Source organism: Chenopodium album, chromosome 3 (assembly GCF_948465745.1).
Source record: "Chenopodium album chromosome 3, dcCheAlbu1.1, whole genome shotgun sequence".
NCBI classification, from domain to species: domain Eukaryota; kingdom Viridiplantae; phylum Streptophyta; class Magnoliopsida; order Caryophyllales; family Amaranthaceae; genus Chenopodium; species Chenopodium album.
In genome coordinates this window covers 75,489,147-75,547,189 of record NC_137836.1, presented here as the reverse complement: position 1 = coordinate 75,547,189, position 58,043 = coordinate 75,489,147, and the positions used below count along the sequence as shown (strand labels likewise).

The 58,043-nt window shown below is 30.8% G+C and overlaps 3 protein-coding genes and 1 pseudogene across 5 annotated transcripts; 2 read left to right on the top strand and 2 right to left on the bottom strand.

Annotated features, from left to right (window-relative positions):
• Positions 1-2,373: 2,373 nt before the first annotated feature.
• On the bottom strand, positions 2,374-6,274 carry LOC145617159 (uncharacterized). The gene is made up of 7 exons (XM_081671845.1): positions 5,924-6,274; positions 4,460-5,288; positions 3,652-3,808; positions 3,402-3,563; positions 3,203-3,310; positions 3,042-3,110; positions 2,374-2,908 (listed from the first exon to the last, which is right to left on the bottom strand). The coding sequence occupies exons 1-7, from the start codon at positions 6,063-6,065 to the stop codon at positions 2,672-2,674; spliced, it is 1,704 nt and encodes a 567-aa protein (XP_081527971.1). The 5' UTR covers positions 6,066-6,274; the 3' UTR covers positions 2,374-2,671.
• Positions 6,275-28,436: 22,162 nt separating this feature from the next.
• On the top strand, positions 28,437-31,673 carry LOC145617150 (transcription factor bHLH62-like). The gene is made up of 8 exons (XM_081671836.1): positions 28,437-29,553; positions 29,648-29,827; positions 29,964-30,029; positions 30,152-30,220; positions 30,330-30,401; positions 30,523-30,726; positions 31,004-31,094; positions 31,235-31,673. Exons 1-8 carry the CDS (start codon positions 28,642-28,644, stop codon positions 31,270-31,272), a joined length of 1,632 nt encoding a protein of 543 aa, XP_081527962.1. The 5' UTR covers positions 28,437-28,641; the 3' UTR covers positions 31,273-31,673.
• Positions 31,674-41,575: 9,902 nt separating this feature from the next.
• On the bottom strand, positions 41,576-47,238 carry LOC145617136 (uncharacterized). Of its 2 annotated transcripts, none has more exons than XM_081671827.1 (6): positions 47,191-47,238; positions 46,826-46,923; positions 45,064-45,257; positions 44,694-44,778; positions 42,328-42,393; positions 41,576-42,041 (listed from the first exon to the last, which is right to left on the bottom strand). In XM_081671827.1, exons 2-6 carry the CDS (start codon positions 46,907-46,909, stop codon positions 41,949-41,951), a joined length of 522 nt encoding a protein of 173 aa, XP_081527953.1. In that variant the 5' UTR covers positions 46,910-46,923; positions 47,191-47,238; the 3' UTR covers positions 41,576-41,948. The 2 variants fall into 2 exon arrangements, with proteins under 2 accessions (XP_081527953.1, XP_081527947.1); XM_081671821.1 differs by having other exon boundaries at positions 47,121-47,232.
• Positions 47,239-53,791: 6,553 nt separating this feature from the next.
• LOC145624233 (jasmonate-induced protein homolog pseudogene) lies at positions 53,792-54,889 on the top strand (annotated as a pseudogene). The gene is made up of 2 exons (XR_014110396.1): positions 53,792-53,930; positions 54,059-54,889. The product of XR_014110396.1 is annotated as a jasmonate-induced protein homolog pseudogene (transcript).
• The last annotated feature ends 3,154 nt before the right edge of the window (positions 54,890-58,043 follow it).

The following is a 58,043-nucleotide window of genomic DNA, read 5'->3' as shown; positions in this document are numbered from 1 at the left end:
GGCAAGTTTTAATGGCCAAATGGCTGTTTTAAATACTACCAATCACATTTTTATTTTTTTATTTGGGGTCAAGTGACCTTTTCTACTCGACCTTATTTTATTTTATTTATTTATTTATTTTTCATCTAATTTATAATAATTAAATTTAAGTAAGAGCATATTGTTTTTGTATTGTTGCCGTTGACGAAAATGACGATTAACTATTGAATAGAAACCCACGTCTTATATGGTACAATAGTGTCTAGAAACTGGCAAACTATTCTATTCTGCCCTCTTTTTTAAGGGCGTTCTTTCGAATTTTGGTGTGGTGTGTTTCTTCGTATTAGGGAACGAAAGCTACTTGTCCTATTTTGCCGGGGATTGGATCAAGTGTTGGATGTATGCATTTATCTATGAGGTTGGTTAACTCTTATGACTCATCGATTAAGAACAATAATAAATGGTGATAATGGTAATGATGATGACAATGTTAAATTTAATTATTGATCATTACTCCGTATTTTGTATCATTAAGAGTGATTCGGGTCGTTATGAGTGGTAAGACTGGTAACGGATATATGATGAGAAATGCAAGTTTGAGATGAGATTATTGTTGATTTGCTATGCTTAAGATATTGGATGTTACTTTGCTTGCCAAGTTACGTCATCACTTTGACATTTATAGTCAATTTTTTGTACCACGATAAAAATAAATAAACAATAAAGGTTAAAAAAAAAACATTATTCTCCAAATCGAAAATAGATTTATCTTTTACACTTGTCTAAATCTAATATACGAGTATTCCAGTAACATATAAAGAAAAACACTAAATAAACATGCTCTAAGAAAATATTGCTTTCAAGAATATAGGTTATTGATTATGTCTATAAAGTTAGAATCTCATGTGGATAACAAACTAGCCAATCAATCCACTTCTTGTTTCATCACCTTCACCTTATTAACCTAATATATTCAGAAGATAATGTATTGATACTTAATATACATTCGCTTCGTTCTTAAATGTACTTGATTGATGTTTGTTTTGGAATGTTCCATACTTCCATATACCATGTTATACTCACTTTAACTTCATTTTGATTTATTGGCTTCCACATTTCCATTTTTAACTCTTACTTGCTCCATATCCATTACCAAGTAATGTAACTCCGTTTCTTTTCTATATTATTTATCATTTCTCTATTGCATGGATTTGATTCATGTTATTTAATCATTTTTATTTGACTATCTCACAATAGCAATGGTATCTATTTTTGTTTTGAAAGATCAATGGCTATCAATTACCCCGTCATAAGTGAGAAATGTAAGATATTAGGATATATTCAACATGATTGTAAAATAATTTCTTAATATCCTCTCAAGTAGACGTCTATTCCTTCTAAATTTTATCATTTAATATATTTTCTTTGATAATCAAGGAGATAATTATCAAGATAAGTTAATACTTGGCCCTTCACTTATCACATTAGCCTTGTGATAACTATCTTCAACTTCTCTCCCCCACCATTTTTATAATTAATTGATCAAATTTTCCATTTTAATTCAAATCTCAATTCAAGGTCTCCATAAGAAAACGATTAATAATGAACAATGTCTAAATCTCATGTGAGACTAGTGCACAATATTTATATAGTGAAATCAACCTACTTTGTATGAAATTATTCCATTTAACATGAGATTATTTTTGATGTGAAACAAATCATTATAAATTAGAGTTTTTAAAAGGGCCACTGAAATACATTTAAGGGTAACTTAGACACAGTCACTTGCTATTTGTAAAATGGTTTTAATTTGTGATGAATTGTATTCTTATGTCTTTGCATAATAAGCATATTTTTGTTGATAAATTTATTAGCCTAGCATAGCCTAGATTAAATTAATACTTGTAGTTGTCTTTCAAATATTTTTGAGGCAGTCTATCTTGACTTGATTTGATATCAACATCAACATCCTAGTTAGTATTTTCTGCACTAATTTAAGCACAAATTGAGGATTTGTATAAATACTTATTTCTTTCCAAATAAGTTAATTTTCCACATAACAGGCTTTAATTATTTATAAGCTATAAACACCAAAAAAAAAAAAAAAAAAATTATCTATAAGCTATGACACACTACAAGAATAAGTATTACAGTACTTAAATAACAATCGCTAATATGTATAGCATGTTACACTTGTTTGTACAAAATATATCTCGTACTAGTTCTTCATGGTTAATACTCGTATGTAACAAGATTAAACTTACCTGTAAAAAATACTTCATACAAAATAAATTCACAAATATTTATTTATTTTAATACATTATTCTTGCTTAGAAATTTTATTTATAAATTCAAATGCAAATTGTGTAATAAAAAAATTGCTGCTCAACTCTATTTTCCAAATGTCTACTTCAATTTAATTTTATTAAAGGTAATATCATTTGTGATCCTGTAAAACTGTTAAGACTAGCACAAGAAAAGCAAGTGCAGCAGATTCTGTACTGCAAAAGAACTTAAGAGCAGCATCGACTGAACCACAGATAACCAGCAGACTAACAGAGGATAACTGTTAAAAACATTTGACTTTTTCTAAAGTATAATGTTTAAGCCAAAAGCCTAAGGATTCTAAAAACCAGCTAAAGAGGACTAATATTGCTGTCTCAATTGGTCTACCAACTAGGAAGAATGATAACTAAGTAGAGTGTTTCACAGGAGTAGGAAGAGTAGCACCCAGGACAGGAAAATCTTTGTCAGTTGGAATGCGCGGGCGCCTAGAAGCAGGAGCACGTGCAGGTGTGCGTCCAGCAGCATCACTGTTAGTCCGGTCGTTGAAGCTACCTTGCTCACCACGACCTCCACGCCCTTGCCCCCTTCCACCAGAACTCCGACGATGGAAAGTTTGCTTGAAGATTTCATGTACCTCGACAGCCTGCTCAATAAATAAAAGACAACTATGAATCTAAAGATAGAACACTCAGCAGGAAGGCAAGTTACAAGAATCATTGACCAACAGCTACGAAGAATGCAAAAACAGACAATCAATCTCACTAACTTGTACATACCACAAATTTACGGCTCTTTTCCTTCTTCTCAAGGCTTCCATCGTTCTGCAGCTTTTCCTGCTCAGATATCTGACATACAAATTTAAGAAACATTCATTATTAAAGATCTAGATTAAGCCATACAAGTAATTAAGTTCTGAACTATCAAAACACCAACTCACCAGATTTACATCACTCTCAGTAACCTCTCCATTGTCTTCTGTCTTTGAAGTCTCTGTTGCTTGATTCTTGGGACTATTTTTCTTCTTTTGCTTGTCCTTAGCAGATTTCTACATAACATTTTATATAACAACTACTCAAAACTGAACTCCAAATCCCCACAAATGGATACCGAAACCAAAATGAGAATTAAACACTCACCCATATCTCATCGATAGCAACAGGCTTTTTCTCAATCACTCGCATTCCCTCCAATTCCTTGTCAATAGCCACTTTCCTCAATTCTGTCTTCTGCGAATTCAGCGCCTGTTTCTTCTCAAAGAGCAGTTTTTCATATTGATCCAGAGTCATGAGTGCAGCTTCCTAAAGAACAGTAATTGTGAAAGAGGAAGATTGATTAGTCTTTAAGCCAAAGAAACATGCCATCTTACTGAGGTACCAGAACATATACCTTCATTTCCTCTTTCTTTTTAAGCTCAAGCTCGGTTTTCTTTTTCTGCTCTTCTGTATCCTCCTTTGGGACTCGAGTATCTTCAGAGACCTCTTCAGTAATGTTATGTTCTTCAATTTCTGCAGCTTTTGAGGCTTCCCAATCCATTTCAGCATCACTGTTGAACCATTTAAACAAATAAACAAAAATGAATGCATAACTTCTTGACTACTGATTAATAAAGAATTTAATGAACTGAAAAGTTAGGAATAAAATCTCAGTTTCACCATATCCTAAATGAATATATGAAATGATTAGTACTTATATACTAAATGCAAATACTCTAGACACGAGAGGATGATAAAATGTTTGTGCTTGCATGCACTGAGATGCGTGATAACAAGATCAATCTGATCCTCAAGAAATATAAAGATGTAAGACTGCTTCACTCTCTCCCTACTCTATCTTTCAGTTGTGACCACTAACTCTTCCTCTCTTAAATACAATAGTCTTCTAATCTAAGAATATATTTTCTTCTGCGTATTGAGATATCTCCCTCAAACAATAAGATTGCAGAGAAGCACACTAAACCAGTCATACATATCCCTGGTATATAATTTAAATACTACTTGTATAATATACCAGCATACATATGCAAAAATACCTTGACTTACGACCATCAAGGTAATTATGATCATGAACCTCTATACTTGAAACATATGAATAGAAGCAAATAACTCGGAGCATAATGACATAAGAACCTCAATGACAAGCAGCATGCAGAAAACACAGTGACAAAAGATCTTCGTAAAAATCCTTAGTTACTTACCCTCCAGAACCATTGATATGTACGGCTCTGAAATCATGCCCATCATCAGTCCTACCTCTTTCCCTGTTTCCACCATAACCTCGCCTCTCACCACCATAATTCCGGTTTCCATTTCTGTATTTCCTATCTTCACCTCCAGCTCTATTGTCTTCAGTTACATCCACTTCCATACTATGCTGTTCAGAATTGGCATTGTTATCTTGAACCTTATCCTCGTTACCTCTCCTCTCACCATCATAGCCCCGCCTTCCATTCCTGTATCTTCGTCCATCTGCAGCATTATTACCCTGACCTTGATTCACATACCCTCTTCTCTCACCACCATATCTTTGGTTTCCATTTCTGTATTGCCTCTGTCCATCTGCAGCACCATAGTCTTGAACTTGTTCCCCATAACCTCTCTTCTCCTCAACATCGTTCCCATTCTTGTAACCATGCTTATATCCAAAAGCGCGGTCATTATAAGCATAACCCTTCCCTTGACTCTTCGAAACCTCCTGCCACCCAGCATCATCATTTACGGTTTGAATATTACCCCACCCATTTTCGCCACCAGAAGCCTCATTCACATTACCCCACCCATTTTCGCCACCAGAAGCCTCATTTACATTATCCCCCCACCCATTTTCGACACCAGAGTCCTTACTATGGCCTTGACCCCAATCAAGGCTTTTTCCATCTCCAACTGCATACCCACTTCCATAAGAATCTCTACTATGATTCCATTCAAGTCCACCACCTCCCTGAACATCAAAATCCCAACCATTTCCGTTATCATGGCTTCCATCCCAATGACCTTTTCCTTTCCTACTACCACTACCATTGCGGGCTAATACAAGTCAACAAACGCAAGAAGCAAACACATAAATCAGTGATCACCAAAGATTTATCAAATCCCATAGAATTAAGCAATAACTTAACAATCATATAATGCAAAATCTTTGAACTCCATGTAACAAGATTCGTAATCTACTATTGGCCTCAAGCAATTCAAGTCGGAATAATAAATTCAAGACAGCCCTATTTATATAATTTGGGTACAATAATTCGAGTCGGGTCAGTTTTGACATGCCTAATTGAGTAATTGATGTCAATTATACATTTCTAAATAGAATCACTAACAAGAACATCAAATTCTACCATAAAAGGTGAATATCAAATATAATAATAAACAATTATCCTTACAAAGCAAGTACGATTATTAAACAGGAAAACAGCACATTCATATAACTTTTTCCAATTAAACAAATACATTAGTCCTAAACATCATTAAATAAAGCAAACATTTTCCAAAAAAGATCCAAAAAAACAGAATGTAATTTGCCAAATATTAAAGAAACATAACATTATATTAAACCCACAACATTGAATAAATTAAACAATCAATAACATAGTGAGTTATCAAACGTTAAATTTAGCCCTAAAACCCTAAAAAGATCATCAAAAAAATAAAAAGAAAATTACCAAAACCAGAAGTTTCATCCTCTTTATGCGCATGAATCATCGAGTCAACAGCTTTGTTGACAATGCGATTGAAAAGAGCTTCAACGTCATCATCCTCTACGTCGTCGTCGAGTAAAGCGAACGAGTTCACAGACTTCGCCATTGATGACAGAAAAAAGCTTTAAAAACAGAGGTTTTTAAAAAAAAACAAGAAATTTTATTTTTTGAGGGTGTATTATTGAGACATTTGTAAAGAAAACGAAAACCCTAATTTCAATCAGAGTTTTGAAGAAAACCCAGAATCCATAATTGGATTATTTTTCGGAAGAGAAAAAACAGAGGAGAGAGAAAATGGAGGTTTGTGAATGGGGATTGCTTAAGAAGCAAGAGAGTGTGAGAAATTGGAAGAAACGAAGGTTGTGATATTTATAGTGGGGTTGATGATTTACTGTTGATGGAAATGAAAATGACCTAGGGTTGTGCTAAATCTTTTTTTTTTTTTTTTAACGAGGAAAAAAAAAAGTACTTATTCCTTAAGTTTTCAAAGTAATTTCCTTAAATTGGAAAATAATGGACTTTATAAGAAATACATACATCTAGCCCATTTCTCAATTAGTCCACAATGAAAATTAAAATGCATACTAAACGAAGGGCCTGTTCATATTTACTGAACTGATTGGAGCTGAACTGAACTGAATTGATTGGAACTGAACTGAACTAAGCTGAAATGAATATTTTATGAGAGAGGGAAATTAAGAGCTGAACTGAACTGAACTGAACTGATTGGAGCTGAACTGAACTGAACTAAACTGATTGGAGCTGAACTGAACTGAACTGAAAATAAGTAAATATGAACAGGCCCGAAGTCTTCATTTGGATTTCTTAAGCTAATTGTCTTTCCTCATATTATTGCACAAATGTATTTTTTTTTTTCTTAAGCTAATTGTCTTTGATTTTCAAGTTTATTTGAGGGTATCATAATAGACTAACAGGGTATTGAACGAAAGATTTGGTAAATTATATGAGTAGTGATTAATAATTTTACTTTTTTTAAGCAATGCTTAAATATGTTAAGTTAGGTTTTAAAAAAAAAATGTTAGGTTAATTATTAGCAATGTTCAATCAACAACTTGCTTTTAGAGGTATTAAATGATAATGTAATAACATAAGTAAATTTGGTCATATATAGTAATTTAGGGTGCAATAGTGAATGCCTAATTTTCTAAAAGGCAATCTATATTTTAACATTTGAATTGTACTAATTCTTGTGTGTAAGCATTCTAACTCATTCTTTATCAACCACCAATGCAAAAAGTAAAATTAACTACTCAAATCTAGTATTCAAGGTTGAATCTACTCGATTTACTTAAACACAATCTTAATCAAATTTATCAGTGTTAAATAACCATGACATCATATGATTCATATTTTTAGTGTGACCACGTGAGGAATAAAAATCCAAGCTTCCTATAGATAAAATCAAGTTACACTAATACAAAATTTGGAAAACGTACCGCTAATAAAAGTCCCATTATGTCTACAACGGGTTTATTGAAGTATGAGATCTAACAACAGAGGTTACAGCCTAACAAGTCTCTAATGTGTACAAAGGCCCAATATCTTGTTGAAGAAAACTACAAAGAAAGATAGAAACCCGTTGTCCAACTTAACGCATCTCTAACGTACACTAGCTAATGCATGGTTCGTGCAGGCGGATGCACGATCCACATGGTGCATCTTTTAAAAAAAAAAAGCGGAAAGAACATTGCATAGAAATATAAAGAACATTTAGTTTAAGTGAAAAGAACATATTATAGAATTGTAAAAAACATTGTATAGAAATGTAAAGAACATTCAGTTAAAGTGCAAAAAACATGTTATAAAATTGTAATTAACATAATGTGCAGTTAAACAATGTTCTTTATCTTCATGTTCTTTGATTATCAGAATAATGTACTTTTATTTGTGACATATGTTAATTGTTTATTTTGAAATATTATTTGAATTTTGTCTTTAGATTATGGTGGTTGAATAAAAATAATGTTCATTACAATATATTATCATTAGAGGCGATAAAAAAATTCGGGTCGGGCTGGGCCTTAACATAATATCTCGTGTCAAGCCGGGAAAATGTAGTGGGCTTTTTGGGTTTTTTTCGGGCCGAGTTTGGATTTTTTTAACTAAAAATACATTTTTTCTAAACCCGCCCTATTTTCGGGCTGGATCAGGCCGGGCCGGGTCGGGTCGGGCCAAAGTCGATCACCTCTAATTATCATGTTTTTAATTAATATTACGGATGTTCTTTAGATATACATATAAAGAACATGAAGTTGGATGTTTTTTTTAACAAAATAGGTATATGTTCTTTATAAACAACTATATGTTCATTACAGTACAACTATATGTGATGTTCATTATGAAATAGCTATATGTTCTTTACAAAACAAATGTATGTTCTTTACTGAACAACGGAATGTTCATTCCGCGTTTTTAAAGAGAAAACGGATGTACGGAGCATCGCGCATCCGCCTCAATAGAAAAAATTTCAAAGTCCCACTACTATTGTTAGACTCTCTTACCTAATCAAATTATATTTTTGGTAATTTTTGCACGCATAAAATGGTAAATACTCTGTATATAAGAACACATACACTTTGTTTGGATAGGAAGAAATGGAAGGAAAAGAAGAGAAGAGAAGAGAAATGGAGGGGGACAAAATCTCTTGTTTGAGTAAAAGATTGGGGGAAGGAAAGGGAAGGAGAGGGAGGGATCCATTTTCCCTCTCTCTATAATAACCATAATCTCTCCAAAATTGGAGAGATTTGGAGGGAAAATGGAGCTCACCTCTCCCTCCCTTTCTTTTCCCTTCCCTTCCTCCATTTTCCCTCTCTTTCTTTTCCTTCCTTCTTTGCTATCCAAACAAAGCGATAATGTGAATTTTACGCTTTAAACTAGATAAGCTGGTAAAAGTGTTTATTTAAGGTTTCTGTTTCATTGTATTCAATCGTCCAAGGCCAAACAATTGGACAATTGCTCACAGGAAGACCTTATACCCAAAACCCCCACTTGCTGATTGAGTTTGTTTTTTTTTTTTTTTTTTTTTTTTTCAAAAAAAAAAACAGTCGAACTCGGTTGTCAGTGGGCTGTAAGTCCGTAACACTCCACGTTAACCCAGTATCCAATACTACATCAATGCAATTTTTAGCCCAAATAAATTTAGCCCATCGATTATAGTGCATAGAAACTTGAAAGAGGGGGGGGGGGGGGGGGGGGTTTACAGGGGGGTTCTAAGTTAAATGGGTTGGGATTGGGAAATATCAAAATTAACGCATTGCTTCGTGTCATTTGACTCGTTTAATCAAACGTGTCGTAAACCCTTAATACTAAATCAATTTTTTTAAAAAAAGATCTAGAAATATAGAGGTGTATTTCTTATGAAAAATTAATTCGGTAAAAAATGGTACGTTATGCTATAAAATGGTAAGAATACATCATTTTGAGATACGCACACAAAAAGAATACAAGCACCGAAGCACATAATATTATTCCCCGTTCCATTCGCTTTATTTGTGCTGAATTGGATTATTTTAATTGATCTGAAATTAATTTTATTGAACTGAAATTATTTTTGCTGAACTGAAATTATTTTTACTGATTTTCTATTATATTTCTTCTTTATGTTTACTGATTTTTACTGAACCGAAATTATTTTTGCTGAACTGAAATTATTTTTATTGAACTGAAATTAATGTTACTGAACTGAAACTATTTTTACAAAATATTACTACGTATTTTTTAAGGTAAAGTGAACAGTGCAAAATAATGAGAGTGAGGGATAGCTCAAGTGGTTAGAGATTCCCTCCAGTTTCAGGTGATTCTTCCCCAATTTTAAATCCGACTTAAAGAATTGCAGCTGGTCATCTTTAGCCCACAAGGCCACAAGACAAGACTTAAAATTCTGGGCTAAAGCCCAATCAGATCAATCCCCTAACACTTGAGCTCAAAATGGGTCATTATAGCCCGACCAATAATCTACTCTTAAATATATTGAGTATTTTTTTTTTTAAAGACTAGAGACCAATAGTAGTTGATTAGTTTCATTTCGTCAATCATTAATATAAGATAGTGCTTTCATTAGTGGTTAATAGATTGTGGTAATATTTGTGAAAAGCTATTGGATCCAACAATTTTGTGTCTAAAGGGTGCACTTTGTATATATTTTTCCAAAATATTCACTACCTTAATGTATGATAAACAGTTAAATACACCATACATGTCAATATGTCATACATTTGCTTTTGCTATAGTCAAGATTGCCAATCATAAATCACAATTTAATTAATTGTAACTCTTCAACAAGCTAACAATTAAAAATCCAACCAATGTCCACTAATTATCAAGATTGTTGACCATGATTCAAATAATTTGAAAAATATATAAATAAAGCACTCATAATGTTTTTTTTTTTCCATTCATTTTCAAATTTCAAATGTTGTATGTTATGACTTATATACTACATAGTGAACTTAAATGTAATCGTATACGAACAAGGTAGGTTGATTTTAGTGTTAAATAAAACTTGAAACTTTGTAACAAATAATAAAACTAACTTCGTCAAACCAAACAATGCAAGACCAGTCATATTGGCTTATACTTATCTTTTTTTTTTTTTTTTGAGGGAATAAAAAAAAAACTTAACTTTTTTTTTTTTATTTATTATATTTTTTTTATAAGTTTAAATAAGATAAGTATATTTGCTTATACTTATCTTATTTATACTTAACCCTTTTTTTTTTTTGGATTTATCTTATGATACTTCTTATAATACGAACTCGTCATATCTTATAGTTGTACAAAGTATTATTTTACTTTATTTTCAATGTACTAAATGTTATATATATGAGTGTTTATATACTTATTACTTTTTTTATAATAAGTTCAAATAAGTTAAACGAAATAGTTACTATTTCTATCCCATTTTATCATTTGCGCCGCTACTTAAGTGTATAAAATAATAAATCAAAAAGAACCGACCAATATTATTTAATCTCCCTAGATCTTAAAAGAAAACATAAGATAAGAACAAAGTAGTACAAGTGTTAATCAAGAGAGAAGACAAAGAACACTAATTAATTTAACTACAAAAAGGAAGATGTAAAAAGCCAAAGACAAAGAAAAGCAGTTCACCAGCATCACCACTGACGATTGTACTAATAATTCCTTAAACCATTCTCTTAATGAATTATTAATTTAATTAATTTCAGAGATAAGACAATAACAACTTGTCAGTTAATTATGTAATTATGCTGTATTATACTAATAATTAATTAACAAGGTTGAAGAGTAGTTTATGTTGTACGTGTAGTGTTAAGTTGTAGACAAAAGTTACAGAACTATTTGGAACAAACATTAGTGTATTCTTCACAATATAAGCATCATATATAATAACTAATATATAAAGCTAAACTTTTAGCCAGGCGACGAGATATCGACACTTGGCGTTCCAACTTTTCGCCAAGTGTCGCGCCACATAGGATAGAGTTATATAGAATTCAATTTGTAGGATAAAAAAAGTTAATTTAGAATTCTATTTTCAATCAAATTTGGATAGAATTTTAGGATAAAATTGTTAATTTAGAGTTTTATTTTTGATAAAGTACTAATATTTCATATACAAATTAAATTATAATTTTATTAAAAAAAATTATAACACTCATAAATTATCATATAAATTTATTTTTTGTATCATATTTTTTTTGGAGCGAAGGAATTAGCACCACATCCATTATTTATAATATATTCTAATCAATTTAAATATACTTTACAATCTAATATAATTTTATTACTCTATGTAGACCTTTCAATCGGGTCGGGTCACGAGTCATTTCGGACAGGGTCATTATTTCAGGTTACGGGTCAAGAAATGTTTAAATCATCATAAAAACACATCAATTTCTAACTAATTTTGTATCAATGATATGTTTTAAAATTTGACATATAGATTAAAAATTTATCTTAAAATTCAATAAACAACCCGGGCATCGCACGGGCACGAAATAGCGACACTTGGCGTTCCAATTTTTCGCCAAGTGTCGCGCCACGTAGGATAAAGTTATATAAAATTCAATTTGTAGGATAAAAAAATTAATTTAGAATTCTATTTTCAATCAAATTTGGATAGAATTTTAGGATAAAATTGTTAATTTAGAGTTTTATTTTCAATAAAGTACTAATATTTCGTATGTATAAATTAGATTATAATTTTATTTAAAAAAAATTATGACTCATAAATTATCATATAAATTTATTTTTTTTATCATAGTATTTTTTTGGAGCTAAGGAATTAGCTCAAAATGCACCACATCCATTATTTATAATATATTCTAATCAATTAAAACAATATACTTTACAATCTAATATAATTTTATTACTGTGTATAGACCTATCAATCGGGTCGGGTCACGAGTCATTTCGAACAGGGTCATTATTTCAGGTTACAAGTCAAGAAATGTTTTTCACCAATGTTATTATTATTAGTCATTACATGCCTACTATATAGTTTAAATCATCACAAAAACTCATCAATTCCTAACTAATTTTGTATCAATGATATATTTTAAATTTTGACATATAGATTAAAAATTTATCTTAAAATTAATAAACAACCCGGGCATTGCACGGGCACAAAACTAGTATAGTATAAAAGACATCTAAGAAACAATTATTAATTTTAATTTGACAAAAGAAATATTATATTCGGCGTACAATAATTAGAACGAAAGTACGTACCACCCCCTACGATAATAAAGTAATTAAGACATAATTATAAAATTAATTAGCTTAATTATATAGCCTGAGTAACACCTCTTATGTTGGAAGTATGTCCTAAAAATCCCACCAAGTTCTTTTAAATAAATTTAGTTTAATGTTTTAACATGATGAAACATACATTAGCCTTTGTCACACGGGCACCCAATCAAAAGGCTATTGGTTAAGGTTGAATTATTTGTTTATTTTTTGATAAGTAGTATTCCTATTTTTCAAATGGAAAAGAGAATAATCCATATCATAATGACTAATGAGACTAATGAGAGCCATCAAAATCACATATTGTTGGATAATACACTTCCAAATGTTTTTGAATTGTATTTGAATATTTCATCATCGGTTTGTCTCCTACAAACAACCCATCACATTTTATGAACTTTGACAACGATGATAACTTTTATTTAAGCCTAAACCTAAAGCATGTTTGATTTCTAATTTTGAAGCATTACATAAAGTTATAAACCCCCTTGATTTTAAAAGGCCATGTTTGGTGAATAACTTAAAGCTGAAAGGTGAAGCTGATTATGTTAGCTGATTGTATTAACTGATTTGACTAACTTATTTTATTAGATGATTGCATAAAAGTGTTTGGTAAAAAGCTGATAGCTTAAAGTTGATTGAGTATGTGAAATGACCAATAAGCTAAGTGTGCATAGGTATTTAGGTATAATTTAAAATTAAATGGGGGTATAAGTGTCATTTTACCATAAACTAATGAATAACCTAATTGAAAAAGCTCCTAAAAGAAGCTTTTTTAAAAAGAGCTTATTTAGTGGAATAAGCTCTTCAAATAAGCTTCCAACCAAACACCTTAATTTGGCTTATTTAATAGACAATAAACTAATTTTGCTCAAATAAGCTATTTACCAAACATAGCCAAAATTAAATTAATTAGAAGTCATGTTATCCTTAATTGTATGTATGCGAATATTTTTACTATAAATAACAACAAAACACGAATCTTTTTTTAAAAAACACTTCAAATTCCATTAAGAAGTCATATACTTTGTATTCTCACTATACATGAAGTTGTTTAACTAGTAAGTAAAAGTCGTGGATAATCAATACGTGTACTCACTCAAAACAGGTAAGAATAAGAAGAATATCAATTTGAAAAAATGTTATTTGTGCCTCTACAAGAGTACATACACTCGCTCTCTTCCATATACATAAACCGAAAATTTCAAACTTGCTAATGATAAAATTTCAATCCTAAATCAATTGACGACTTGAACATAGGTAGTAGAAGTAGTATGTATTCAACGTTTCAAATCCTAGAATATCTTTCATGTCATATAAACATTATTATGATGGACTTCCCCATCAACTTCAAATAGTTACAAGACCATCAGCCAAAAGTGCCAAAGATACTATGTATCAATTTAAGTGTGGTGCCCCATTATTCATGCAATTGAGGAATCATCCCAATATTTATTAGTAGTAGGACTACGTACGTACCACTAAAGACACAATCACACAAATTTAGATAAGGTGTATGTTTCAACCTTTTCAATATATTTTCATTAAATCTAAAAATTAAAGGACCATCCACTTATAAAAAATCATTTCACTAGTGTTTATTATTTATAATTTTATATATTTTATGTATCTATATTTTTTTTTTTTTAAATACCATATATACGGCCAAATTTTGTTTTATTTCATTCTACTTTGAAAGATACACAATCAATATTCAATTCTTATTATATATAATAATTTGTATCATATATTATATAATATGTGATCTATCTCCATAACATCTTGCTAAGTTTTGGTCTGGGAGAAAGCATTTCTATCACTTTCAGCTTTTATTTATTTCCTTAAAAAGTGAGTAATGGCTAGGTGTGGTGAACTTGTAACTAACTCGATTAAATAATAAATCAAACAATAAAATGCTAAATTTCATTTAATAAACAATTAAACAGTGAGATATGTTGGACACTTATATATAAAAGTATAAAACGATGAAATTGAAGAAGTCTAGTACAATTGACTAACCAAATCTTTTAGTGTACTAAAACTTTCTTAATATATCGACTTGCAAACACTAGCAAACAAAAGTGTCAAATTTGCATGGTTACTAATTATATTACTTAAATTAGGTAGTTGTAGGTTTCGATTTTTTATTGCAATTTTATGATATCTTGGAATATTTCTACCCTCTTTTTATTATGATGAGCTTATTCTATTTGCATGAGAGGAATCATCTTGAGATGGTAGGTTGATTTGGAGTATAATTAAGTTATTATTTACACTTTACATGAAAGATGATAACTTTGATTTTCAATTCCTTGGCCCCTAATTATTAGTTACCATTTTAGTTTAGCTTAATAGAGATATTATATACAATTAAAAATGATGAATATTAGAATTTCGGAGATAGGAAGGAGATAAAAAGAGGGATCGGAGGGAACTAGGGAAGAGAAAGAAAAAAAGGTAATAAGTATTTCGTATAAATTAAAAGAGACATATTACAACTAGAACTAAACGGTAGTTCATGTTCAATATGTTTAATTTTGATATGTAAGAAATGTAAACTAGAATAATGTTTAGAGGAAATAATTTTAATTTATCAATTGGCGCAAATGATAAGATCAAAGAAAACATTTTATGTTCTATTATGACTAAAAGCTAGAGAAAATTAAAATTTAGAAAATTTGTAGAGTACATGCAAGATGCTCCTTTCAGCCATTCTTGAAATACGACTTTAAAACTATCAATAAAACCTTATATTTTTTATATGTAATTAGAAGTAGTCGATGCTAATTTCTTGGTCAAGATAATTACATTTTTCACGTAGATAAACTTCCTTAATTTTCATGCAATGCATATTGTGATATTGATCTATTGATCTATGGTTTTCACGAGTCATTGAACCGTGTGACCAAACAACAAACTTAAAGCTTTCATAAGTAGTTATCAAACAATAAAAAGCTTTCATGATTGTTATCAAACAATTAGATAAAGACTAAAGTAGCCTATCTAATAACTTTTTCAATCTAATCTATATGTATTAACCCAGTTAGGGTATCAATCCGAGCTACACACTGATCTCCTATACTATAATAGTGTGTGGATGTTTATACCCTTAATTTTTATTTTTACATATTTTCCTTCATTAATGTTACCAACAACTAAAGTTATGACATAAAATCAAACTGAAAAAGATTTCCGAACATGACGCGCTATGTCCGTGCATTAGCTACCCTAATGACTTTAAAACTATAAATAAAGATTTTGATGCAATGCATATTAATCTTATAACTTTAATTAGAAGTAGTGGATGCCAATTAATTTCTTTCTCTCTTATGGTCAAAATAATTACATTTTCAATCAAACAATACAAAGCTTTGGTGATATATAAATGTCAAACAATTACATAAACATCCAAGTAACCTATCTAAGTTTTTCAATCACTATTGTACGTAACAACTAAGGGCATCATCTGAGTCACACGCTACACTAATTTCCTACTCTAGCTATCTATGTTAACCAATATAATCACCACATATGTAGCATGTACTAGGCCACCTCTCAAGCCAACCCAACCCCCCTAGCCCATCCTACAGGCCAGCCATCTATCTATCTATCTATATATTATACTGAAAGACAAGCGCCTCAATGTGAGGATGACAAATGTCACTCTCTCATTGGCTTATCTTATGTATAAAATATATCTATATAATTACTGTTTACATATTCAAGCATAGTTATTTTTGTTAAACTTCAAACAATAAAAGCAAGTTTCTATACATGCATAGATTTTCATAATTTCCTAACATAAATATTGATTTAATTTTTATAATAAAATATATACTTTCCAATACTACAAATAATCCATAACGTCTTTCCAATCTTTATTTGTAGTCAATTTAGAGAATAATAACTAATTTGTTAAACTTCAAACAATAAAAGCAAGTTTTTATACATGCATAAGATTTTCATGATTTCCTGACATAAATATTGATTTAATTTTTTTATAATAAATATATACTTTCCAATACTACAAATAATCCATAAAGTCTTTCCAATCTTTATTTATAGTCAAGATAAAGAATAATAACTAATTTGAAGCAATATGATTAAAGTGGCATAATTAAGGAAACAAATATTTCGTATTTTGAAAGGCTAATATTTTTTTTTATGAAAATTAAAAATAATCGATAAAATTTAGTTTGACGTCAATCCAATTATGAAATCAATACAAATATTTAAAAATAAAATATTGGGCACCTATTATAAAAGCTACCCTATAATGAATAAAAGTTATTTATGCTTTATTGATAAAAGTTACCCAAAATAGTCTACAAGTTACCCTAAATTCAATTCAAGTAATCGGATGAATACAAAATAGTGTAAAAATTACTTTTATCGTTTGTTGTACGTACAACTTGTACTCTTTGACAAATACTGAATGCTGAGCCGAAATGTTGTCTTGGAAAAAAAATACATAATCTTGAACATAAATTTAATTTTAATCGGCCTTTCATTTTCTATACAATGTCTTTTACAATGACCTTTTGTTTTTCTTGCATAAAAAAAGTGAACCAATAACCAATCTAAACAAGAAGAATAAAAGTTAAATTGAATTAGACATTTGACGGAAAAGGGACAAAATATATTATAACTATTACTCGTGTTTTAAATCGTAATTAATATTCGTAATAACAATGCTATTACTTATGATTTTTTTTTTTTAGAAAAACTAACATTTTGATTTAAAAATCGTGCATTGCTCATGTACTATACTAGATATACAACAATCATGTGCAATAATTTATGTTGTTTTATACATAATAATACTTTTAACTATAATAGTATGTGTATATAATATAATATTTTTTATAATATAAAAAAGTATATGTATATAATATAATATTTTATAACACGTGTCCTCCATACCAAGTGTAGTCCCAATCACCACTACACCAATTGGTTGTTGGTGTAGTGGTGACTGAGACTACATTAGGTAGGGAGGACATGTGTTCGCTCCCCTGCAACAACAATCGGAAAGGAAATGAAACCTAATAATAACCTAGAACTGATCCTCAAATCTGGATTAGCCCAAAGGGTGAACTGGATAGAACACCCAAAACTCAATGCATATATGACGGGAATGAACTTATCCTTTATCTATCTTATACAAAACTCCAAAGTCTAATTTTTTTTTTCAAAATATAATAATAACATTTGTAAATTTTTGTTAATATGAAAGATATAAACCTATAAAAAAATGTATATATAGTTAAATTGTTTAATAACTTATATCGAATGCGTAGTTTTATTAAAATTATTTGCATGTAATCATTAAATGTGTTGGATGTTGTGTAGCTATGCAATGTCCAAAAATTTAGTTGAGCGACTTTGATTTAGTGATTGTACGGTAAAAAGATATTGACTTCGATCTTGAAACCTAATAGTCTAATAAATTCTAAATAGAAAAATCAAAACAAAAGGAAATGAAAATAGTAAATGGCTTTAAATATTGAAATAAACATAACTTTTTAAATCAATTTAGCGAATTCAAGAGACAATTTTAAGGTTTTAAAATTAAATGGGGGAAAATATATATATGTAAAAAGAACATTTTTAGATATATAAATGTCCATGCACTATTATAAGAGTTTTGTTAACCTTTTTAATTAAGGTAGGAATAAATCTTAGTAATATATACTCCGTATATTTTATTTATATAAAATTATCAGTATCCATACCTATATACGAAGTATTTGTGTTGTATACTATATTTAATCAGCTGTTGGTTATATATGTGACTAATATATAATATATATGTTTTGGCACAATGGTTAACTTAGGAAAATATATGTTCTGGTAGGTCAAATATAAGGTTATTATTGTGTCTATAGATTTAATGAGTGCGACGGGTAAATAAAACATGTATATATATTAGATTGATTGTAGCTACTGATGCGGATGGTATGATAAGAAAATTTTAGTTTTTTCTCAATAGGAGATATAAATAATTAAATTAGTCCACTTCTTATATAGCTATGTGGGGTATTATTCAATTATTTTTCAATTAATAAAATAACATTATAAAAAATTAAAAGAAATTCAAATAACATAAAATACTATTCAAATAACGTTCCTTTAATTTTATTTTTCTCAATGGTAATCTTAAGGTTTTTATTTTTCTCAATGGTAATCTGTTTTATTAATTAAAGATTACCATTGATGATTTGTTTTTTTAGTGTTTACCATTGAGAAAAATAGAAACCTTAAGATTACCATTGAGAATTTCCCTTTTTTTTTTTTTGACCATTAGTAACCAAGTCCTTTAATAGTAAATGAATTACCTTTTTTTTTTTTTTTTACCCCCTACGGGTTTAATAATTTGATTTATAAACGAACCGTGCATCGCACGGCACTATGCTAGTTTCTAATATTCAAATACACAAGCATGCACAGCTGACCTAAGCCAAGGAATATTATATAAGTAATCACTGATCATTTATTTATTAAGGAAGAAAACTTGGGTTTTCATAATCACAATTGTAGTAATAATAACTTCCATAATATAATATATATCAAGCAATAAGTAACTTGGACACTTGGTTATGGTATGTGAACCCGACCGGAGCCCGGTTGAACCGGCAAAGAGAAGGAATAAATTGGTACAATTTCTTAATAAAAAAATCAATGAAACATAATATAAACTACGTATTAGCTTGCATCATACTATTTACAGATCTATTTGACTGAATATATCGTGCAGAGCATAACAATACCATGAGATTAACTTATATAGGCAAGAGTAAAATTCATTTAAAAAAATGTATATGATGGTTATATTACATACTACGTACATCATTATTACTTTAATTAGGCCCCTAAATTGACTAATAGTAATTCAAAATAATTGATTTTTATATGATTTGAGCCTTTGACATCGCAATATAATACGAGTGCATGCAAAACTTAGCTTTACCTTATCGAACTTATTTTGATCTAAGCTATTTTAATTTGAACTCGTTAAATTTGAATCATTTGATTGCAATTACTTGGACTTGATTGCAAAATTAATCCTTATTGAAACTTATTATTAGACCTAATTGAAAATTATATGAATTTATCGAACGTAAAATTTATTTTATTAGGTGAAGAGAACACACCTTTTTGCATGCAAAATACCTATTTAATTTGCAATCAAATCTTAATAAAAAAAAAAAACTTACTATTCTTGGATAGCCTTTTTTTTGGGGGGGGGGGGGGGGGGGGGGGGGGATTTAACAAATGTAACAAGTAATTGATATAATAAATAATATGCTTTGACTTTGCATAAGAGGTATATTTCTGTGTAAATGGCCACTTCCTAATTCTTATCGTGCTACATTATATACGAATAATTCTGAATGCCCAACTTATATATTGTCGTTGGTTGAATGATAAAAAAATAATCCTTAATTATTTAGATACTTATAAACTCTTAATAACTTAATGATTAATTTCAAACTACCGAAACAAAAAATCATAAAAATGATTGCATGGTATTTTTCTTGCATTAAAATTGATTATATAATACTTGATCACTAAATATCGCTACATATACTTATATATCTAAGTTGAGATTTATTTCACTTATATATTGTACTTTATACTTGTACTAAAAATAAAAAAATTAGATGATTGTAATTTGTAAACTGTTGGCACCAATAGTTTATGGTTTTGATAATATAGCACGTAATTTATTATGCCATGATATATAGCTTAAAATTAGTAGATAGTAACAATTTGATGATTAGGTACGTGAGTGTTAAAATTAGCTAGTGCTTATGATTTTAGATGGTACACGATAGAACAGCTAGCTAAGGAGTAGTTTCTAAAGTATTCAATTTTATAAGGTTTTATAGTTAACCAACTTTTTCCTCTTTTATGAACAAAAGCAAAATAAGCCAAAATTAGCTTTAACTCTTTTCATATTTTGGAAACTTTGATTGTATTATTACTAAATGTGTATAATATTAATACTATAATGGTATAATGACATATAGTACAGTGTCTACCAAACAAAGCTTGGTGAATTTGGTGGAAACTCGTCATTTTGACTTTAAGGTCACAAGTTCGAGCCTCACTAACTACAAATTGCTTGGGAGTAGGGGGATTCTACCTTACCTCCCCTCTCTACTCTCAAGTGCTGACCTGTTGAGCTGGACTGGCTAAACATGTAAGAGGTGTTGATCAGTAGGGTTTTTCATCTTACCTTAAACAAAAAAAAAAAAAAAAAAAAAAAAAAAAAAAAAGAAAAAAAAAGTACAATGCCTTCTTTGTACTACTCCCTGCGTCTCTTTATTAGAGTCCCCTTTCTAACATTTATAATTTATGCCTTTTCTTAAAGAAAAATAAATAAATTAAAGGTTTGTTCACATTTACTGAACTGAACTGATTAGAGCTAAACTGAACTGATTAGAGCTTAACTGAACTAAACTGAAATTATGTAAATGTAAACAGGCCCTAAGTACTTATATTCTATATCAAATTTCAAATCGTATTGTCATCAACAGAAGATAATGTAAACCCAATGATTTAAATGAATAGTTCTATACATGCAAAAATTGTAAGATACATACGAAGTATAATCTTTTAGTTTGTGACAATGGAGATTCCTAGATTATCTTTTACGAAGTATTTTGTAATAACAGAAATATCATCAACTATTACACTTTCAACACATATAGCCATATAGGAAACACAAAATTGTTTATTACCGAAACAATAACCTTCATGAAGGCCCTCTTGAAAGAAAAAAAAAAAAAAAACCTTCATGAAGGCATTAAATTAGCAATTGATTCACTTCAAAAAAAAAAAAAAAAAAAAAAAAAAAAAAGAAGCAAGTGATTGCAATATTGTATCAAAAAAAATTATTATAAAATTAAAGCCGATAACCTTCTATTCATCAATTACGTTCAAGGTTCCCGTAGAAGATTGATCACTAATTCACTACAAGTATCACTTACTATGTACTTATTCCCTATGTTCCATAATAATTGACACATTCAATATTTTAGGCCGCTCTACAATAGTTAACACATTATTAATTTTGAAAATGGACCACTGTTATAAAATTATTTTTTTATACTCTATAGGCCCACTGCTTTTTAAGAAATAATAATAAATTAAGATCATCCTCTCCCCATCATGACAACTATTCCCACTTACTTTTTAGTAATAGAGTAATACAAAAGATCATATCTATATCTATACTTAGTATTTAAAAAAGCAAACCAAAAAAGACATATGTCATCTTTCTATTACACTTTCATATCATCTTCTTCAACTCAATGTGCCACATGTCGTTTTATATTTTTTATTTTTAATTATACAATTCTTCTTAACTCTTTCATTAAACATTTTATCTTCATCTCCCCTCTTTAATTCAACCTTTTTATTTTCTCTCTTTGATTTTAGTCCCTCCATCTTCTTTTTCTATTAAGTCTCAATTTAAATTAAAGTCCCAAATTTTTATTTCTTTAATTATGTTTTCAGTTACATATTACACTCATAATTATTTATTGGTATTTCCTCACTCATCTCTCAATGCAATTTTCTATGAACAAGTCGTGCATTGCACAGGCCAGAAGGCTAATTTTCTATAATAAACAAATATATTAAAAGGACCCACTTACATTTTTATTAAACTACGTGTTACCTCCAACGTCCCAAGTATTATAGGACGGAACGAAGGATTATATAGTTATATGTATTGTCTATAATCTAAATACTTTGAGAAATTAAGATTATGAGACTATAGTAAAAAAAAAAAAAAAAAAAAGGGTACGTTTGAACCCTCAACAAAGATTATTTCCTTACTACTAGACTAGGGCCTTGTTCTTCTAGTATATTTTGCTCTGCTCTGCTGAAATTTGTTCTGTCTTGTTATGTTTGAATCTGTATGCTCTGCTCTGTATTGTGTTGGAAGTCCTGCTTTGCTGTACTGAAATTTGCCCTGCCCTGCTCTGCTCTGCTCTGTCCATAATCTCAAAAGAACAGGGCTTAGGTCAATGCATGTTCTTTAATTTTAAGCTAAATTGAATTGAAATAAAATACGGACTAATAAACTAAGTTAAACCGCCTGAACTTAACTAATAAACTAATTACTCCGTAAAAATAAGTCCAAAAGAACAGAGTCCTAACAAGACTAACTCTAGCTTAGTTGGTACGGAGTACTATATACTAAGGAGTAATATACGAAGCCGTTTCTCCTCAAATATCTAGCCTGACTCCAATCAATTGGAAAGGAGTGTCCTCAAAGGTACTATTAGACTTGGCTCGAACCTCAAAATAACATCCAAGTAAAACTCTTTAATAGAGCTAGTGGCATTTTGGAGGTGCACAAGAGCTCTAAATTCCAAGCAATATTGCCAATTATGTCACACCGACCAAAAATTATGGTCAGCGGATAAATTTAATGCAACAACGTAATCTGTCTTAATAGTTATAAGTAGTTCATAGCCTACAAGATTATCATTATCATAATTTCTATATTCAATCATTGACCAAAACCCTACGTTCTAATTTAATGCCCACTCTATTAAACAACCTTTTTTTCATGGCTTTTATGTCTTATCTTGTGAGTTTTGTTTCTGATTTTATATCCTCTCTTGATCGAGTTGGTTTCTATGCTAGCTAATTATTGTTCTCTATATAATTTTATATGAATAATTGCATGATTAACATGTAATCAATCATCTAACAATCAATAGAACAAGGAAATAGTACTATATAAATAAGCATTTTCTTTTTTCTTTGTAAGCCTTCATTTTATTATGTTTCAAGGTCATATTTCTCAACTTTAATTTATACATGTGTAATGTATGCATGTGTAGGCAGTGTAGCTAATACGAAGTCTATAAAATTGTATGTCTTAGCTTAGTTAATTTATTAATGATTATACTACTTTACAAACTTTAACTAAATTAAACTTTTCATTGGCTTTAATTGTCATTATGGTTAGAAAATGATACTCATACCCTATAACCAATATGGATAGAGTATACAAACAAATCTTGGGCTTCAACCAAAAGTTTAAACTCGTGTTTTTTTAATAAAACTTTTAGCATTAGACTTTTAACCAAAAACACAAAAAGATATCATAATTATTCTTACAAATGTAAGTACTATGGTCTTGGAAAAAAAAAAAAAAGAAGAAGAAGAAAAGATTGATATACAACTGAACAAATGTGAGATAGCTCATTGATGATTAAGTGAGTAGCCTTTTTTTTTTTTTTTTTTTTTTTTTTTTTTTTTTTGAAGGGGGAAGTGAGTAGCTTGTATACAAGTATATTATTAGCTCGTTATCCTTTATTCCTTTATATACTAAAACACCATCTTTAATCAAAATCTAAAATAATACAAAGTATTTCGTATATGTGACTAATGCATGTGTATTAGCTACTACTTGTACTAATTTAAAACTAAGTGAGTATTAGCACTAGACGAATGGAATCTAATCTAAGATTAGTGAAATAACAATTTAAGTTTGTTTCATTAAGCCACCATCTTTTTATTTTATTAAGTAGTTAGTAGTTCATCAAATATAAAAATTATATATTGCGTAATAATACCGCAGGAATCAAATATGGAGTAATTCAAAGTGCAACTTACGACTTTAATTTAATTTTAATTTTTATACTATTAATTTAGTGTAGAGAACAACAATAAAACCAAAAAATAAAAGGGGTTGTATACTTGTATTATAGATGAAGAATATTCCTACAGTTTTTCCACAGGGCACGAGAAATTCTACACGCCCAAATTCAAAGTCGAATAAAAAAGTACAAGTGTAATTACGTACCTAAGACTGTGAATAACCGTGTTATAGATGGTTCGTTGAATAACAAGTTTACAACTCATTATTAACTTGGAATGATTTTTCCAATGTCCAGCCTTTCATGCCCACTACAATATCTATGTACCTACATATAGGGTTGGCCAAGTTGTTAATTAAAATGACATCTTTAAGGAAATTAAAGGATGGTGTCTTCCAGAGGAATATGTTACCGATTTTATAATGCTATGTAACAGAATTGAAATTCAATACTCGTATTTTATAATTTATAAGGTGAGGGCACATGACCTTTCGTCCTAGTTTCTAAGGTTGAATACTTGAATCATTACTATAAGGTTGTGATCGATATTAAGATTTGAAATTTTAGGTCTGTGAGAGGTCTAAGAGAAGTAGCCAGGAGAATTACGTATATAATAAAAATATAACAAAACCAAAAAATTAAAGAGTATTTTTAGATTTACCTCTGAGTTTTGAGGCGAAAAAAAAAATACATACTACGGGCCTGTTTTGATTGACTGAACTCAGCTGAACTGAACTGAACTGAACTGAACTGAACTGAACTTATTAATTAGTGATTTTTAACTACGGATTAGTGATCTTTGATTATTTTTAACTAACTGACTATGAAAATTAGTTTAAGTTGTGTAGTACTCTAATTTTCTCAATGAGATTAACATTAGAAATATGTTTCAAAAAAATAGAACCATTTGAACAATGAATTGTATCAATATTATTATTGTTATTATTATTATTATTATTAATTATTGATAATTATTATTATTATTTATTGATTATTATTATTAGTATTATTAGTATTATTATTATTAATATTATTGTTGTTGTTATTATTATTATTATTATTATTATTATTATTATTATTATTATTATTATTATTTATTGATGATTATTATTATTATTTTTTTTATTATTATTATTAGTATTATTATTATTATTTCAATTATTATTGTTATTATTATTATTATTATTATTATTATTATTATTATTATTATTATTTTTGTTGTTGTTGTCGTTGAATAAGAGCTTAAAAGAATGAAATTTGGCTTTATATCATTAGCAATATCATTAGACATAAATTAAGAGCTGAGCTGAACTGAACTGAACTGAACTGAACTGAATTTCAACGGAACAGAACAGGCCCTACGTATATGTTGATTTTGATTTCAAAGAAGACAATAGTTTTAGGTTTACTTTCTTAAGAATTGTGCAAATCCTTCGTACACAATACACATTGCCTACTAGCTTTAATTTGTACATCTAGCTGTCGGCCTAGACAAATATAGTTGAAATTAAGTTGATCATCGACACATTTAGCCTTGATTTGTTAACTTACACGTGGAATTTTAGGCCAAACAATATTTGTGAGATGCTAAAATTCCACACATGTAACCATTTAATAAAATAAAAGTTAACCGAAAGTTAGAATGAGAAATAAGACTAGAGAACATCCAAACAACAACATGACAACACCATAGGTCTTTAGGGTCTAATCTGTTCAGCTTAATTTCAAATCAGTTTAGCTTCAATCAGTTCAGTTCCTAATTTTCTTTCCTCATATATAAACAAATTATTTCAGCTCTATTCAGTTCAATTCAGTTCACCTCCAATCAGTTCAATAAAATCAGAACAGGCCCTAACCTTAGTCCTTGCATCACAATTAACTTAGCCATAACAATGAGAAAATTGAATTAGAAATACTTCTAGATTAGCTAGCAATAGTGGAGTGATTCACGCCACCTAAACATCGAAATAAGATAGCATTGTAAACAATAATTTAGCGACATTTGCGATGATAATTAAGATTTGATTTAAAGTTATATAACTAGATCAGATAGAAGAGAGAAGAAGAGAAAGAGGTTGGTAGAAAATAGGAAGAATTAGACAACGGAGTTTGGAAAGTAGAGAAATCACTAGAGGTGAGGTGAATGCATGCCGTGATACTATGGTCAATTGATTCGGAGTTTATTTTGAGAGAAAAGTTGTTTTTTTTTTTTTTTTTGGATAAACATGTACACTTTTTCTCGTTTTTTCTTTTGTATTCTAGCTAGTCTTTTTTTTAACAAAAGGAGGAGATATATTATTCTAGCTAGTCTTGATTGATGTATGTATATATACTTCCTTCGTTCTTTTTTTTATTGCATCATGAGGGATTTCACGCTTGCCAATGCATTTTTTTAGCTATTAATATCTTCAATTATACTTTTGTAAAAATTATAAAAATTTGATATTTGAAAAGAATATTTCGAGACGAATCTAACTAGATCCCACATGACTTTATTTTTCCGAATGAGTAAATCACAAATGATGGTCAAAGAAGATTAAGTGAATAGTGTAAAAGTCCTAATGGTGCAATAAAATAAAAACGGAGGAAGTAAATTAAATGGAGGAAATTAAGTCCAAGCCATGTTTAGTACAAACCAAATCAACCAATCATACATGTTTAATTTATATATATATATATATATATATATATATATATATATATATATATATATATATTTTTGGAAACACATGTTTAATTTATATCGTAAACTATATATGATGAAAATAATTGAAAAGTATTATGTCATATATGTCCTCATAATCTAGTCAAATTTAGTTGCATTATTAACTAATTAAAGCTTACTTTTGTAATATATAATGCTTGCGTTAATATGCTCAAGGAATGGTAGAAACTAGCTAGTATAAATATCTTGGTCATGTCTCATGTGTGTAGTCATTCATATGGATATACTTTTAGACACTACTTTACTTACATTTTATAGAGAGAGAAAAAAAAAAAAAAAACTTGCGATAGCTTAGACAAGAAATAACTTTTTGCTCTTCGTTTGAGTGTAGCCAAACTTGAGAGATCGACATGGATTGAGTGAACTATGAGAAGCAAAAAGGATATAGTGAAAGAAACTCTATTTTATTTCATGAGTAGTAAATTATGTATTTTAGCGTTCCTAAACAAGTATATGTGTCACGTGACATTCTCTCTTTAAATGTTTTATTCCATACCATACATTCATACATATACAATAAAAATATGCATTGTGCTCAATAGAAGTTTTTGAACACATGACATCAAGTTAATACACTAAAATTCTGATTAGTATCAAACTATTCAATAATTGATGTTATCTCCTTGATTTAAAACATAGATAACTAAACATTTAGGAGACATATCGCCTCAGAGCAGCACCTGAGCCTAAAAACTAGTTGCTGATTTACAATAACAATAAGGTCAAGGTAAGGTAGTTATTTAGGCCCACGAGTCAAAACATATCACAACATTAAGTTTTTTTTTTAAAAAAAAAAGTTAAATATAGAGATGACTAAAATGATGTAATTACCTTTTTTTTCGTGATTTAACACAAAGTAAAATCTTCATTCAAAAGAATAATAGAGTACATAACATCTTCTACAATAAATAATTATAATAATACGACATATGAAGTACAAAGTATAGAAGGGACGAAGCAACTAATAATTAAACCCACAACAAACCCAATACTATAAACCATGTAGGCATGGAAGCGATGCAAACTAGAAACCAAGGCTAAGAAAAAAGGGGCAATTCTTGCAACTTCACCTCTTCAAGTCCTTCACCCGTCTTTTGCGGAGACTAGAAAGAATTCTGATAATCCTTCATGAAATTGGAATGCTATTTATGCGGGAGTCAGTAAACCTTCCTATGTCTTATTAACCAGGTCAAACTTTCCCTTTCATCTACTTTCATAAAACCCACCCCCTTAAATATCCATTTTCCTTTAAAAAAAATAAAATAATAATAAATAAAAAAATTTATTATAAAAGTATTTTAGGCCCCAACTAAACAGTCCTTTTTAATTTCCTATATAGCTCCATTCTTCCCACCCAAATACCCTCCCCCTTTTTTTTCCTCCCTTTCTCAATTCTTCATTATAACATTTCCCCTGTTTTCCTCTGCTTTAATTAATTTTAATTATTCAACCCATCAAAAAAAAAAAATATTTGTAACACTACAAACTCTAACTCACACTCATATGTAAAAACCTTAACAATCCCTTAATACTAATCACAATTCTTGGTTCGAGTTCGAGTTGAACTAATTTTCTAAATTATGGAGAAGGAATTCTTTCTAAATACCGGCATACCGCCTTCACTACACTTTGATCATCCTTTCTCTTCATCCACAATGCCAACATGGCAAGCTTTATCAACCGCAATGGAACTACAATCACCTGATTGTTTTCTATCTACGCCACCACCTACTTCGACAAATGACACCTTTGAGTCTGCCTTAAGCTCCATGGTGTCCTCCCCGGCCGCCTCGAACCCGGCCTTGTCTAATGACAATTTCATGATAAGGGAATTGATTGGTAAATTGGGAAATATTTGTAACTCCGGTGATGTATCCGGTGGCAGCCACCATGGCCTGCCACCGTACATTGGAAACGGTAGTGGTCATCGTAGTGCAACCAACTCGTGTTATAGTACACCACTCAGTTCACCCCCTAAGATGGGTGTGTCATTACCTAATGTTGATCATTTAGTCAATGACAAATTTCCTACCTTAGGAAATTCTGTTGGTTTGAGGTCAAGTTTACCGGCAATGCCCGGTGATCCGGGATTTGCGGAGCGAGCGGCGAGGTTTTCTTCGTTTGGTAGTAGGAGTTTTAACGGAAGAACAAGCCAGTATGTTGTCAATCATAATCACAAGGGTCATAATCGTAGTAATGATAGTAATAACCAAAATACTTATCGATCTAATAGTAAGTTAACAAGGGTTTTAAGTAGTCCTTCATTGCTTAAGGAGGTTGAAAATCAAGGTGATGAAAAACACAAGAATGAGAGAAATCAAGGTGAAATGTGTGGTAATGATCATGGTGAATTCTCTAATTCTAGGGAGAATTCGTCGGTTTCCGGGCAAAACCCGGCACCCGAAAATGGATCAACCAAGAAGAGGAAAGCCCCTGCTCCTAAAGGAAAATCGAAGGAAACTCTGCCTCAATCACCCCTACATACAAACAAAGTAAGTTCATGATCCAAAAAAAAAAAATTCAAAAAATTTAAAAAATTAGAATTTATACTTAGAATCATATTTTGATGATTGTGTTGTGTTTTAGGTGGTTCAAAATGGTGAAGATTCAACAGCAAAGAGAAGCAAATCGGAAGAAGGCGGTGTTTCGAAAACAGAGGAAAACAGAGGTGATGCAAACCAAAAGCCTCCTGAAGCACCAAAGGATTATATTCATGTTAGAGCAAGAAGGGGTCAGGCTACTGATAGTCATAGTCTTGCTGAAAGAGTAAGAATTATTAATACTTTGATTCTAAATTTAGAAAGATTACTAATTTTTCATAGGTTAAGAATTTAATTATATCTTATCATAATTAGTAATTTCCTATGATTGACTTTTCTTTTAATGTTGATTTTAATTTCAGGTTAGGAGAGAGAAAATTAGTGAAAGAATGAAACTTCTTCAAGATCTTGTACCTGGCTGTGATAAGGTGCAATTTTTTTCCATTATAATTTTCATTTGATTTTGTGTTTATTTTCCATCAAAATTAGTGAAAAAAATCAAACTTTTTTTTGGGATTTTTTTTAATAATCTTGAATTTGCTAATTACAGGTAACAGGAAAAGCATTAATGTTAGATGAAATTATCAACTATGTACAGTCATTACAAAGACAAGTTGAGGTAAAATCTAAGGCTTAATTAACACTAATTAATCACATTCAAATTAGATTATAATCAACATTATTTTGCTTAAACTAATTTTGATAATTTTTTATTTTAATTTGTGTAGTTTCTATCAATGAAATTATCATCTGTAAATCCAAGACTAGAGTTCAACATGGGAAACCTTTTCTCAAAAGATGTAAGTTCAACTTTAATTTTTCTACTATCTTTATAATTTAATTCAAAAGTTAGCATATTTTTTTTCCACAAATTTACTTTAATATTGACTAAATTAAATTTCTTTTTTGTGGTAATTCCAGGTGATCCAACCAAACGACTCCTTGCGGCATCCAATGTACCCGTTAGATTCCTTGGCACCAAACCTTTATGACCAACCTCATCAAAATCATCCTTTACAAGATAGCATAACCACCACGGCCCCATCTTCTATGGACCCTTCACATAACCAAAATCATCCTTTACATTTACATTCCCTTGATGCTTTCTCTCATGCCCTTCCTCAGGTAATCATTTTCCTCCTCTTTGTCGCGCTTATTTCCCGCTCATTATCAATTAATAAACAAACTAGAACAATAATAGTTACAGACTTACAGTATAATAATTAATGAGGTTTTGACCTACTGGTTACAACAGAAGATTTGTGTACGATAGTAAATTCTTTTTGTCAACATTAAAGGCTAGGTTTAAATTCGGCAAAAACTCATAATTAAGCTACGTCGAGTAGGATTAAAGAGCAATTACATAGATTATGAGACTAATGAAACAATTTTGATTACACAGCTACCATCATTATGTGAGGGGGATCTTCAAAGTATTGTACAGATGAGTTATGGACAAAAGGAGAATGGATTCCAACAACAACAACAACATGGTAATTAATAATCTTTGTTACTAATAATATGTGATGATTAAAGTGTAATCTATAACAATAATAATCTTTATATTAGTGCAAATTGATGTTTAATTTTAACTTTATAATATTTTGCTAATCTTTAATTTTGTCTTGTGTAGGGTCAAATCCATCACCACTAATGAAAATTGAGTTCTAACCACCAATCATCAATCTTGAATATGATTGCCAGAAGAGAGGGAAGAAGGAGAGAGAGACAGAGAGGCTGCTTTGATTGTATATACAAAAGATAATTGAATTATTTCCAAGGCCATTGTCTAAATATCTAATCAAGAATTTTATTTTTTTTCTTCCTTTTCTTCCTTTTATATAATTATTATTACCCTATTATTATTCAACATAGATTCATCTCTCCCTTTCATATTTTAATTTTTGTATTGTCATTGATTATTTTTTAGGTGTAGTTAGTTATATCTTATATGCTCATAGTATGTATCTCTTGTAATATTCTATGATCATTTTGGTGCAAAAGTCATGGATTTGCACCTCCCAATGTAACATATTAAGTTGAAGAAAGGAAAGGAAAAAAAAATTAGTTTCCATGTTGCTTGTGAAGCTTTTTTTTTTATCCAACCATCAACGATTAAACATATACACCGTATACTAGTAATTGTACATAATTTTATAATAATTTGACCTTTATCATTATTCATAAACTAACTTTTGACTACCGTATGTAATTTATATACATATAACATAAGAAAATATATACTCCGTATTCATGTATAATCTTGTTAAATTCATTTCAATATGTATTTTAGCCTTTTAGGATAACTGTTTTTTTTATATAAATTTTAGCCGTAGTATATAAATTTTATAAATACATTATTAGATATATTACTAGCTATGTTCAAAATTTTACATTGCCAAGCATGAAAAGGTGAATTGTTAAGTGCTTTTGAAATCGAAAGTAGTATATTGTGCCATCTCCATTACGAAGATTTAATGTGGATAATCATAAGTAAAAATCTAAATGATGGGGTTAAAACTTGATTTATTTACATCATGATTAAGCATAATATTTTCTTGATTTGCATAAGATTTTAATGATGCATCAAATCGTGTTAAAGTTGTTGGTTACAACTTACAAAAGCATAATTAAATTTATGTTGTAAACCAGCTGTGATTAGTGGGGCCTTTTTCTTTATTGATTTATTTATACTAAACAATCATAAGCGTGAATAATTACAATTTTACAATGTAAGTTTTCCTGAATTATAGCCAACTCATGACTTATGTCATTTTCTTTTTTCTTTCTATTTCATTCTGTAAAAACTTTTTACTATGTTATCCACAATAAAAATTAAATTAAAAAGAAGCTTCTGTTCTCTTTTTTCACTGCAATAATCAAACAAAATATAAAACAATAATTAAAAAATAATTAATTAATAAATAAATATCAGTATATAATTTAAGGAAATCTTATCCTATAATAAAAATCCCTAAAAAAAATAATTTATAAATTTGGAGCATCAAGATGAATCCCAGGTTGGCAGAGCTGAGATTCTTGTCCAGACCCAATGAATGAAAACAGAAGCTTTAATTATCTCATCAATACTTTACTAAATAAAAAATATGTTAATTGTTTAATTTACAATAATATTCATAAAATTACATTAATTATAAAAAAATTAAAGAAAAAAGTTAATTAAACAAGTGGATTTCAGCTAAAAATAAAAATTAAAAAAGATGCCTTTTTTACCACCTTAAGAAATTAGAATAATGTATTTATATTAATAATGGAGAACTAGTAAAAATCCAGTTTCTTGGGTTTAACAAAAGATTACTCAATTGCAGCCTTTAGCAATTATTTAAAATAAGAACAGTATTATTGGCCTGCCATGGCAGAGTTTTAGATTAAATTAAGTGAAAGATGCTTTGAATTTGTTGGGTTTAATAATTAAATTTTAATTTTTAACAAAAAGGGGTTAATTAATGGAAGAGTTAGGTTTAATAATAATTATATTAAAAAGAAAGGGGAGTAATAGTAATAATGTTTCAGGTGACAGCCTTGTGTTGATTGGTTTATAAACCAAACCAATCATTTAGTAAAACCGTGTCTGACATTTAATTCATATTATAATCTTATGACTTTAATACTTGTCTTCCTTTTTAGCTCTATTAATCTTAATGGTGAAGGAGTGAGTAATTTGACATGCATGAATGTATCATGTACTTGTATGTATTATTGGGCATTAAATCTTCAAATGTTTGGTTATTTGTGGTGTATGCACATTTCCTTTCTTATGTTTATTTTATGGAAAATCATAAATCATATTATAGTTTGCTTGTACGAACTTGTTCACTTCACTTTAAAAAAAAAAAAAAATAATTCGGTAAAATAAGTTTAGTTAAGCAAAATAATCCAGTTCAAAAAAAATCAGTAACTTTAAAAAAATAAATCTTTTATAAAATCAGTTTCCAATTCAGAAAAAAGTAATTTCATTTCAATAAAATTCATTTCAGTTCAGTAAAAATAATTAAAATTCGGTAAAATTAGTAAAATTAATTTAAATTTTAGCAAAAATAAGGTAAAGTGAAAAGGCCTACGTAAAATTCAAAATACAACTCGTTTGATACGTAATTGATTTTGTTTGTCGCTTTTTTTTCCTTTTTAATTGAAATATATATATGTTTGACTTTTTCAAGTTATCAAATGGAGTTACATATATTTATTATGTAATTACTTATATTGCACAATTATTGTCTAAGTTATCCCTTTCTTTCTTTATTCACTCTTACCTCGGCTCACCCTTTAACTTTCTTTCTTTTATCATCCAATAACTACCTTTAGCATGGCCCCAAGGCATCAAACATATACTTGTATAAATGTGCATAAATGTATTCATATATATGTGAATCAATATTTATGTATTTTTTTTTAATTTTTTATTTTGGTTGGTAAGAAGAAGAGTCCTATTAGACCGCAATCTTTTTCTTTCGTTCGAAGTTAATCGGCTAGGTAATTTTGAGAGTGAGGGAAATGGGTAAGGGAATCCCTGTCCAAAGTGCCACTAATAGGGTTTAATCCTACAATCTCTTAATTGTGAAATATAAACTTACCCACACAAGACAAAGCTTTAATTTGCTCTGTATATGTGAATCAATAATACAAACTACGATATAGGGTAGATGCAAGCAAACTCTTTTTCATAATCCGTAAGTAGATTGATATATAGATTACTAATTCTAATGGCTCTAACTCTCTAAGTCTTCACCCTATCTGTCCCTTTTAACTTATGATTAATTATATATAGCTAATATAACAAAATTAGGTATCCAAACAAAGTACATTATCATTTACATGTTTAATAGATTAGTACATTATCATTATATTTGTATCAAATTAGAGTCACAAAGCATTATTGTTTTGTACTTTGTACTTCTATTATTTTGATAAACACCATTAATTATAAAGCCTATGAATTATTGCTCATAATGTGTTGCAGAGGCTTTAACTGATTGTCTATAATGTCTTTGACAAATGTTGTGCTTATTCACAAATTTGTTTATAGGGCCAATTAAGTCGTTTCTTAGTCTTATAATGTGTTTTATAATACAGTACGTAATATATATCTTGATCAACATCTCCAATTTGAAACTACATACTCGTACATAACATTCGTTTATAAACCAATTAATCCAATAACGTTTAAAACCGATTATTAATCAAATAATGGTTACGAGTTAGATTTCCTTCACTTAAATAATTTAAGAGTAATCCTTAAGACTTAAGAGAAGGGTTTCTTAAATCTCTTAAAAAGTTTTGGTCTTCCTATAATTAAATATTTGCTCTTTCCTCTAATATATCGAACTAATCGAAGCTAAGTTAACTTGAGGTTTCATTTCCTTAATTCAGCCGCAAATATAATTCATGAATTTGATTTGTTACGCCAGAGACCTCGATTACAGTGATAAGCTTCCCATAAAATAAAAGAAGATTATAATATAAAAGAAGATTATAAAATAAAAGCGTCCTCTTGTAATTAATTACGAACTAATTAACTATCAAGTAATTTTTATCGGGTAAAAAGCACGTTATCACTATTTCTCTTGGACTAGTTATTAATTTAGCACAAATGCACAAATAATAATTCTATTATTTTTTGTTTATTATTAGTCTTCCCGTCAAAAAAAAAAAAAAAAAAAAAAAAAAAAAAAAAAAAAAAAAAACTATTAGTCTTTTTAGAATAATTTTAACTTCGGATCAATTTGATAATTGAGAAGACGATGAAGAGTGAGGAATTACCGGATTAGTAATATTTTTAAGTATCAACCATTCAAGATAATTAAATTTGATTAGACTCTTATATGGAATCGATTATAATGAGTTGATCAAACGTTGCGAACTTAAAATTGTAACAAAAGAATGTTGATCCATCTCTGATTTATTGCTAGTTGAGATTATTCATGTTAATTTTTCCTCTAATTTTTATTTTATATTTTCAAGGTCAAGCTACTTTTAATATGATTAAGATTTTTCATAAAAAAGGACATCTCGAATTGTCTTTTTCATGTTAGATTATGTTTAACATGAAAGTTGAAAACCATCAACTTGGCAGCACACTGAAACAAAGAAATGATTAACAGTCGTAGTTGAAGAAACCTTTGCCTTTGCCTGCCTGCTGTAAAGACCTACTTTGTATTAATTAAATTTTAATTATGAATTTAATAATTAAAAAATATATCCATCTGTATAAAAACAAAATTAAAAACATTAATTTTTGTTTGTAGAAGGGTTTGGGACACGAATAATACCTACTATATATGGTTGGCAAGAGCATGCAGTAAAGTTTGAAAATTATAATTTTTATTAAATTATCTCAAAGTTAGCTTATCACAAGTTGATGTCTAATTGCTTATTATTATGATCTTATTATAGTAAGTGTAATCAAATCTTATGATAATAGAATTACACGTGAAACAAAATGGACCGTAACTTGTAATTTGTGGTCATTTTTATGCTAATGAACTTACCTTAGGCGGCTTAAATTGGAGGTTAATAGCTTAGCTTCTAGCTAATCTTATAGCCCACCATTGATAATGTAGGTGTAGATAGATAGAATTGATTTAGGGCCTGTTCACATTTACTTAATTTCAGTTCAGTTCAGCTCCAATCAGTTCAGTTCAGTTCAGCTCTTAATTTCCCTCTCTCATAAAATATTCATTTCAGCTCAGTTCAGTTCAGTTCAGCTCAGTTCAGTAAATATGAACATGCCCTTAGGGGAGTGGGCACTTGGCCGAGTCAATGGCGTTATCTTAATAATTTTACATTCGTTAATGATATGATAACTATTCAATTACAACAAAACTTACTTTGAATATAGTTAGTTGTCGCATTATCCAACCTCGTTACATTGTATAATAAACTGTATATCGAGTTTGTACCACTCCAATCCATATTAGTCTACGTCAACCATTTAAAATATTTTTTGAAGGGATAAAGTAAGTATAATCCATTCAAAGTAAAAGAAGGAAAAGGGAAAGGATGAAAAAAAAAAAGTTGCGAGCGTCATTTGGAGTGTAGACCGTGCACAAAAAGCTACGATATTCGGGGAAGAATAATAAGCTTTTAGAAGTTGGAAAACCACGACTTCCTTTCCGCTAACATAAAAAAGATTCTGACTATTTTATAAAGTCGTTGACACACTTAATTTCAAGTGCCAATCCAAGGCAGAAATTAAAGTTAGGAAATTTACTTGCAATATATTTTCCAATTAATTCCAATAAAAGTTATATCTTTATGGACAAGGTTAGGATATAACTATATAAGAACAGCCCGTCTTGTATGTAACTGAGCAAACCGTGTGACCACTTAAAAAAAAAAAAAAAAAAAAAAAAAAAAACCCTATAAAATTGCCCAAGCAACCCTGATTGAGTAGCCGTTATAACATTGACGAGGTAACCCCTTTAATACTGATCAGGAAACCTCTATTACACTAATGAAATAACCCGTATAATGGTGTGGCCAGCCACATATAAAAATCTGTGTTATATTTAGGGGACTTTAATTCTTAAAGTTCATCTAGAACACTATTGATGGGATGTTCGAGTGTTGGATCTTGGATGAGTTAGCAAGAATGAGTATATCGTACATATAGAACAATTGAGAGCTTTATTTGTCTTAATGTAATATGCATAGTTGTATAATATATGAGTCTATGACTTAAGAGTCTCCAAAATATGAGAACGAAGTGACATTTTTTATTGAGATTCTTAAATAAGTTTTCAACTAATGAAGATTGGAGTTTAAAATTTATTTTCTTAAACAAATATTGGATTCTAACATTAGAGAAAACAAAACAGATACAAAAACGTTATGAGATCCAAATAAAGTCACACTTGTTAGTAATAATTCTATATATCGCGTCAAATGATTTCCAAACAAACTAAATGACATTCACATTAGATGAATTTAAAGGAATACATGCAACTAGAGCAAACTCTTGGATCTCCCCCCTTCAAAAAAAAAAAAAAAAAAAAAAAAAGAGCAAACTCTTGGATATCAAATGATTCAAATTCATAAACTACAAGTATATTAATTAATTTCCATGCAACAGAACATCAAAATTGCATATTCTAGGAGAGCCGTTGTTCATTGAAGAAAGTTCAAGAAAGAAAGTTGAAGTACATCTTGATTCCATTACCAATCAAGATAAATTTGTTTCATATATCTAGTTTTGTCACTATCATCCGTATTCTCTTAGATGGTAGATTTTGACTAGTTAAAGACTTATAGTCTCTTAAATTTGTATTGAAGACCTACATGCAAAGTCTTTGTGCTCTATTTAATGAGCCCGGCAACCCAAATAAGGAGGAAGAGAGTTCGGTCCACTAATAAGCCCAAAAGAGGTCTATGAGGTGGTACCTTCTCTCTCTGATGAAGAACAATCACAAGCGCACTATAATGGGGTTTCTACCTACATCATACACCCTCCGTTTCATAATAATCGCAACACTTTATGTAGATTTCATAGCAGCATCGCCATCGTACAATCTATTTATCTTGAACATTGTATGTAGCTCTTTAAACGGATGTACTTGTTAGATCATACATTGATATGGCAAATTTACTCAAAGGCTGTGTATCTAATGATCCGACCCAAAATAACTCTTTGTCATATCAATAATTCAATATGATCGGACCATGATTCTATGAATATAATGTAAAAAGCCAATATGATAGATTTACTAAAAACCTACGAATTACAAAGCAACAACTGTCCAAATTCAAATTCAAACAAAGTACTACTTCGTATAATCTTGATATGTCCTAGCACATAAGTCATATCTCTTTATTAACCTAATTGAATAGCATTACTTCTTTGACCTTTCTTCAGATTAAAGTTTCATACAATTCTGCTTAATCATCTGGAAGCATTAAGCATATTGTTCAGTTAGTCATTTCAAGGGCATTAATCACCCACATTAAAAGAAAAGCATTCTGACTAATATAAGAAAACATTACAACTTTACCAATAGCATGCATGCATGCATGCATTCATATCTGATATCTAGCTCCAATAATGTATGTAAAGTTATATTCAAGCTATTAATAATTGTACATTCACCACCACCATCATTTATCTAGACAGAGCGACAACCATAGTATTTAGGGTATGTTCTCTTCAGATTATTTTCAGTTCAGTTCAGTTCAGTTCTTAATTTCCCTCTCTTATAAAATATTCAGTTCAATTCTATTCAGTTCAGCTCAGTCAGCACAAGCCCTTAGTACAACGAGTGCATTCATGTGTGTAAGAGAATTTAATCACCCAAAATCACATTAAAGTAAACTCTTTCTCAAGATAACAAAATTTAATGTCATCTATTGTATGCTATACATCCGTCGTATACATGTTTTTGAAGTTTTTATTTGAGAGTGACGCTTGGGAAAAAAAACGCATATGAAAGGTAAATTATGCATGATATAATTGTAATGTAATTGTCTTAATCAGAACCTGGAAAATTAAATTCATGTAGTCATCTCAAGAAGACAATACAAAGCTTGAAGTCTCCGCAACATAAAAGTGAGAGATTACTTTTATCAGCAAATAGCATCAAAGAGAGATCTAAATATAGCAGGGCACAGATTGAGACCCTACATTAATCTACACATCTAAGTTTTGGTGGAGTCTAATTTATGTTCATTGATATGTCACATAATTGGGGTTAAAAAATTTCTGAGTGTAAAAACTCTTGCTATAAGTCTATAATATCGATAATGTCGTGTTACTTTCAAATAATCGACTAATACATACTTCATATACGACTATACGAGTACTTTGTTACCCATAGTCATTTTCATTTTTTGAAATTTCGTGTTACGGGTTTGTGAGAAGATAACACCATAACAACGACGAATTGTGTTATTTGATGTTCACCCTACCATTTTTGAAGTCTAATCGACTAATCCTTCCTTTTTATTGTGTCCTGTTAGGCACGTTTCTTGTGCAGTAGAGAATATGAAAGTGGGGTTAAATCCATCAAGTTATTCACCAAACTTAGGCATTTTATGCTCTCCAACTATAATCTGCTAGTTACATCAATGTTTTCTGCAATTTAAAGCTTCCCTTTTACCTTTTTGTTAAAGTCAATAAGTTCAATTGAGTTTCTGGCTTCAAATCTGCCATGCAATCCCCTAAGCCCTAACATCTAAAAATTCCCTTCAATTATCGAAATCTATTGTTTGATAAACCTTTGCTGTGCAATATCGATAATAAAATACCTAGCTAAGCTTGGTCTAGTGGGAAATATTCTACCATCCAAACTTTGAGGTTGGGGGTTCAATCTCCACTAAAGTTACTTTGACTCTTTGAGGGTGGGGATCCCTTACCCTTTCCCCTTTAATCTCAAAGTGGCTGACTCGTAAATACATGACCAAAAAAGCCGTGAGGTTGAGGTTCGGCCAAGGTCCATCTCCTTACCATATAAAATATCTATAATAGTACTTCGTATGTAATATTCAGGCTACGGCTGTAGATATCTCAAAGGTGGCAAACTTGCCATTTTGATTGAGTTCGGTTTATATTATGATCAACTAATGAGCCACTCGATCTAGATTTGGGTTTATGTTTTATATTAAGGTAATTTGGGAGTCATATGTGCATTAATTGCAGTGGCAGAGCTAAAACAAAATCTTAAAGAGGGCTAAAAAAATTGCAATGGTGGATACAGTCACATACTTTGTATGTCTTAAGGTCTGTTCTCATTAACTGAACTCAGCAAAACTAAACTGAACTCAGCTGAACTGAACTGAGCTGAACTGAAATGAATATTTTATAAGAGAAGGAAATTAGGAGCTGAACTGAATTGAATTACAACGTATGAGAATAGGCTCTAAGTTGGCAAATTCATAGTATAATTTTCTAAAAGTAACAAGGACCAAGGCCACTTTAGGTCTCATTAGCCACCCGACCTTGATGTATTGTCAACCAACTTATTATGATAGCCCGATACTCTGTAATAAGTAGAACATGTTTTGTTTGTCTTATTTCACTTATTTTAGGTGTAGTTTAGTTGAGGAAAAATAAGTTTAGATAAGGAATATCCAAATACTCCATACATATTACAACGAACTAAAATAAGTTTTAATAAGGTTTAATAAGTTTAATTGTTTAGATAATTACAAATTAATTCAGATAAATAAGCTTTGATGGTTAAAAATCTGGCAAATAAAGTACCCCTTATACATTTATTTTTATTTCATGTTAGTTTAAATAAAAATCAAGTCCTATAATGTGGACCATAGACAAACTTTGGGTTTTGTGGCTAGGTTCAGAGGTGTCAAAATCACACTCGACCCAATCCGAAAAATATTCGATTCAGATTTTGACTCACGTTGACATAATAATTTAACATGACTCAACTTAAAAAATTTACCCGACGTCATCAGATCCGATTTGAACATCCGAATTGACACCTATAGCTAGATTTAGTAAGCCTGATCGTGTTTGGTACATCAATATACTATTTCAACTTCCTTTTGATGTATGTAGACTATGTACATCCCTTCTACTGTTGTTCTCTCTTTTTCGACAATCAAGATCCTAGATTTCAAAAGGTTTAACCACTTCTCGAATTCATTCCTCATATGCTTATATTTGTTCTATGCACTTATACATTTGTACTTTTTGGTACTGTTTTCCATCTTACGTTCTTACCCTCTAATCCTCTATCATCCCACAAATTTGCTTTATGGAACACATAAAGTATACCTTAGTCTCTCTCTCCGTAGAAATTCAAATGTAGAAACATACCACATACTCTGTACTAGACAGGTAGTAGTTTTTTTTTTACTTAACATGATTTCTTTTTGGCACATTTGCTAACAAATACTTAAAATATTATCAAAAGTTAACTATAAAATATATATATTGAAACTAATCCAACAAATCTATTACTATATTTCTTTATGCTTATATGGGACAACATAACAAAAAGAATATGTAATAGAACACATTAGGCACCATAAATGGCTTTACTTTTGTCCAACATAAGATAGATTTATGGCATTTGGTCGTATCACAGCAAAATCCAGATATATGGCCTTTACATGAAATTCTTGTAGATGTATAATTTAGCAATATTTTCATCAATGGTACTAAAAGAATCTAGGAGTTTCCCGGTTTTCTTGTAGATTGCATGATGAAGATACAATAGTTAAACAAGTCCCATACTAATTAATATTTATCCTAGATGAAAAATCTAAATGGACTTTTTGATAAGATTCCATGACCACAGCAAACAGCATACAGATCTTAAGTGAACTTTTGTTGGTACCGAATCTGCATTCTAGAGCATACTACCTCAAGAGATCTATCTGGTTCGTGATTTGGAAAATTTGGGTCTTGAAGCTTTCCTTTCCAACTTTTCCCTTTTCTTACGAGTCTTTTCGTCCTCCTCTTCCCCCTGCAAACAAGTTGTCATAAAGGAGAGAGAGAGAGAGAAATTGTTATTCCCATTGACATTATAGACAGCCGCATACAATCTCATAGTAGTAGAAATTAAGGAGGATAGAAATATAACTACTAATACATGATGGTCTATAAGTAAAACAATATCATAGCCTTTATTTAAGTGGGAGAGACCTAATGTGAAAATAACTCTGGACAGAGGAAGTATATAATCTACTGTCATTACACAAAAAAATACTCCGTATATACCATTGCTGAAAACTGCATAGAAAGGAAGGTACCTCAGAATTGTGTGACAGGAAGCCTTTGATGAAGCCAGAGGCTTTGTAAGCTGCAAATCCTGGTATCTAAATGGAAAATGGGCAAAGTTGCTTAGAAAGGATACATTGTAACAGATTACACATAAGCTGTCTATGAAGTAATTGCTGAAATACACAAAAGCTATATATGAAACTCTGGAAACAGGGAATAAGCCAACTATTTTGATAGATATTAAACTTTGTTGAAGCATAATTACTCAAGTTACTATGTCACAGAAAACAGCAAAACCTTAATCTGAAAAACGCCATGGAAAAATGACTTTACCTTGTCATCTCAGGTTCCATATCCCGTCACAAACAAAACCAGCATCAAATGAATCACTTTAAGAGTCAACATCAACTTAATTCTAAAAGATTTATCCTTGTTGAAGTTCCTCTTTCTTTTCAACTTATGTTCTTAAATGACTGAAAGACATGTTTATACTCACAAAACTTTCATAAATTTCAGCCTTTTTAAAGAGATGCACACAATCTAAGCGATCACAAAAACATTCTCACATAGGTAAAAAAAAAAAACAAAAATCTTCAGATTAACTTCAGTCTCCATTCCAAGATATGTTGATATGAAAACAAAACAATTGTTCTAAACTTGCGAAATTCACAACATCAATATTAACATCAATCATGTATTACGGAAACTATGAAAGCCGCTGATCCTAGACATAAGCTCTAAATTCTCATCACAGTTTTATCAAACAGTTTGAGTATAACACTGAAAAGGGTCCCTTAATTATCTATGTACATCCGAAAAGGGTAAAAAGTATTTATTAATATATAATGAGAAAATATCAATCAATTCGCAAGAAAAGGATTAGGTATGAGTCTTGACTCTTGAGAGAAGACGAACCTGATTGTATTAATGTATTATACTTTCTAAAAAACATTGAAAAAAATTATTTGCAAGAAGCCAAGAATCATCAAATTTTGTCACTTTTTATCTGATCGGAAAGAGTACAAGCTAATTCTCCATAAAGACGTGCAGCATATCTGAAGACAAACACTAAATTTTTTCTCTTCTATGTATTTACATCCCTAAAGCAATTCAATTAGCTGAATAGAGCATTAGTCAAATACCACTAATCCTTTCATAGACTGCTATAAGCCCACAACTGGCAAAGTGAAATAAGACCTCTAAATGAACCCAACTACGGTGAAGAAATTAATTATGCTGAAGACAGACAAAGAACTATAATATATTCTTTGTACATCCTGAGACCATGAGCATCAAATGAGAGAAATTTTTTGATACTGTGCTTAAGTTTATCATCATATATGATCCTGTATTTGACTGAGTATTTCAGTTGACATGAATAAGTCATGTCAGAGTCAGGACTTAGGACCTGTAAAATACCCACCAAACCACAGGGTGGAAAGGGTGGTTTCTTTTGGTGAAGCCAAGAGGAAGGCCCCAAAAACAAGAAAAAACTAGAAACTACAGGGTGGAAAGGGTGGTGCATCCTGAAACTTTTGGTCACAGAGTCTTGAAACTTATATTGCCTAGGAGCTGAACTAGCGTTAAAAAAAAAAATTTAAAAATCTTGTATTTATAGTTTGAGTCCTTTGAGAAACCTCATATGCTCCATTGAGTGGGAAACAGCCTTTTCAAAAAGCTGATCACATAACAATACGGTCATGATGGTGTCTTTTACAGTATGTTTGGACAAAGAAAGGGGGGGGGGGGGGGGGGGGGGAGAGGAAGGGGAGGGAGGGGAAAGGGAAAAATGATGAGTTTTTCTTCCAAATCTCTCAATTGTTGGAGAGATCAATTTCTTACAATTTAATTCCTCCATTTCTCTCCCCTCCAATTCTCTTCCTTCCTCATTTGTTATCCAAATGAAAGATTCTACATCCCTCCATTTTCCTTCCCATCCTTTTCCTCCATTTCCTTCAATCCAAACAAATGGTTAATATTTATTCAAAGCTAAGGAAAAAAGGCCTACTCAATTAGCCATGATGAAATACGGAGTACAAGACTTGAACAATACAAAATCTTTTGGATAATAGGATTCCTACATCAAAATTTCCTTTCATAACTATGTTCTACATCACTATTGTAAACACAGCTTAAACTATGCCAGATCTGAAATTTTGAAGCTGCCCAGCACATGCTACACTAATAATACCTTAAATAACAAGATGAAGATGTCCCAAGCTATGTTTATCAACATCAAGGTTTAAACGGATCAAGAAATATAAGGAGCTTAGTGAGTTCTGTCAAGCACAAAAACACAAGAATGAGAAAACTTTGATTTCTACCACCTCCTACCAAAACACATTAACAGACACTCACATAACGCAAATACAAAAATCAGGGTGATAGGGCTTACCACTAAATATGCATACCAAAATTTGTCAGAGATGAGCGAGGCAATCTGAATGAAACTTGTAATGTAGATTATGTCATGCAAATACCTGCAATGCATAGTTTATATTTATTTTAGGGAAAGTTCCTTTTAAACATCTGGAACTAGATTATTTAGCAAAGATAAGAAAAATCGAAAAGCCATTTTGTAATATCACAAACAGGATTTTTATCTAGTCATTTGTAGAAAATTATGGAAATCAGATTGTAAACATAGCACCAGAGCACACTTCATTTACTTTTAATTTTTTTGTTTGTAGGAAAGGGGGGTACATAAACAAGAAGAAGAAGCAAAAGGTATTAAACTGAGAAATGAAGACATACTGTAACCATACCCACAAACTCCTCCGGTACTCATATCAAAACCACCATCAATAAGCTCGCCATCATTTGTGTAGGCTGGTTTGGCCATACTGGCAAGTTGTTTATAAGGCATTGCATAAGCCAAAGATGTCAATATCAAGCCAATCCAGTGCTTCCATGTGAAAGAAGAATAATAAAAAACCATCCTCACCAAAATGTAAACAACCTGGATGATGAGAACTATATTTGTTAGATTATTGCATCAACAATTCTCTCCTTTATTCATTAATTGATCAACAGAAAACTCAAATGAAATCATTGAATGAATAACTAAACAAGTAATTAAGAGACAAAGCTCCACAAAAGAACGAGGTACAAGCTGTACAACCTAGAAAGGGGAAGAGGCACGGCATACACAAAAAGAATAATGTCTAGTATTATGGATTCTGCACCTTGGTCACATACTTACAAGCAGAAAAGAATGATAATTTAAGGTAAAAATTAATTCATTAATTAAAGCTGAAGTGGTGGCTTACATAATTTGGAGCTTGAGGCTACAACTCTCTCTGCCCTCCTCCCATTCATTTACATTCGACACGTTCCCTAAGTAACAAAACACTATTCAATACCTACCTACTCCCTCTGCCCTCCTCATTTATTTACATCCGACACATTCCCTAGGATGATTATAGTCATTGTCTTGTTTCAAACAAGTAGCTGCAGTTCCAGACTTCCAGCTCATTCCTCCGGATGATCTGGTTTTTGTCTTCTTCCTATTCTGGCATATTGAATGAGCACAGGTGCTCTCCCCTGGTTTTTTATATCTATAGACAGGCAGGGAGCAATAGTTTGATTTGGAGAAGGGGAAAAAATGTTGTCTGAGGCTGAGGAATAGGTGGATATGGTGTCTACTTATGAAGTGCAGTTATAACCATTGTAAGTTTACACAAAGCTTTGCATTTTAACAATAAGTACTGACACATAACCCCTGTTGAACCGTTGATGCACTAGGTTCATATGAAGTTGGACAAGGTGAGGTTATATCATAGCTAAAGATATATATATTATTTATTCTAATTGCTACTAACGCCACATTGTGTAGATAATTTCGGACTGAGAGTAGTGTGACATTTTAACTCAAGTCGAAAGCTTTTCTAGCAGGGTGAAACACCAAATACTAAGAGTCCACTGCAGGGAATCAGGGGTCATAATCCATGAACAAAAGTTTATCATGAAAAGACGAAGCTCCCTAGAATGCAATTGCTCTTCAGAACACTAATGAAGAATTAGCCCACATATGTAGGAAAAGTAGTTCTAGAGAGAAAAAAATTGAATCAACCAAGCAACGATGTCACAAGAAACAACTATAATGAAACATAACGAGTATGAGGAACCATTAAGCATGATATTTCAAGCAATGCTAGAATCAACACCTCGAATTGAACGGAACCTCTTGAAAGGGAAAGATTCAAGTATCATGTAAATCAAAATTATCAAACGGCAGGTTGTAAATTTGATGACTTCATGACTCTCAATAATATTGATAGAAGACGCATTATATAACGAGTTCAGCTTCAATTTACAGCTAAAATAAGTTCAATTATGTTAAACTACAGATGAATAGAACAAACCCTTAATACTGACTAACCATGAGATAAAGAATTTACCAAAAATGAAAATATTAAATCCAAACAAATTGATGATTCCTTCTAATCAGAACATCTACAATTAGTGGTAATAAAACAATCTAAAACAAGAAAAAACAAAAATTTTAAAAAGAAATTAGGAATTTACATTACACCCAATAATCAGGCGAAGAAGATTTGACATATGACGAGCATTCTCTTCCTTTCTCTTCTTAGCACCTTGGTTTGCCATCTCTCTTGTAAATCCTACAACACAAATCAAATACAAAATTCACAAACCCAGATTACATAAATTCTTCAATGGAAGATCCAAAGTTTGTCATATGATTTAAAGCAACACAAAAACAAGATGAATAGTTTATAATTTTTATCGAAATTAATCTGAATTCAAAAAAATTTGAGGTAAGCAATGAAAGAAAGAAACTAAGAAAAGTATAATCTACCTGAAGACAAACTTCAGTTCGATTTCTGGGAAAAGTGAACACTTGAAAAATGGTTAATTACAAAGACTACCTATTTGCGTCGGGTTTTCTTGCTCTGCTCCGAACTTCAATACGAGGGTAAGAGTTTTGGTTTGTCCGTGAAAATTTGTTAACTATTACTCCGTACTAAAAAAATACGAAGTATAGCATAGTAATTTTTACCCTAATAGTAATTGTCTGATTGATTAGTATCAATAATCATCGATCCTCAATCAATAATCATCGATCCTCAATCAATAATCAATCATCAATAAGCAATGACTCTTTAGTATAAAAATAAATAAATAAAAAATAAAAATAAACTTTTGAAATAAAATGATATAGAATGCATAGTAAGAAATTCTATGAATATGTAGGAAAAATACAAGTTAATCTGCCAGATAAACGTTTGTTAATCTGATGGCATTTTTGTAAATATATCGAAAAAGTAGGGTCATTTATTCAGTACTTTTGGTGAGATGTTCAATTACTGTTTGCTTTTTGCTTTTACTGTTTTATGAGGAAATTACAAATGTACCCCTCAACTAGTATATGAAAAGACACTTATACCCCTCCACTGGTACTTGAAAAGGCAATTATACCTCCAAATAAACAAATTTTGTTTATCTGGGGAATTGACTGGGTATTGCTCGAATATATATCTTTCAACCTAACATAATTAGTGAATGAATAATTTTGAAATGTAAAATAAAATTAAAAAATATACTTCCTCCGTTCTTTTTTTTATTGCACCATGAGGGATTTCACGCTTGCCAATGCATTTTTTTAACTATTAATATCTTCAATTATACTTTTGTAAAAATTATAAAAATTTGATATTTGAAAAGAATATTTCGAGACAAATCTTACTAGATCCCACATGACTATATTTTTCCGAATGAGTAAATCACAAATGATGGTCAAAGAAGATTAAGTGAATAGTGTATAAGTCCTAATGGTGCAATAAAATAAAAACGGAGGAAGTATATATATGTCATCAGGGTTCAAAATAGAAGAAAGTTTGAATCAAAAAAATAATATGTAGTCATAAAATACAAATAGTGTTTTAAGTTGCTTAATTTGGGATTGAATATAAAATAAATTATGGACTAAATTATTTTTGGAAAAATGGAAACTAATAATCCCACCTTTGGGTTTTCTTCTCAAAACAATCTCACCTTTGCCCCTCATCTGCTCAAAACAAGCCTTTCAACCTACAACCTATTTAATCGGTTAAATTTTAATATTTTTTTTTAAAAAAATTCAATCTCTCATCTTCCACCTTAGCACACTTTACCATGGCTACCCACCAGAACCACCACCACCACATCACCACCTAGCCGCCACCCTCACCACCTTTTTCTCTCTCTCCTAACCTTGACCACATACACCCGCCAAGTCAGCCACGATCTCGCCCCCTAAACATGACCAACCCCAGCCAAGTAAACCATGAAACTCCCCTCCACAGCCACCAGCGTACCCCATTCTCTAATTCCCACCCGAATCAGCCCCCCTCCCTAAAAATTAGAGGCATGCATTTTCAACTTAGGGGAGGGAAATTTAATCAAATCTATGTGTTTTTTCACTACTAGAAAACAGCTTAATTCCGACGGAACCGTTCCGACGGACAAGAAAATCCGTCGGAAAGTACGAAATTTCCGACGAAATCTAATTCCGTCGCAAATTTACGACGGATTATAACCCGTTTCCGACGGAATTTAATTTTTTTTAAAAAAAAAAGGAAAAAACCCCAAAACCCTAATACTAATACGGCGCCCCAACCCCCATCATTCACAATCCGCCTCTCTTCTCCCTTTTCTCTCTCCTCTCCTCTTCTCATTTCTCTTTTCCCTCTGTGGCTCTGCCCCTCCCCTCTTTCAATCTCTTTCGCCTCTCCTCTTCCATTTCCTCTTCTCTCCTCTTCCCTTTCCTTTCCTCTTATCTTCCTCTTGTGTATATCCGCAACATCAACCACCGACGTCGACCTAAAAATCCAAGGAATACCGACATCAACCATCTTCTCCATCAACCACCACCAAACCACCACCAACATCGACCGCAACAACATCAACAACGCTACAACGCAACAGCAACAACAACGACGCAACAATATTATAACAAAGCCGACTGTTTTCAAGGTTTTTGTTTTGTAGATCTAGTTTTAATTTAGGTTAGATTGTAGATCTAGTTAATTTCTTTGTAATTGTTATGTTAATTTATGAATTTTATTGGGTAATTGTATATTTTTGTAATTGTTATGTTAATTTATGAATTTTATTAGATAATTGTGTGGATTTTTTCGATTTCGTTGTTAATTTAAGATTTTTGGGCTAATTTTCGTTGTGGTGTTAATTTTCGAATATCTGGGGGTGGATTTTCATTTCGTTGGGGTTGATTTTTGTTTCGTTGGGTTTAATTTTCGTTTTTTGGTGTTTAATTTTCGTTTATTTGGGTGTTTTCGGGATTTATTTTCATTTTTTGGGGTTCAATAATGGTGTGGTAGTGTCGGTGGTGGTGGGATAAGAACGATCTGGAGGTTCTGGGGTGGGGTCTGGTGGTTCTGGTGATTCTGGGGTGGGGGCTGGTGGTTTTGGGTGGGTGCAGTTTTTTTTTGTTTTTTTAATTAAAGTTTCCGACGGAATTTCCGTCGTTATTTTCCGGCGGAATAATATCCGTCGGAAATTTCCGACGGACTTTCCTAGGCCCGAAAACCTCTTCAGACGGACTGGTTTCCGTCGGAAATTCCGTCGGAAAACGCTTTTCCGACGGAATTTTCGTCGGAAAAGTGCGTTTTTCCGACAAAGTATATCGCGACAACCAGTTACGACGGATTTCCGTCGGAAACTGGTTTTCCGACGGAAAACGAGGTGTTTCCGACGGAAAATATCCGTCGTAATTTGGCTGTTTTCTAGTAGTGTTTCTAAAATGCTACAGATCTACAAGATACTTGGCATTGCTTTTGCATCTTCCACTAGCAAGTTAGGCAGAGGGGGACCTTCCACCGGAGCCATCCGGGGCCAAGCCCCCCGTAAATTATTATAATTAATTAGTTAATGAGCTTATATAACCTATATTTACTTATAAAATATTGGAGTATAGTGTTTAGTTTTGAACAAGAAGTAAAATATTTAAATCCTGGCCCCTATAATATTTTCAGCCAAGATCCGCCACTGAAGTTAGGCATTTCAAGGTGGAGCATTTTACGATGGGGTTAGGCTGGGATACTTCGTTTCTGGGGAGGATGTCGCTGGGGTAGGGTGTTTCGGGGATAAGGTGGCTAGTCGTGGGGTGTTTTGGGGTGGTGGTAGTCGGTTTTTAGCGAAAGAGTGGGTGGCTGCCTCTTGGCTGGAATTAATGGATAAAGGAGGCGAAGGGGTAAAGGATAAGGAAGGAGGAAAGGTGATGGAGTTGGCTCCGGCAAGGGGACAGATTAGCTCCGGTAGGGGAGGTCCGGCAAGGGAGGGATTGGGGAAGTGGGAATGGGGTTTTAATTTTATTTTTTTTTAAAGAAAATCATTAAAAAAAAAACGACGAAAATCAATTAGAAGGTGGGGGCAAAGGTGAGATTGTTTAATAGATTACTAATTTGACAAACCGGTAAAAGACTCATTTTGAGCAGATGGGGGCAAAGGTGGGATTGTTTTGGGATTTCGAAAAGGTTGGATTGTTTTGAACAGAAAACCCAAAGGTGAGATTATTAGTTTCCATTTATTATTTTTTATATTTAAATATAGTTTTAAATTGATATCCGTAACAAAGAGTGAAAAAACGTGCATGGCACGAGGTCTAATCTAGTTAATGTATTATTACTATCTACAATACTTTTTAGAGAATTAGCCTAATTATAGTACTTCCTCCATCCTCGAAAAAATGACCCTTTTTGGACTGATTTCGCGGATATTAAAAAAGTGAAAAAGATAGTAGTAAAAATACATTGGAAAGTGAAATAGTTTGCACAAATATTATTGCAAATTAGAGAGTATTTTAATGCAAATGGGATGATCATTTTGAAACTAGATATAGGCCATAAAGGTCTTCTTTCGGGGACAGAAGGAATATTACTTATAACCTTAAATTATACTAGTACTAAATTACTAATTAATTTTAACAAGGATAATATAGCAAACAGGGTATTATTTTCTCTGTGTGTGTGTGTGTTTTTTTTTTTTTTAAGTGTCTCTTTTACACGCTTTTTGAAAAAGAGATTATATAAGATGAACAAATTAATTAGAGTTCCTTCAAACAAAACATATTCATTTGGTTGGTTCTTGTGGAATGGAGTTAGAATTTATTTTTTTGTTTAGTTGAGCTTCTTAGGTATTGAATTCCATACCCAAGGGGCCAAGGAGTTCTACGAATTCTCATACCACCTCCCCCCTCTAAGATTCACAACCCACACTATTAATGAAGTATATAGTCTATTCCAACATTAAAACCAAAAATTTTTAAATTAGTATGAGTTTTAGGACTTGTTCTCTTCAACTTATTCCAGATACTTATTACTTATTCCTTAATATATTCAGATCAGACCAGATTAGAAAGATTCAGATCAAACCAAATCAGAACTTTTGATTATCATTTACTTATCGCTAAATATTGTTAACTGTGTATTAAAAAATTACATATTTACAAAATTCACAATGAGACGAATTTAACAAGATCTATTTTGATAATGTTTTTATTTATAGATTAGTAATAAAATGCGGTTAGTCAAATTATTAAATTAGATCAAACCAGACAGATCAGAAAAATTCAGATCTGATCTTAAAAAATTCAGACCATATCTACTTGTTTCAGGTGAAGAGAACAAGTCCTTAGAATCCATATTACCTCTCTAATATGAGACTTTATACCAATCTATTCCAATTTAATAAACCAAACACCATATAATTTGTTTGGCATCACTTTGGTTTTCTGTTTATTGGTTTTTTGTTTTTCAAAATCACATGATATAGTTCATACAATGGATCAAAAATTGGCCAAACTTATTAAAATAACTCTAATTTTGAAATCTGGCAACAGAAAAGTGAGAACACCTTTTTTCTTGTTTTTTATTTTTGTTTTTTATTTTTATTTTCAAAAAAATTAGAAAACTGAAAACAAAAAATGATGACAAACAAGCCTAAATAATTTAAATATCAACATCACAAGAACATTTTTTTGTCATTAGTGTTCAAATTATATCACTTCTTATGTTTTTTATGATATGCATCACTTTTTATAAATAAAAGTTTCAATTTAGATGCATCAATTTCCTTCTTATTTAATAAAATCTCTTTCTCTCCCCTCCCCCATCACTTGGAGTCTTTTTAATTTTTCTCTTTTGTCTTCCTATTCCAAAAATTGTCTAGGAGTCCACAATTACAAAAGTGATGCAATTAAAAAAAATAAGAGAAAATAGTTCATTTGTCCGCTTACTCCGATCCCTTTGTGTTTAAATAATTGAAATGTTTATCTTGTACACTTAAGCTAGTACATAACTTTGACTAATGATATCTTGAATTAAAAATAAGTTAAAATTATAATAATTAAATATTAATAAACTATTCATTGAGATAATTCCAACAAATACCCACAAGACTATATCTACTTTTTATATATAAATCACAATCATTAGTCAAAGTGAATTATATAATAGTGCAAAAAGTCAAAATATTTCACTTATTTAAACACACAAGGGACTAGGGGAGTACCTCTTTAAAATCACCTTATTAAAACGTGTGCATGGGTGACATATTGCACTTAAATTATTTTTTAAAAAAAATTGAAAAAGTATAAGATTTTTAGATTCTTTCCCATTATAAAAAAATATTTAGATTCAATTCTTTAATTCTAAATTTAGTTACAAATTAATTTAGACATTCATATATATGTATACTATTTGTTCATCTACCAACTAATTTAGACATTCATATGTATACTATTCCTATTATACTATTTGTTCAATTCACTTGATAAATTTCTTATTTCTTATTCAAATTCTAGAGGTATGGGGTTCAAATCATACTAAGAAATTTCCTTTTTATAAAAAAGGTAGTTTAATGCAAATTTTTTTAATGATTATTAAATAAAAAGGAGAGAGAAAGAGACAATATAGAGGGAAATGAAATTAAAAAAACGAATGTGCATAATTTTTTTTAATTAAATATGCATAACTTTTGTACTAATTAAATGTCCATAATATTGTCTAAATGTGCATTTTGTTGCAACGTGAAATGTGAATCGCAATTGTATGGTAAAAATTCCTTTTCATTCTTCTCATTTTAAGATCCTTCTCATTGGATTCCTTCAATTCGGGTCAACGGCTAAATTTTGGGTTGTTTGGGTCATTTGGTTCAAGTGGTTTAGATTGGTTGAATCATTACAAAATTATTATAAATGAGTCTAATCGGGTCATTTGGGTCAAGTAAGATTTAGGGTTCTCTCTCAGTAAAATGGGTTTGTAATCGGGTCGGGTCGGGTTACCAGATCGGGTCAGAAATTGATAGGTCTATATACACCGTATATGACATGTGTAGAAAGATGATAAAGTAGGAAACGATTAGATAGAATAAATGCACAACTATCGTAACTTTTAATAGTGAAGAATATATGCAAGATAATGATATTGATTGGATTTCTAAAGTTTGCAATTCGATACTAATGTTCTATAATTGAAAACTAGTGGTGGTATATGGTAAGAATTGTGTATAAATAGGCGCGATTGGTTGGCCAGTTTACTGGTATAGTGTAAAACACAAATAAACTTCTTTAGTGTATACATATAACCTAAGCTTCAAATATCCGATCAAGGTAATTCCATATTGAGGGCTCTTAAATTTGATAAAAATATGGTTTATATTTCTAGCTTGAAACTAAACATGTTTATATAATTAAAATATTTGTAGGCACTTATTATATTGGTATCTGTTATGCAACAGGGAAAAATGGCCTCAGCACAAGAAGCAATTGTTATGAACGACGCGGAGAAAGCAGTCGTGGAGAAGATGGTAGAGGTAGCTAAAAGCATTGGCACGACAGAAAAGGATACGGCCGTTGATGCTAAGAATATGAAACAAAATAGTGCAGTTGTTGCCATGACAAACTCCACCTTTGCAAGTATTAATTTCTCAAAATTTCATAACTGGTTTGGGCAAATTTCGGGTAGTTATCCTAAAGTTATTACTAAAGGGTCTCATGCAACTTTTACCCATAAGGCGGATGCTAAGAATGGATCCAAGAGCGCGATAGTGTATTTAGGCACAAACAAAGAAGGAATTCCATGTGGATGGCTTATGGCTTGGTGTGCACCCATTGATCCTTCCCCAACGAAACGTAACAAGGTGTATGTTACCTGTGGCAAATCTGCTGATTTTAATAATGTGAATTGGAATCAAGTCCAAACTAAGTTGGATGCATCTACTGACCTTGTTAATTACTATGACCCAACTACTAAGACTGCAATTCATGCCAACATCCAACCAGGGTCCAACTTCGCATCAGTTGGGGCTAGCTTTGGAGCTGTTTAAGCACCACGGTACGAACGAACAACTTATATGGACTAGGATTACTTCCTCTTATAATAAGTACGAGTACATATTCACGGGTCACTCGTAATTATACATGTTGGTTGGCTAGTACGGTCTTATCATAACTTGCATGTTAAATAAATATTTTAATATTATACTTTAATAATAGACCCGACTTGTATCCATCTGTAATACTCTATTATATACATATGTAATAAAAAAATATGTGCTTGTTTGGTTACACTTAATAAGGTCTCGTTTGGTTAGTTGCAAATGAAAATTATATGCCTATATAAAGTTACAATACATGGAAAATTTTATTGCCTAGGAAATACTAAAATTGTGTTTGGTTGACATATAGGAAATCATATTTCTCATGAATTAACTTCCTATACTTTAGTTGGTTAATACTCTGTATTATGTAATACCCATGTATTATTATAACTTGAACTACATTCCCAAATCTTGAGGATCATAATGTAATTTCCATGTTTTGTAGGAATTACAAATTAATTCCTTAGGAATTTCCACTTCCCACATCTATATATACTTATATATTATCAGTAATAATTATAATAAAATGACAACAGAATTATTTTACATATTTTTTGCTTTTATTCTAGCTACACACCAATTTTTCCTAACAATGGAATGCGATTCCTTATCCATTTTGGACTTAAATGGTTATTATCATTGTAATGATAATTATACATTAGAGGCACATGATTAGAGATCGTATAATTCCCATAGCTTACCTTAAAGTAGAATTTGATAAAATAGAATAAGTGCAAAACAATAGTAAGGCTTTGTTCAGTAAAAATAATTTCAGTTTAGTAAAATTAAGTTTAGTTCAGTAAAATTTAGTACTTTTAAAGAAGAAATATAGTTGAAAATCAGTAAAAAAAAAAAAAAAATTCAGTTCATCAAAAATAATTTCAGTTTAGTAAAATTAATTTCACTTCAGTAAAATAATTTAAGTTCATCAAAATAATTTCAGTTAAGTAAAAATAATTTAAGTTCAACAAAAAATAAGGTGAAGTAAACGGGGCCTAACTTTACATCGTATTAAAGAATATACTCCCTCCGACCCTTAATCAGATGCATATTTCTCTTTATTATGTGAGTAATAAATGGTAGAATAGGTATATAATATAGGGACGGAGGGAGTATAACTGTAGGGAATAAATTTCAAGCTTTAATCCCACTAGCTTGAACCCCACTGTGATCATACACTAAAGTACGGTGGCGTCCAAAAGGGAAGAAGATAGAGCAAAAGAGTCGCCAACAAGTTTTTAGGAACTTGTAAACCGTTCACGATGAGGTGAAGGTTACACCCCTTAACGATCTAAGAGATCATCAACTCCATAAGGTCTAGAACCAAATAAGGGTTCGGGGATGAAGGTACAAATCCAACCTAAAAGAGATTGAACCTGCCCTAATAATATGCCTCTACTTTATTCTGATCGTATTCATGTGCGCTTCTTAATTAACATGCAATCAATAGGTTAACCCTAAACCTGTTTATCTATGTTGGTTGAATTTAATGCACAAATAAATCTATTATTGGCGATCACTTGAAATTATAATCATATTAACCCTAACAAGATTATTAAATATCTTATTAAGCGTGATTACAAGTATAGATTCCCTTTAAACATGCATAAAAGGAGTGATCAAGCAATAACAATAAATAAGCATCAAGCAACATAATAATAATAAATAACTATGATAATAAAAATATAATCATCAAAATAATAATAACAATAATATCCATAATCATCATAAATTATAACAATCATAATCATAATCATGTTAATATTAAAGCATAATAATAGCAAGATCCTAGGCATGATACTAACAAGATTAATAACAAACCCTAGCATGTCACTAAGCAATAAAAAATCAAATCTTTAACCCTAACATGATACTAACAATCATAAATATTAGGAAGAACATAGGAAGCATCGTAACAATCATATTTAATATTAAAATTACCCTAGACATGATACTAGGAATATCATAATAACAATATAAACATGATTTCTACATCATAACATCAATTAAAACCATTAAAGTACTTACTTTGATGCCTCGTATGTACCTCTTTCTAATAACAAAATACACGCGTTAGTAACTTCAAGGAAAATAATAATCAAACAATTAAATTAAATAATTGAAATAGAAATTTGGGACCAAACCCTCAGAAATTAAACCTTTCACGTCTAGGGCGAAGGCAACTTCGAATATGGCTAGGTGTTTCTAGATCTTGTGAATTCGGAATTTTGTATGAAAAACAAAGTTAGAAAAAGAAAGAAAGAATAATCAAGAAAATCTTGATGAGAGTTGGTGAATGTAGATGAATATTGATCGTGAGAATTGGTGAATGTAGATGAATGAGGAGAATTGATGATCGAAAACAGAGTTTTTAATACGATATTTATAGAGAAAATTAGCCAAAAAGATAAATTAAACAAAACAGAGTCAGACGCACAAAAAACAGAGTTGGCGCCAACCCTGGCTAGCTGGCGCCAGACACCAACACTAGCGCCTGGCGCTAGGCGCCAATGGCTAGCGCCAGGCGCCAAGGCCTGGGGTCAGGCGCCAAGCCTATTTCCAACGCGTTTTCGAAAATCAGATAAGTTTGTCGTACTGGAGGATAAAATCATATAATTTCCTCGAAAATGCTATTTGATTTTGATTAAAACTCTGAAAAGTCAAAAGTCAATTTATCAATGCTAATTGAATTAGGAATGAAAAGAACTTTCTAGAAGATTCTAGAAGACTAAAACCATTTCTAATTGCATTAGGAATGATAAATCATATTAGGCCCTCCCCAAGATCATTGGGCCGTATATAAAGCTCAAACCGGACCCAGTTTGGTAAATTGGCCATAACTTCCTAATTATATATCCCTAGACTCTAGTGTATGTAGCTCTACGTACACTCCCTCTGAAACGATGTGTTTAGCCTCCTTATTAACCCACTATCTAAACCCATCAAAATGACACGCTTCATAAAACCATCGAGATCGCTCGTCGATAATGAGATTTCTAGCAAGTAATGATCTAACTATTGAACACTCCCCAAACTACCTCCATGGTTCTGCATTCCAAAACCTCCAACACTAAAGTCGCCGTCGGCGACGATGGCGGAGATGAATAATCGATTAATTGTCTATGTAACTTAGAAGTGTGTGATTTGTTCTTCTACTAGTAATTTCCATGGAAATTCAATCAACAAAAATTTCATTGATTGAATTTCCCATCAATTTTTGTCCCTCTTAAATTTTTTAGTCTCTAATTCTACTTTCTCTTTATAATTAACAGTTATCATAAGCATAGCTGCTTTCTTTTTCTTTCCCAAATCAAAAAAAATTTATTAAAGTAGTTTTATTTTT

Coding starts and splice junctions, on each gene's coding strand:
- LOC145617159 (XM_081671845.1), bottom strand. CDS start 6,065: ATGGCGAAGTCTGTGAACTCGTTCGCTTTACTCGACGACGACGTAGAG. Junction 5,289..5,923: donor GGATGAAACTTCTGGTTTTG/GTAATTTTCTTT, acceptor GACTTGTATTAG/CCCGCAATGGTAGTGGTAGT. Junction 3,311..3,401: donor TTGCTATCGATGAGATATGG/GTGAGTGTTTAA, acceptor AATGTTATGTAG/AAATCTGCTAAGGACAAGCA.
- LOC145617150 (XM_081671836.1), top strand. CDS start 28,642: ATGGAGAAGGAATTCTTTCTAAATACCGGCATACCGCCTTCACTACAC. Junction 30,221..30,329: donor CATTACAAAGACAAGTTGAG/GTAAAATCTAAG, acceptor TAATTTGTGTAG/TTTCTATCAATGAAATTATC. Junction 31,095..31,234: donor CCAACAACAACAACAACATG/GTAATTAATAAT, acceptor TGTCTTGTGTAG/GGTCAAATCCATCACCACTA.
- LOC145617136 (XM_081671827.1), bottom strand. CDS start 46,909: ATGGCAAACCAAGGTGCTAAGAAGAGAAAGGAAGAGAATGCTCGTCAT. Junction 44,779..45,063: donor AGTACCGGAGGAGTTTGTGG/GTATGGTTACAG, acceptor TATGCATTGCAG/GTATTTGCATGACATAATCT. Junction 42,042..42,327: donor TCCTGTCACACAATTCTGAG/GTACCTTCCTTT, acceptor ACTTGTTTGCAG/GGGGAAGAGGAGGACGAAAA.